Source organism: Benincasa hispida, chromosome 3 (genome assembly GCF_027475165.1).
Source record: "Benincasa hispida cultivar pf3 chromosome 3, pf3_genome.v1.1, whole genome shotgun sequence".
Classification (NCBI taxonomy): Eukaryota; Viridiplantae; Streptophyta; class Magnoliopsida; order Cucurbitales; family Cucurbitaceae; genus Benincasa; species Benincasa hispida.
In genome coordinates this window covers 73,375,404-73,447,492 of record NC_143480.1, presented here as the reverse complement: position 1 = coordinate 73,447,492, position 72,089 = coordinate 73,375,404, and the positions used below count along the sequence as shown (strand labels likewise).

General features: G+C 35.8%; 1 protein-coding gene across 2 annotated transcripts; it reads left to right on the top strand.

Moving 5' to 3' along the window:
* Positions 1-21,259: 21,259 nt before the first annotated feature.
* LOC120072689 (RIBOSOMAL RNA PROCESSING 5) lies at positions 21,260-61,278 on the top strand. 2 transcript variants are annotated; one of them, XM_039025139.2, is made up of 40 exons: positions 21,260-21,607; positions 21,966-22,171; positions 25,869-26,009; positions 26,113-26,286; positions 32,431-32,530; positions 33,056-33,174; positions 33,297-33,419; positions 33,990-34,061; positions 35,907-35,999; positions 39,735-39,848; positions 39,930-40,052; positions 41,385-41,570; positions 41,998-42,072; positions 43,426-43,562; positions 45,811-45,945; positions 46,555-46,700; positions 46,802-46,867; positions 47,784-47,890; positions 47,998-48,078; positions 48,151-48,225; positions 48,320-48,421; positions 49,473-49,629; positions 49,712-49,860; positions 50,152-50,235; positions 50,375-50,475; positions 50,876-51,029; positions 51,196-51,270; positions 51,373-51,529; positions 53,007-53,652; positions 54,866-54,923; positions 57,207-57,352; positions 57,430-57,613; positions 57,963-58,061; positions 58,382-58,767; positions 58,846-59,022; positions 59,311-59,407; positions 59,661-59,816; positions 59,983-60,213; positions 60,288-60,371; positions 60,729-61,278. In XM_039025139.2, the coding sequence occupies exons 1-40, from the start codon at positions 21,457-21,459 to the stop codon at positions 60,834-60,836; spliced, it is 5,775 nt and encodes a 1,924-aa protein (XP_038881067.2). In that variant the 5' UTR covers positions 21,260-21,456; the 3' UTR covers positions 60,837-61,278. The 2 variants fall into 2 exon arrangements, with proteins under 2 accessions (XP_038881067.2, XP_038881066.2); XM_039025138.2 differs by having other exon boundaries at positions 51,361-51,529.
* Positions 61,279-72,089: the final 10,811 nt, after the last annotated feature.

Below are 72,089 nucleotides of genomic sequence, written 5' to 3'. Positions count from 1 at the left end.
TAAACTCCCGCTCTCTCCCACTTTCTTGCTCACAATCTCGCTCTCTCCACTCTCGCTTTCTCTAACTTTCTTGTTCGTCTCGCTCTCTCCACTCTCGCTCAAACTCTCGCTCTCCCCCACTTTCTCGCTCAAACTCTTGCATAAACTGCTCTCTCCAATCTCATTCTTTCCAATCTCGCTCTCTTCTATTTCCTCTCCCATTTTCTCTCCAATCTCGTTAGCTACTGTGAATATGGTTTATCTCCGTGCAACTTCCACACGAATTTTCCCAAATAATTTTCTATATTTTCCTCAGTTCTTCAATCCCTTATTCACTATTCAGGATTTAAGTCTTCAAGGTTTTCTCTTCTTTTTATCCTTTTAGGGTTCTCTCTACTCGTACTCCAGGATCAAATATGGTTATCATAACTATAATACCTAACCATTATAGTTTACATTCACTCTTATTAATTGTTGATCCACAAAAGGTGACAATTATTACAGTTATTATGACAATTGTAAAATTATTAGATTATTTACATAACATAGGATTTAACTTTCTCCTAATTAACTCCTTAATCACTTACTTAAGTAGGAAAATGGAGATTAAGGTTTCACATTATGCCATGAAATGAATAGTCTCTCTATATAACATTGTTGTTAGAAGAGACTTATATTTCACCAGGATGACCATAGGTGAATTGACATGAATCCTGAGTGAGTTGTGAACTCCTTCCTATGAAGGCAGGTCTTTGATCTACATGGGTGAGAGTGGTCAGTTTCGCCGACTCATATGCCTACCATTTCAGGGATTCGTCTGATTAGGGAGCTGGGAACACAACTGCACAAGAAGGAATTCACTCCTTCCCTAGTGTTAGGGTAAGTGTAAAAATTGTTCTCTTAAGGGTCGATTCTAGGGCTTGAACAATGTGGCACCATACCCTCTCCCGGCCCAAGAGAGATTTGGTTATAGTTGGACTATAACTAATTGTTCATTAAAGGGATCGGTGGTATTTAAGAAGTTAGATGTAACTACAGAGGCAAAACGATAATTTTGGCCCAGCTTGTGAATGGCCAATGCATTGTTGATTATTTATATCTAATGGATACATAAATATATCTATAGTGTGAAGAGTGCAGCTATCAGTTTTTAGTGGAGTGACCGATAGTTAATAGAAGTTGATAAATTTAATTAAAGAGTTTAATTAATTTATCAAGTACCATTGAAGTTTCAATCTATAGGTCCATAAGATCCCCTTGTTAACTCAATTGGGAATGAGAATCAAATTAATTTTGGATTAATTTAAATTGCTCAAATTAGTTGAAGGGAATTAATTATATAAGATATAATTAATATAATTTATGTGATACATTACAATATAAAGTTTTATTTGAAAGAAAATAAATATTTGAATATGATTTAAATATTAATTATATGAATGATATTCATATAAATACTACATGTTAAAATTAATATGAATATGATTCATATTAAATACTATAGGTTAAATGAGATAATAATAAACATAGGTTATATTATATGTGATAATATGTATATATATGTGTTAAATTAGTTATTATATATATAATTAAAAATTGATTTTAATTTAAAACTAATTATTGGATAACCACCTCTCCCTCTCTCTCATTCTAACGTGGGTGTGTGAAAGTGGTAGATATGATTCTGTTCATATTCTTGCTCTCACTCACAGAGAAAATTCACTAAGAAAAACTCTTGCTCTTAGAAGGAATCTTCCCTTCCAAAATTAATTACTGAAGCCCACACAATTATCAATCGATCTCAACCTTGAGAATATCAAGGACTCATCGTGATAGTGTCCATAATTTGTGATTTATGATGCTGTGTTCGTCAGTCCGAAGGGAAATTCGATTTGTTCGTGACTTGGAAGGAAAACATGAAGAACTTGGTCTTCAAGGGTAAATGAATCCTCTAATCCCTTATTCCTCTCTAAGTTGTTAGGAAAGCATGCTTAACTAGGACTGTTTGATCCTAGTTTTCATCATCTGTATGTTTATTGTTCTATAAAATTTAAAATTGAGACACAATCTTTCCTATGCAGGTAGTCACCTACTCTTTCAATTTGGTATCAGAGCGTCTATTGAGTCCCAATTTTATATTTTCAAACTTTAATTCACATTTTTGGTGGGTGAAAATTTGCATTTTGGATGTATGTTTTATGGTTTTGCACTAGATGTTTTCGAGACTGGCATTTAGATTTCTGCTACTTTAAATTTGATTCAATTTTTAAGGGCTCGTTGTTTTTGGGCATATTTTTTTTAATTTCAATCGAGTATGTATTGATGTTCGGGTCGTTTGTGATCAAGTTTTAGTTTTATTTTGATGAAAAACGGAGCAAGAACGAAGATTTTTGGCTAATCGGGCGAAGCATAACACCTTTTAGCCTTAGAGCGTAAGGTTGAAGTGTAATTAAGCTCATGTTACACTACAAGGCAGAGGGCATAGTGTCGCTATGCTCAAGCCGCAGTGTTGTTACGCTATACAGAGCGTCGTGACGCTTCAAGGCAGCGTAGCATTATGCTACGACGAGCAAAAGCCAGCGTATTGACACTACTATTGAGCATCATTACCCTCTAGAGGTGAGGCACAAGCGTGAGGACCGATCCAAATTGGGGGTTCAAGCCTTCCAAGCAGTTTAGCAGCAATTTTCTTTGGTTTTTTAATTACTATTTGTAATAATTAAGTTATTTATTGTATTATTCATTAATTATATTAATACAAAGTGCTATATTAATTTAATTAATGTTTTAGGATGCTAATCTCGGTCCAAATGTTGCTTTTAATTATACATGTGATGTACAGTTTTTATTTATTATATGTCATATTGTCCGTCATATAGAAAAAAATTTCACCATAAGATATACATTTATTCATGCATCATCTTAATATAATTTTTATATTATAAAATTGTATGATTCTTTAAGGATGCTCATGCATCATATTGTATAAGTGTTATAAAATATGAATGCATGTATTAATAACATGTTCATGCATCATTTTATATTATAATTGTTATAATATATGGTTTGGATGAATGAAAGCATGTTATTTTATTTTCATTACTTTATTATATAAATGTTATGTATGTAGTAATGGAAATAGAAATGCATGATGCATGACACTACTTTAGTAAAATATAAATGTTATAATTTTAAAGTATGTCGTTAGATGCATGTATAGGTTTTACTTATTTCATTAAATTTTATAATTTTTATGAGCTAAATGAAATTAGAATTAAAATCTATAATATAGAGTTGCATGCAAACATAGGTTAAAATCTTTTTTAAATAGTTTAAAATTGTTTTCACTATTAGACCTATATTGATAAATTTCTAATATGATTAGAAATAGATTTAATCTTTTAATTCTGTTTAATAGGACTAAATTGGTTTTAATTAAAATATTAAATTTATAACAATTTTATATATAAAGGACCTTTATATTAGAACAGTTCTGTCTAGGCTAGGGTATTTAAGCTGACGGATACGGGAGACTTGGGAACTGACCTAGAAAGTAAATTAGATAAATTTTTTATAAGCATGCAATGAGTGATTAATGTTTATTAAAGTCTTTAATGAACATAAATCAATGTTGTTGAACTATCCAACGTAAATGTTACATTGGACGCTGAACACGAGCATTCCAAGAAGGATTAGAATCACCGCATATATCACGAGTATAAAAGTTAACAAACACTTAGTAAAAATTATTAGTCGAATTTTTCTAAGTTAATCAAGCCTAGGTAGAACACACAGTGGGAGGAAAATATTGTATATGATACTTCAATTTTCTTTCATGTTTCTCCTATATAGTTCACACCCTGAGATTTATGCTCGGTCTTGAGGCACCTTCGTTTGTGTCCCCCTACGGATAGTGTTTGCATAAATCAATAACAAAGTGAATGGAGAGAGTATTTATAGTAAGTGGGAGAGGGGCATGTGTCAGCACTAGGAGAGGGACATGTGTCAACACATCCCACGGTCTCCTTCATTTATTTGCTGTAAACTTTCATGCTCAACCTCAAGACACCTTTGCTTGTGTCCCCCTATGATGATGTTTGCATGAATTTTTATTCAAGCTCCAGAAATAGATAGAATTGTTTAGTTTTTGCTCCAAAAAGTTTTTCCTTACGGTTGGCCCATTGGGGCACAACTCTTGAATCTAAAATGAGGGAATACACTTAAAAGAAAATTTTAAGTTAACAATTTATGGACCAAACAATGGTGACTAATAATTATAGAAATAAGATTTATTCTGGCGTAATTATTAGTTGAGTTTGTCTCAATTCAGTGAAAGGGTAACTGGTCAACCTAAGGTGTTTTTGTCATGACTCACTGAAGCATCATTGTAAAATAGATGTCAAATAGGGTGCATTATTTTTTTGCTAAATTGATTGGTTGCTAAATTAGGCAATGCATTTATAATTTATATAAATAAATTGTATGGTTTCAACAATTTCATTATGACGAGTGCTACTTTTAACCTGTTGTCCACCGATAAACTTAACGACAATAACTACACAAGTTGAAAAAATACTATTAATATTATGCTAATAATTAATGACTTGCGATTCGTCCTAATTGAGAAGTGTCCTCAAGTCCTAGCTGACAGTGCAACCCGAAATGTTCTAGAGGCATATGAGAGATGGGTCAAGGCAAATGAAAATGCCTGAGTGTACATCTTGGCCAACTTATCTAAAGTTTTGGCCAAAAAGCATGAGCCTATGCTTGTAGCTCGTGAGATCATGGAGTCCCTGGGGGAAGTTTAGACAACCGTCCACACAGATCCCATGACGCTTTAAAATACATCTTCAATGCTTGGATGAAAGAAGAGGCCTCTATTAGTGGACATGTTTTGAACATAATAGTCCACTTTAATGTGGCGGAGATGAAGAGGTCTGTCATTGATGAAGCCAGTCAGGTTAGTTTCATTTTAGAAACTCTACCTGAGAGTTTCCTTCAGTTTCGTAGCAACACTGTTATGAATAAGCTTGACTACAACCTGAATACCCTACCTAATGAGCTGCAAACATACCAGCTGTGATTGTCATCGCACATGCATTAAACAACAGAAGAAATACCTTTAGAAATAAAGATAGAATTTTCTTCATGAAATACTCATCACTTGCATCCTACAAATAGTGTATTGTGGCTTAACGCACTGAGAGGTATAGTTCATCATTATGAGTAAATTGCATGAACGTGTGGTTTATGCATTGCTTAGGAAACGTTAGTGAATACTTTTCTCAACCCTACTTTGTTTATTGAAATTTCATACTTTTCTCACCGCAAGCTGCTTCATTCCAAGTTGTGATTTTCATCATAGATTCATCAACATCCATCACATCATCACTCACACCCACCACCTAAACGTTAGTGTAGGTAGTAAAATAGATTAAACAACCAAATTCATCACATATTTTAGAACAATTCGTGTTAAGATCAAAGTAATCATTCCATCGCATCATTAGGCGTGATCTCCGTGTTTGACCTTGGACTCCCCAGGACTCTAATTGAACTTGCACTTGAATTCAATTAGATAAAACCATGGGTTTATAAGTTTAAATGCACTGTTCAGTTTTCTATCCTATCCCATCAATAATGCATCAAGTTTTTGGCGTTCTTGTCGGGGATTGCGATAGATAAGTTGCACTAAAATTTTTTGCTTGTGATTTTTGCTTATCTCGATTTGTGGAAGTATAGTGCAATTTTATGGTCTCAAAAGGATTTGTGCTTGGGCACAAGGTGTCCAAACTTGGTCTAGAAGTTGACAGAGAAAAAATAAAAGTCGTGGAAAAGCTACCGCCCCCGACAAATATGAAGACACTAAGAAGTTTTCTTGGACATGTTGGGTTCTATCGTCGATTTGTCAAGGACTTCACAAAAATTGTGTGTCCCTTAAACATGTTGTTATAAATCAAAGACCTTTTGAATTTGATCATGACTGCTTAAGAGATTTTGAGACATTAAATCAAACACTAGTCACCGTGCCCATTCTCATCGCACCTGACTAATCAATCCCTTTTGAATTAATTTGCGACGTAAGCGACTATGTGATAAGAGCTGCATTAGCACAACGCAAGGATAAAATCCTTCACCCTATCACATATGCAAGCAAGACTCTTAATAGTGCACAAGAGAATTGTATAACAAATAAAAAAGAGCAACTTGCGATTGTGTTTGTTGTGGAAAAGTTTAGAGCATATCTGTTGGGATCAAAGGTCATCATTCTTACAGATCATTCGGCATTCAAATATTTGATGACCAAAAAGGATGCAAAGTCTCGCCTAATTAGATGGTTTCTATTGCTTCAAGAATTGGATACTGAAATTGTGGACCGAAAAGGGTATGATGCTCGTATTTATGAAGTGGAAATATGGATGATATGCGTTGATGGATTTGTATTATGCACTCAAGTTTCCCCAGCGGAATTCAAGTGTAAATTTCTCTGAGTTTCTTAGTAAGTCTAGGGTCGAACATAGGGACTTGTGAAAATAGATTGTGTTGGTGATTTTTATGAAGACTTTGCGGTAACCAGTTAAATAAATAAAGTGTTTGGTTTGTTGATTGTGTTGATGAAAAATAAATAATAAATTCGGAAGAGTTTGAAAAGAGTTGGTAAATGGGAGATGTGATGAATAGGCGGTGAACGGGTTGAGAAGGGTTTCGGCGAACACTCCCTAGAATGCGTTCATGCTTGCGATCATGCAACATGCATACAACAGTAAACTACTTCTCGATGCAAATACCATGGCTTCTAAGGCTAGAACGCATGCGATATATGCGATAAGTCTATAGGGTTTACACATAAACCTCTATTTCTATTTATGCGATGACAACATGACAACCACACAAATATGCGATCACATAATATCATTCCCATCTCTAGGATGCATTCGATGCAGGTTGACAAATAGAGCTTATCTCTAAGTCCTTAACTCTTGTTTATGCAGTTCTAATCTTGCTCTCTCGAGTCCAGATTCTAACCTAGCTCTCTCAAGACATTAGGTTATTTCTTTAGACTCTCTCTCGAGTAACTCTAAAGGGTATTTTGCACAACATAAAATAAGACAATCGCAAGCAAAGAACTTCCTAGGTCATGTTAACTTAGTTCTTCTCAACCCATTCGACTAGTTTAGCTACTCATTCGTATTAAGAGAGTGAGCAGATGTATAAATAGAACTTCCATTGAATAGATATGAAGATGAAGTACAAAATAACAATGCAAGTATAATAAATAGCGTGGTAGCAATTTCTTGCTGCCAGGCGTTTACACTGTTTTTACTCGTGCTCTAAAGATAATCTCGCTCTCGCGAGAGTCGACCCGCTCTCTACTCTTACGCCCCAAGGTTCTCTCTTGAGTTACCCTGAGTGATCTTCGGTGCCACCACTCTTCTCTTGCTCCACCTTAAAATGGAAAGGAAATTATGAACAGAAGTAACTGGTTAACTCGTCAACCCCTTCTCTAAAGAATGCCCTTGGTATTTATAGAGCATCCATGGTGAAAGGTGGCTTCTCTCTCCTGGTTGTACAGATGGGACAGCTTTAATTCCTGATTGATGCGCCGGATAATTGTTACCGATAAAGCTGAATGTACTTTGTGACCGTTATTGGCTATCAACTTAATTTGGATTCGACTGTCATCAGCTTTTTGTCCCATCGCTCTTAATTATCCTTTCACCCGGATGCGCCCACCATGTTGCGCTGACCAAGTTGCGGCTATTCTTCTCGGGCGAATGTTTGTGAGCACGATCAACGTAAAGCCTTGCAGTGAAGTTACGCTCGACCAATGAATTCCTATGATCGCAATCTTTGCATTGTGTTAATGCATATTCTGCACAAAAATACAAAAATCAATTGTTCTAATGCGTTAAACGCATGCGACTGCAATATTACGAAATTGATGCTTAATGGACGCAAAGTAATATATTTCATCAACGCAATCCAACATTATTTAAGAACTTAGCACTAGATAACGTGCACTGCCCGTTATCAGAAAACAAGGTAATAGATCACTCGTCCTGCCTTGAAAACATCGAAGTTGATCGCCTACACTCGGATGTTAACGCATGTTTCCCTGACGAGACGGTATTAAAAGTTGACGAATTTTTGCCTTGGTTTTTAGATATTGTTAACTACCTGGTATGCAAGCAATGTCTAGATGAATATACTACACAATAAAAAAGAAGCTCATGCATGAATGCAAATTTTGCTATTGGGATGAGCCTTACCTCTATAAGAAAAGCCTCGATCACATCTTTCGCCAATGTGTGCCTAAGACTGTATACAAGCACATCCTATTTCAATGCCATGAATCCCCCTTTGGTGGATATTTTGGAGGGCAACGAACAACAGCAAAAGTGCTTCAGAATGGTTACTATTGGCCCACGTCTTTCAAAGATGCTAGAGAGTATGTGATGAAGTGTGATAGTTGCCAACACCCTAGAAACATCTCGACTAGGAATGAAATGCCAATGACTACCATATTATAGGTTGAACTATTTTATGTCTGGGGTATCGGCTTCATGGGCCCATTTCCACCATCCAACGGCCACAATTACAGTGTAGTAGTTGTCAATTATGTTTCGAAATAAGTAAAGGTAGTCTCTTGTGCTTCCAATGATGTGATGACTATTTCCAAATTCCTCCAAAAGAATATATTCACTCCTTTTGGCACACCACGAGACATCATAAGCAATGAAGGCATTCACTTCATAAATCGCATTGTCAATAAGCGTTTGATCAAATACAACGTCCATCACAAGATTGTGATAGCTTACATCCCTAAACGAATGGACAAGCTGAAGTATCCAATCGAGAAATCAAGTCAATTCTTAAAAAACTTGTCAACACGACGCATAAAGATTGGGCACAAAAACTAGCCGAGGCATTGTGGGCGTATCACACAGAATATAAAACACCTTATGCGTTGGTATTTGGCAATGCTTGTCACCTACCATTGAAACTCGAACACGGGGCATATTGGACCACTAAAAAGCTAAATTTCAATCTCAACACAACAAAAGAGGCAAGAAACTTCAGCTGAACGAACTTGACGAGTGGCGAATGCAAACCTATGAGAACGCCAAGATGTATAAGGACCGAATGAAGCATTTGGCATGACCAACGCCTGAGTAAGAAAACTTCTATGATTCGGCAAAATGTTTTGTTGTTTAACTCTCATCTTCATTTGTTTCTAAAGAAGTTAAAATCGCATTGGTCTGAACCTTTTCTAAAAGAAAAAAAACCACAACATACTAAAATAGAATAAAAGAGAATAAACATCATAATAAGCATGCATTATGAAGGAGAAACAAAAGGGATGAATAATTCTTACCTTCGTAGATTCCCAAACTTCTTGAAATTCTTCTTATTCTTCACATGAACGTCTTCTCAACGATCATCGACACTACCACAAGAATAATCTTGTTATTCTCTAGGATTCTAAGAGTTGGATGAGTGGTTTCCAACACTTGAAAAGGAAGAGATAGAGAGATTGAAGAGAGAGTGTAGAGAGGAATTACCTTGAAGGCTAGGGTATTTTTGCACTAATGAATGCTTGCCCAAAATGGGCTAATAGAATGAATTTATATGGAGAAGGATTTACCCCTTCTTCAAGTATTTCCTTTTTCACCCTTGATGCCAATTAATTAAATAACCACATATTAAATCTAGTTTAATATATAGTAAATTAATTTAGTAATATATAAACATCATATGTTTATATGCTTCCACCTCTTTGACATTATAATTAATTAATTCTTCATGAATCTAATTCACATGAATTAAATATTTGAATCTCATTCAAATATTTCTCCATAACATAATTTGAATTATTCACATTAATAGGTCTTGTAAAGAGCTATCTTATTAATACTAATTTCTTCCATTTTTCTTCAATTATTTGCTTAAAATGTCTATTTTGATAAGTAAATTCCAATCTTGACTCAAATGGAGTTATTTCAAATGATTTGGAGCTAATTCGAGCTAAAAAACACCAAAGAATCACTTAAGAAAAAGATCCAAGATAAATTACCACTTTGCCCCTCAAGAACAATTCAACACACTTCAGCAATGCTTGCAGCATCGCAACGCTCCTCACAACATTAAGCATGATGCTAGCTCAACGTTTGATGATAGAATGCACCAATTTGCTGCAAAACAGGGCAGTGTTGCAACGCTTCACCCACAGTCGCAACGCTCCGGAGAGTGACCGAATCGTCCGCACGCGCATACGTGCCTTGCGCAACCGAGCTTCAGCGCGGTGTCAAGATGCTAACCCAATGCTTCTTGGCTTTTTTTTACGATTTAGCATTGCAACGGTAGCCTTAACATGCGACATTAAACCTAAAAATATAAATACTGTTGTTCAGCAGAGAAAGGGAAAGGAGAGAAAAATCATTTCTTTTAAAGAGAGGTTAGATCGAAACTAGAGAGAAAATTACTCAATTTTGTGCTTGTATTCAGAGATTTCTTGTAAAATTGACAATTTCCTAATGAATTGCTTCATAGATTTCATAATATCTTCAAGGATTTCTTTCAAGACTTCTCATCTCTATGGCTAGGTAATTCTTTTTCTTGGAAATTCTTAATTCTAGGTTTAATTCTTGAGTTCTTTTTGTATACTTTCTTGAATTTTTTTCATTCTTGAATGTTTTTGGGCTGAATTTGAATAGAAATTAATGGAGGATAATTGACACTTTGATTCTATTGAATTCTTTTGTATGTAATTCTTGCTTGGCACTATTGCATAATGGTGAGATAGGTTACAAAATTAAGTTTTCTTGTATTAATTAGGACTTTTTCCCAATCTAACTCTTGAAATTCTTAATTAGAACATTCATTCAATCATTCTTGAAACTTAGTCTAATTTGTTTCTTGAATATCATAATCATGATAATCCATGTCTTTAAAGCAATCTAAGAAAAGAACATGATAAATGCAATATGGAAGTGTTTTTTTACTTAGATTAGGGCTAATTGATGTGATTCATGTTAATAGCTATATGGGTCTTTAAAGGTTTTTCTTTATTGGATTGTGGGATGTTGAGTTTTCAAGTAATTGTTCAAGAACAATGATAGGATTAAACCTAATACAAGAATTCCCAATAATCTTTTTCTATTAACTATCTTTGGCCAATTAATAAAGGTTCCTTTGGGATCGACATCCTACTTCCACTTTAATTAGTAGTTGTTAGAGCATTATAAATTTTATTTGCTTGGGTAAGATAGAATAACGACACCTGTTTGGCACCGATTACACATCTATAAGTAATTATATATTAATCATATTATTATACAATTTCCTCAATTGATTTGAAAAATTCAAATCATTCCTCATTAATATCCTTTAGTGAGCTAACAAGGGGACCTAGTGGACATATGAATCAGAAGCTCCAATGAAATGAGATTAATTAGCTAAACTCATTAACCAAATTAATTAATATTCGTTAACTATGAGTACACATCACTAACGATCCACAATTGCACTATCTTCACTGTAGATATATTTCTATGTCCACAGATATAGACCAATAACAGCAGTTAGTCCTTCACGAGTGTTCGTAACACCAGTTGGGCCAAATTACTGTTTTACCCCTAAGTTACCTCTACATCCTTAAGTACCAGTGCTCCTCTAATGACAACCTGTTTATGGTCTAGTGAGAGGGTAGAACCCTTTGTTCAAGTCTCGGAGATACACTTAAGGGAACACTCATCTACTTACCATAAATTCGAGAAGAAGTGACTTTCATCTTGTATTAATATGTTCCCAACTCCCCACTTGATCTTGTCCCCAAAATGGTAGGCTTATTGAGTCGGCAAACTGGCCACTCTCACCCATACAAATTAAAGGACAATCCCTCATAAACAAAAGTTCATAATACACTCGGGATTAAGACTAAGTTGCCTAGGTCATCCTATTGAAATAGAAACCCAACTAGTCAACGGTGCTACATCTAATGGTTACTATTCTGCGGTCCGATCTTATGCAAACTCATTACATATGATACCTCTACTCGCATGTCACCTACATGAATGTGTCAAATCATTGCGTTTGTATTAAATACAAAGTGGGTCGTATCCATAGTGTTACTAGGATAAGGTACCCAACCTTATCCCTATGCTATAGACCCTTGTCCAAGACTCATAAGAGAGCTTAGGATGTTAGTTTATTGGATTTAGGGTTATTAAGACAAAATTGAATATAACACAATCAATAACATTTATTGAAATAACATCGATAACTCTTTATTGATGACGGTCAATTAATTACATTTACTACCTACAAGTTTTAGGGCATAAAAACCCAACACATACTCCCTCCTGAGCCCAACAAAAATAACGATGCGAAAGGAAATTAAATTTGGGGGTGTTTATAAATTTTGTTTCTCATTCAATGTTTTGTATGCCCTGATCGCTTTATAATATTAATCGCATTGAATGACTTAAGTACTCATTTTTCATATGTCATTTCCTTGTGTTTGTCTCTTGCGTATATTTATTGCCTTCTTAACATTCCTCCTTGCTTTGATGCATTTTGCCAATGACCTCAATGATGATACTTGTGCTAACCAATGCTTTTATTTGTTATGATAAGTATTTAGTACTCAACTTTAGGACTTTGCCTTTGGAAACATTTCTCGAAAGTAGTATGCGTACAAGCTTTATCCCAAACCTCGTTTGCAAAAAAAAAAAAAAATTGAAGTCATTGCATAATTCGATTTTCAGCAATGAGGACCTTGTTGCCTTCCAAATTTGGTGGTAAGAGAGGTTTGAGCTAAATGCGTTCAAAAATCCTTTTGAAAACCTCCTTGTCTAATTTTATTATTATAAATATAAGAAAATAATAATAAATAAATAAAATTTTGGCGTTGAAGTTGGAACCTACATGTAGTTAAATGTTTGCATGACATCCGCGGAGGCAAGCCAGATTGAATGTGAAGATCATGATCAACATAGAAAATATTCGATCATAACTCCATTGCTTGTATAAAAGAAAATTTGCTAAAGCATGAGTTGAGTCTAAGAAGGGTGCCTTGCTCGTAGTTGGATGTCCGTATGACACCCGTGGGGGTAAGCCAAAACAAAGATGTGATGCTTGGATCAGCGTATAACTAAATTGGAATAAACATATCGAGGAGAAACTTTTTGTTAACTTTGAACCATAAGGCCCACTTTTGAAAAAGAAATATAAGATAGCCTTGGAAATAAGAAAGAGATTTTTTAAGAATAAGCTTGCCACACCTAAGGGTTGGAAATATTTCCATAGGAAGGAAAATAAAGCTAAGGAAAAATGCTAGTCTGATAAATAAAAAATTAGGAGACACTTTGAGAGGTCTAGCTAACGTGTTGGAGTGATTTGAGATATATATTAGGACTTTAAATATATGCTTGAGGATAAGCATTAGCTTAATTTTGGAGGTGTGATAACTTGTAGAAATACAAATTATTTTACCTTTTTTTTTTTTTAAATCTAAAACATTAGAAAAAGTCATAGGAAAATGTGTTGGCTTGATGAGAAAATCATGAAATTAATCATATCCTACGATCGCAAGCATACAAAACTAATAATCCCTGAAAATTATAATAGTGTGCTTTTGAAAGTAGGATCCTGTCAAAAAATGAGGAAAATCGACAAAAGAAGCAAACTGCAATTGCATGAACGCATAGAGAAAAGTCCTGATGGCCAACTTGGGATCTCATAAGCTCCACGCGATAAGAGGAAACATGATTTTAAATGCAACCAACACATGGGCGGTGGAAGTCAAATAAAAAAAAGATCAAGTTAGTAGCTGATGTGAAAGGTTCGTGACAAAGCCAATGAACTTCTGACACGAGACAGACGGTGCGACAGGGTATGGAAATTAATACATGATGTGAATGTAATCATTAGAAAAAGACAAACCCTTCTTCTCGACACCTACAAATAGCCCATAAGATCGAAGATAAAGATATATGAGACATAACCAAAAAATTGGCCAGGCTTTGCTAAATTTTCCATTTCTCATCCACCATAACCACCCTCTCCAAAGCTTTTCCTTGAGGAATTTTGAATTAAAGCTCAAGATTTCTCTCTAAATAGGAGGAAGAAGAACATCATCACCATCACAACCGCTATGAAGCAACCTCCAAAGGAGTTAAAGGACGCAAGAAATTGTAACCCACAACTTGACTTTATATCCTAGTCTTTTCATTTCACTTTTTTATAGTGTTTGTATTATTGTGTAAGATTGAAAAACCTTCATTATCAATATGAATGCCTTTACATTTTCTCACCTATCCATATTTTTACCATCAAGCATGAGCAACTAAATTCATAATAGATTGGGAAAGATAAAACTAACATGTACTAAGTAATGCATAAGTAAGCATTCATCTTATTTAATGCATGCTTCATGAACTATTTGGACCAAATCAAGAGATTGCTCTAAATAGAACTAATCACTGCTTGAAAAAGTAAAGGATTTTAGATGTCATTAAAAGAATAGAAGAAATGCCTTTAGAAATAAAGATAGAATTTTTTGCATGAAATACTCATCGCATGCATCCTAGAAATAGGGTTTTATGGCTCAATGCACTAAGAGTGTATTTGATCATTATGAGTAAATTTCATGAACACGTGGCTTACGCATTGCTTAGGAAACTTTAGTGGATATTTTTTCTCAACCCTACTTTGTTTATCAAAATTTCATATTTTTTTCACTGCAAGTTGTTTCATTCCAAGTTGTGATTGTCATTGCACATTCATCAACATCCATCACATCACCACTCACACCCACCACTTAAACATTAGTGTAGGTAATAAGATAGATTTAACAACCAAATCGATCATATATTTTAGAACAATTTGCGTTAAGATCAAAGCAATCATTTCATTGCATCATTAGTGATCCCTGTTTTCGACCCTGGACTTCTCAGGATTTTGATTGAACTTGCACTTGGGTTCAATTAGATAAAACCATGCATTTATAAATTTAAATGCACCATTCAGTTTTTTATTCTATCGCATTAATAGAAATGCATTGTCTGCTTCTGCTTTTTTTGGCACCAAAAAGTGGAAGAAGAAGAAGAAGAAGAAGGGAAGTCAGGGGAAAGCTAATCCTACTGCTACCCAAAGGGGCAAGAAAGCCAATGTTGCAAAGGGAATCTATTTCCATAACAACCAGGAGGGACACTAGAAGAGGAATTGTCCTAAGTATTTGGTAGAAAAGAAGAAGGCCAAACAAGGTAAATGTGATTCACTTGTGTTGAAAACTCGTTTAGTGGAGAATGATGATTTAACCTATAAATGATTCAAACGCCACTAATCATGTTTGTTCTATATGGCAGCCGGAGACTGGTGAAATGACGATGCGGGTTGGCAGTGGAAAGGCTCTGGTTAATTTCACAGAAATCATATATATTTTTGGACAATGTATTTATAATTCCTGATTTGAAAAGGAACTTAATTTCTGTAAAATATTTGTTAAACAAGATTGTACTCTAAATTTTGTTGTAAATAAAATGTTTATTTACAAACGTGGTATTCAAATTTGTTCTGCATATCTCAAAGATAACCTTTATGTGCTAAGGTCTTTAGCATCTAAGACCCTCCTTAATACTGAATTGTTCAAGACTATTGTAACTCAAAATAAAAGACAAAAAGTTTCTCTTGAAAAAAATGTCTATCTTTGGCACCTAAGATTGTGTCACATTAATCTCAATAAGATTGAGAGATTGGTTAAGAACGGACTTCTAAGTGAGTTAGAAGAAAATTATTTACCAGTATGTGAGTCATGCCTTGAAGGCAAAATGACTAAGAGACATTTAGAGCCAAAGAACCCTTAGAACTTGTACATTCAAGTCTCTATGCTCCTATAAATATTAAGATAAGATGAGGGTTTAAATATTTCATCATCTTCATAGATGATTATTCAAGGTACGAGTATGTTTACCTCAACATGACTTTGAAGCCATTGAAAAGTTCAAAGAGTACAAGGCTGAAGTTGAGAATTCATTAGGTAAAACAATAAAGACACTTTGATCTGATCGAGGTGGAGAATATATAGATTTGAAATTCTAGGACTATTTAATAGAATATGGAATTTTATCCCAACTCTCAGCACCTGATACACCTCAGCAGAATAGTGTATCAGAAAGGAGAAATTGAACCTTGCTGGACATGGTTCGGTTTATGATGAGTTACGTTCATTTGCCTAATTCGTTCTGGGGTTATGCAGTACAAACGAAAATCTATATTTTGAACTGTGTTCATTCCAGAAATGTTTCTGAAACATCTTTAGAATTATGGAATGGTCGTAAAGGTAGTTTATGACATTTCAAAATTTAGGGTTGCCCAGCACACGTGCTTAAGACTAATCTTATGAAATTGGAACCTCATTCAAAACTGTGTCTATTTGTAAGCTACCCCAATGAACGAGAGGTGGTTACTTCTACGATCTTAAAGATATAAAATATTTGTGTTGACAAACGCTACATTTTTAGAAGAAGACCATATCGTGGAGCATAAACCGCGCAGTAAGATAGTATTAAATGAGCTTTCCAACAAAACTATTAAACCTTCAATGAGTTGTTGAATAGCTAAGTACATCAACAAGAATTGTTGTTGTCGAGTCATCTGGTAAGTCACATCCACCTTAACCGTTGAGGGAACCTCGACGTAGTGCGAGGGTTGTGAACCTGCCTATTCGTTATATGGGTTTCACATAAATCTTGACCGTTATATTTGATGGCGACGTTGAGGATCCATTGTCCTATAAACAGACAATGGAGGATGTGGATAGAGATGAATGGATCAAAGCTATGGGTCTGAAAATGTAGTTTATGTACTTCAATTCAGTTTGAGATCTTGTAGATTAACTTGATGGGGTAAAACCTATAGGTTGCAAATGGATCTACAAGAGAAAAAAGGGTGTAGATGGTAAGGTGCAAACCTTTAAGACTAGACTAGTGGATAAAGTTTATATCCAAGTTGAGGGGAGTTGACTATGAGGAGACTTTATTACCTGTTGCCATGTTAAAGTCTATCCGAATACTCGTGTCCATTGTCGCATATTATGACTATGAGATTTGGTAAATGGACATCAAGACTACCTTTCTGAATGTCGATCTTGAGAAGACCATCTATATGCAACAGCCAGAGAGACTTATAACCCAAGGCCAAGAGCAAAATTTTTGCAAGCTTAATCGGTCCATTTATAGACTAAAGCAAGCTTCTCGGTCTTGGAATGTAAGGTTTGATACTATGATCAAATATTATAGTTTTGATTAGAATGTTGATGAGCCTTGTGTCTACAAGAAAATCATCAACAGTTCAATAGTTTTCTTAGTGTTATACGTAGATGATATTCTACTCATTGGGAATGATGCAGGTCTACTAATTGATATAAAATAGTGGTTGGCAGCCTAATTCCAAATGAAAGATCTGGGAGAGGCGTAGTTTGTTTTGGACCTTTAAATCTTTAGGGATCGTGAAAATAAAACGATGGTCTCATCTCAGGCATCATACATTGACAAGATGCTTGTCAAGTATTTGATGCAAAACTCCAAGAAAGGCTTGCTTTCAGGCATGAAATAATCTTGTCTAAGGAACAATGTCCTAAGACATCTCAAGAAGTTGAGGAGATGAGAAGAGTCCCCTGTGCATTGTTGTTGGCAGCCTGATGTATGCAATGTTATGTAATGGACCTAACATTTACTATGCAGTAGGGATAGTTAGTAGATATCAGTCTAATCCAGGATTAGATTACTGGATAGCCTTAAAACTATCATCAAGTATCTTAGGAGAATAAGAGACTACATACTAGTATGGGTCTAAGGATTTGATCCTCATAGGATACACTGACTCTAACTTTTAAATTGATGGGGATTCTAGGAAATCCACTTCAGAATCAATGTTCACTCCTAATGGAGGAGATATAGTCTGGAGGAGCACAAAGCAAGAGTGTATCGATAACTCCACCATGGAGGCAGAATATGTAGCGGCTTGTGAAGCTGCCAATGAGGCTGTATGGCTCAGGAAATTTATCTAATGTGGAATCGAAAGTGAAAAAAATAACTAAAAATAAATTAATATAAGAGGAAAATGTGGCATTTAAAGAAGCATACACCAAAATTGGCTAGCCAACGTGTGTCTATATATGTATATATTTAAAGAAATGCTCAAGTAGAAATATGAGGAAAGGGACCAACATTGAGAAGAAAGAAAAATAAATAAATATTAAGGTTTGTAACCATTTGGCTTTTTGTTTTTGTTTTTTTTAAATTAAGTTTATTTCATCCACATTTCTTACAATGATTTGCATCTTTCTTAAGCACAATGATTGAATTCTTAGCCAAATTCCAAAAACAAAAATAACTTTTTTAAAAGCTTCTCAAATTTTGGCTTGATTTTTTAAACCATTGATGAAAAGTAGATAATAAAGGAAGATATTTTGAGGTAAAAATATTGTCCATATGCTTAATTTTTAAAACAAAAACAAAAAATAAAATGGTTACCAAACAGGGCATAAAACAGATCGGAAAGATTATCAGAGAGAGTTTCCTCGCTGAAAAAAAAAAATACAAAAAAATAGTGAAGATAGCCGGAGAAGGTGTTGAAAGGTGGAAAGTGTGGTGGTATTTGTTTTAAAAAAAGATCAAATCAATTTAGTTGTTTCTTTTCTAAGATCATTATTTTGTAGATTAACTCATGAGAAAATTTAGGAAATTTAAAGATGGAAGAAAAGTTAATGAGACAAAAAGTGGAAGTTTGGAAAGAAGGTTGGAGTAAAAAGAAATGAGTTAACTAGAGGAAAGAGAAGTAGATGAGAACAAAATGCTAGTCGAGGGAGATTGGGTATTATTTATTTATTTTTTAAATAATAATGACGATATATGGTTAAAGGTCGGGAGTTTGACCAATATATGGTATATAAGGATGAATTGTTAGATTAAATAGTTGAGCAAGTTTAGGATCATTTTCCTTTTTTTCGAATAAACCATAAGTTAGGTTTTGATTATTGGAGGATGGATGAAGTTGGAGTTTTTGAATCATCCGAACCATGGCCGACAATGGTTCTATGAATGATTTATTTTACGTCATATTTTATTATTATATTATTAGTTAAATATTAGGAAATTTCATGAAATTTATGATTATAAATAATTTTAAAAAAATTAAAGCATTTTTAGAAAAAGGTTTACGAATTTAAGATTTTCAAGTAAAATCACGTTTTACCAAAATTTTATGTTTTTTAGTATTTTAGAGAAAATGCGTTTCATGTTAATTTATAGATTTATGAAATGTTCGTTGAGAAAGATCACGGTTTTAAAATGATTTACAAGCTATTTGAAAATGCAAGATTTTCAAAGGTAACAAGTGGTTTTTAAACCACTAGATCGAGGTATCCATTGTGATTTCCACTACATGACGTGAATATATTTCCATAATGTATTCATGATATACATGAGATCTTTGGGACCCACTTCGGTACACAAAAAGGCTTAAACAGTGGTCGGGGTGTTTTGTTTGGGGGCTACTCTACGTGCACTGTGACCACGTTTCTTTGCTATTTACCTTAAGCTTGCTCGGTGAGTAGTATGACCATGTTTGCTCTGCTGTGCATTTGGGGTTGCTCGATGTATAGTATGACCATGTTTCTCTGTTATATACGTTGAATTCCTCCGTATGTAGTATGCCCATGTTTGGATACAAGTTTGGTGATGGTTTATACAAGTTCATGTTCATGATTGCAAGAGAATGTTCATGATTTTATTTGTGTGATATTTCTCAAGTTGTTAATTGGTCATGTTCTACATTGATTTATTGTTTTGCTTATGATTGCAAGAATATTTTTACGATACTCTATATGTATGATATGTCTCTCAAACTTTCATGCTCATGTTTTACATCAATTTATAGAACCTGTATTTCTATTTAACATAAGATTTCTTCAAATTATTTTCCTATGAACTCTCACCCTTCATTATGCTTTTTTAGCTAAACCTTTTCAAAATCTTTCCCCCACTAAGTTGTTCTTGAGTTTCAACAAGAATTAGTTGATAAGAAGTTGCCACCTAACTCATCAATTTGTTGCTACGTGTAGCTGAGCGTGGAGTTTTAATAAGATTGTGGTTGTGTAAGCGTGTAAGTAATGTATTTCTTTCAAGTTAAGTTTTGAGTTCGCAAAAGAGTTTGACGATAGACTCCAATGCTCATTTGGGGTCTGTTGTCGTCACAACCTATTCTAAGTTCGAGTAGGGTGATCTGAGACGAGATGTGATAGGGTGATTTTTGAACAAACATATGCAAGGCCAAGACAGTGAAAATGAAAAATGTATCAAGGTTAGAAAATGAATGAGAGAAAGAACAAAAACAACAAGAAATAAAAAAGTCGAAGATAAATGACAACGACAAATCGCGATAAATGAAGAGGTAGTATATAAAATGAGAATGAAGTTAAAAATTGATATATATATATATATGTATATAGGTTGATAATACAACATAATAGAAAATTATCATTTTTTGTTGGAACTACTTTCTTAATTCCAACGCATAGTTTTTTTTTTCTTTCATTTAAAAAGTTGTATTTTAGAATGTTTGTATGAAATATTATTAATTAATAATATTTCAATAAAGCTTTTTAAATGAAAAAAAAAACTATGCGTTGGAATCGAGGTTGATAATATAAGCACGGTGTCAATTAAGCTACACTCATGTTGGCAAGCTCTATCTACTTATAGAGTTTTCTTATTTTTATTTTCTATTATATTGTATTATGTTTAATGCTATGCTATATGTATCTTTTTTATTTTGAATGTTATGATTTTTATATCCTTATTATATTATCTCATGCAAGTTTAATGCTATGATTTTTCATGTTTGTATCGGCTTCATTTTATACTAAACAATTTACAATTATTTTATATGCAAATATTTCACATCCTTTAGTTTTGTAACTAATTACTAATATTTGATATTATTTTTCAATTTATTTTATAAATTTATGCTCTAACATTAATAATTACGTATACATTTTACAATATACATCTAAATGTTGTATTTTTCATAGATGGTTAAAAATGACCATTTAACCTTAGACTACGAGGTTGATAGTATGGACACTATGCCAAAGCTACACTCTTGCAAAATTTATTAAAATTTAAGTTTTAATTTGGCAAGCATTTATTTATTTATTATTATTTTTAATTAAAAACTCAGCAACCCTTTGTAAAGTAAAATTTAAAAAAGAAAGAAAGAAAGAAAGAAAGAAAAGGAAACCCTCCCCTAAACCCTTTCAGCCTCCGCTTACTCTCTCACTTCCTCGCCTCCACCTTCTCTTCTTCTTCACGCCCTCTCCTCCTCCTTTTCGGCAGCTCAGTGTCGTCGGCCCCGGAGTCGCTTCTCTCTGGTTGATTGCGGCCGTCGCGCCTTTCTTCTTGTGTTGTTGTGCAGATGGCACCGCCTTCAAGAAAATCACAGGATGGCTCAAAGTTCAATAAGCATTCCAAGAAGCCATTTAAGTCGAAGAAGAAAACAAGTGAAATAGCTCAAGCCGAAACCATATCGCTGCAGATTGAAGATGATGTTCCTGACTTTCCTAGAGGTCGGCTCTGACTCCGACCTTTTGTTTTATCTTTTAGAAGTCGCCTTGTGTGAATATGAACTGTCCATTGTTATGCGTTTGGGTTTCTATTGAAAGCACGATCAGTTTGGGAGTTAATTTTAGTTAATGCTTCGATATTCTCTCCCGATGAAATGGATTTTATGTTCTAGATAGTAATAGCTTGGAAGACTTTGTTCGGACCGTTTGGTCGTGTTCAACAATGATTCTAATTTGAAGGAAACCCAGTGAATATAAAATATATGACTTGTTCATAATAATATTTAGGCCATTAAATCTTAACAGTTTTCATGTTTAGGCACTTTTCTAATGTCTCTCTCTGAGTTACGTCAATTTACAGGTGGAGGAGGTTATTTAAGCCAAAAAAAGGGGGATAAAGTACGTGCCCAAGGAGATAAGGAGTTTCAGAATGATAATCTGAAGACGACAACAAAAAGAGGAAAGATGAGAAGAAAACATCCGTCAAATGGGGATGATTTGGAATCCTTGTTGAACAATGGTGTGGTGGGAAACCTTCCTAAATATGCAAATAAGATAACTTTGAAGGTATGGCCTATAACAGTTCAGTTAGCTATATATATCAAAGAGGAGGGGGGTAAAGTCTTATCACACATTATAATATGTGAGCTGAGTACTTTTGTTCTTTTATTGCCGTTATTCTTATTTTCTTTTCCTTTTCTGGATAAAGAACCACTAACTGATTATTTTTAATAACTCTTGCCTACTTGCATTTTGTCGTCACTACTATCTCCTTATGTTCGAAGAGGAGAATGTTTTATTAACCTCAATAGTATTTTGAAAATCTTTCAATCTATTGCCAGTCTTAGAACGAATGAGTTAGAGCAAAGCATTAATTTTGATCTCGATCAGCTTCATAGGTGGTTCATTTGGTGGTGTAGAGGTGTCCTTATGACTTAAGAAATTTTATGGGATATATTTCTAAATGAAAAATTCTTTTAGGAACTTGTGTCAGAAAAACTTTCAGAGTGCCTTTCATCATGGAATGGAAGTATATGTTCTTTTTTAAGGGGGAGATGTTGAAAAGTATAGAGAGGCTCAATGAAAGCAATGGAAGATTTTTTGTAATTGGAAATGGGTTTCGGTTTCGAAGACTTTTTATAATTTTTCCTAGGCAATATCTTACTTAATTGGAAACCTTTTTTGTAGTGGGTTTTTGTTGGCTTAATTTTTTGTTCGCCCTTGTATTCTTTCATTTTTTTCTCAATGAAAGCAATTGTTTCTAAAAAAAATGAAATCTCACTAAGCACTAAACGTCACTAGGGTCCCTATCTATACCTCTGAACACTTTATTGTTCCCCTCCCCCAGATATCCCACAACACGTCACCCACCCTAGCAGACTACAAAAAACAATATTTCTCTCTGAAAGGAAGATTAAGGAGAAACTCCCCATCATCACACGAATATCCCAAGAAACAACTCCACACAGACCTCGATATTAGCAACCCCAAAGGAGGTGATCCATGTCTCCCTTTGCCTTCTGACAAAGAATACAGCAGAAAGAACCCTTTAACGAGGATATCTTCCCAGCAAACCTATCCAAAGTGTTCACCCAACCTAGCAAAACTTGCCAGGTAAAAACTTGATTTTCTTTGTAATCTTAACCCTCCAAACCACATCAAAGACTGACTCACTAACAGAGGAGGGATCCAACAACAACCTAAAGAAGGACTTACAAGAAAAATCTTCAATAGGGTTAGGGCTCTAGACACAAATATCTCTTCTCCCAGCCCTAAAATTGCACTCATCCAACATAGAAAGAAAGAGACAACCTATGTCGTTTCCTTATTTGATAAATGACAATAGAAGCCGCAAGGAAAGGACATAGAGCTTCCTAACCAAACCAAGTAATCAGAGACCAGAAGATAAATATGAGGAGATGCTGAGTAGAGGGGACTATCGCCCACCCATTGATCTTCCCAAAGATACATATCCTTACAATCCCCCACAATGCAACAAACCAAATGGGAAAAAGTGGGAAGCTCAAGCGAAATAACTTTCCACGTATTTCGGTGTGCCTTTAACCCTATTAGTCACCCAATCAAAGGGGTGAGTGCCATGCTTATTCACAATGATTTATGCCACAAGGATTCATGCTCAAGGGCAAATGTCATGCTTACTCTTTTGTTCCCAATAACCTTCCAGCTAACCAGATAAGAACCCTTCCCTTCATTCACCCCTTCCGAAGAAAGTCTCTCACGTACTTCTTAAGGCTCTTGCAAACTAAACTGGGAGCCTGGAACAGGGAGAAGTAATAAATGAGCATGTCGCTCAACATCGATTTGATCAGACTCATCAGAGTAAGTCTACCTCATTAGAACTAACCCTAAAAGGCTCAATAATATTTCCCTCCACCCCCTAAAATGAGCCTACTTAAGACATACACGACGATTAAAAACAAGAACGGAGACACAAGGACCCCTTGTCTTAAACCTCTACAAATCTTAATCGAGGCTCCATTGATGAGGATAGAGTAATTCACATCTCTAACACTACACCACATCCAAATCCTCCACTTATACCCATAGCCTTTCTTTTGTATCACCTTATCCAGAAAGTCTCAATTGTCATGATCATAAGCATTTTCAAAGTCAAGGAGACTTGGTGGCACCTTTCCTCTTTGATCTTAGTGGTGTATGTTCTTAGTAGGCATGTCTTGGTAAGACTGGAGAAAGGTGTGATTGAGGGGCTTAAGTTGGACGAGGAGCTAGTTTGCTTAACCCACATTTAGTTTGTAGATGACACTATTTTCTTCTATTTAACATTCGTGGCCAACTTCTAATTGGACTTTTGTGGAACAATTTTCTATTCAACTGAATTTGATTCCACCAAGTTGATGCGCCTCCCTTTTAACTTCAAAGATATGAGCTTAACTTTCTTTCCTTCAGTAGTGTTCATGTAATCAAAGAAGCTTTCAACGTTCTTGATCCAATCAAGGAAGGCTTCCACATCCAATTTGCTGCTGAATGTAGGTAAGTCAATCTTCTTCCTATAATTTTCCTGCCACTCTTCTCTTTCGTATTCATAAAATCTTGGAAAATGATGTCTTCTTGCTGGTGTTTGCTTCTGTTCTTCACTTTCAAATGAAGAAGATTCATATTCTTGAAGTTCTTGAATGGGTTCTTGGAATCTTGGAGCTTGAAAGAGTATGCGATCTCGCCTTGGTAAATTCGAATTGCCCATGTTGTCTTCTCCAGAACTTCTTCCTGCAGTTACTAGTGTAGGTCTTCTTCTCTGTTCACCCCCTCTGTTTTCCTCTGCTCGTTGAGGAATGTTAGCCAAGACTAAATCCATCTATCTTGACATTCTGGCCATTATTACATTCATTGCATCGATAATTTATTTCATTTCTCCCATTGACTCTTCTACAACCAACAATCGGGCAGTAGTTGATCTTGGAGAAAGGATTTCGATATGCTCGGAGAGGGTTTCTGCGTCCTTCCCTTTTTCTGGTGTTGGTAGTGTTCTTACCAGCAATGGAGTCCTCAAAAGTGTGGAGCTCTGATGCCAATTTGATGTACCACCAAATAGGAATTTTATTCAAATGATCGAAGTTGTGAAAATTCAAGAGAAGGGTTCCTATATATAGGTAAGATAGGATAACTAAAAGGGAATTAAAATGTAACTAATCTAGGACTAACCAAGATTAATTTTGATTTTACTATTTTATCCAAATCCTATTACATCATCCTCTCTTTGGTAGGTTAAAATTCCAAATAAGGTTAAGGTTTTTGCTTAACAGATTTTACATAGGAAAGTGAATACCTTGGAACACGTTCAACTTCCTTCATCTTGTTTCCGCAAGGGTGCATTCCTTGTAAGAGGTAGGAGGAGGACCTTAAAGCTTTGAGTCCTAGACCTTTTTGTATTGGGATTTGAACCTTTGACCTCAAAGGAAGAAGTACATACCAATTACCATGGAGCTATGTCCATCTTAGTAGTACTAGGTCTTTTTTGTCCTTGTTGACCTTCGTCTTGTTTTCTATTGGATTTGAGTCTTTTTTCGCATTTTGCTTTGGGCTCATTTACGTTTCCATTGAAAAAAGAAGTTAAGAAGTTAATCAAACTTACTTCCTATGATATTCTTCTGTTGTTATTGTGAAAAATTTTATTAACTAATTTACATATGTTAAATTTCATTTGAACATGGCGTCTCCTACCTTTTCCCTTTTCCCTTCTCTATTGGTGCATGGTAAATGCTCATTCTCGATTATTTATTTTCAGAATATAAATCCAAGAATGAAATTTTGGGGAGTTGTTGCCGAAGTTAATAAGAAGGATCTTGTTATTAGTCTACCGGGGGGCTTACGTGGATTAGTGTCTGCTGCTGATGCCTTTGATCCAATTTTGGAAAAAGAAATCGAGGTAGGATTTACACATTTCTTGAGAAGTCATATTGCATCGAAACTGTTACTGCATGTTATGGTGTTGAACAAAATACTCAACCATTCAATTTTTTTCTTACTAGGATCCAGAGCATAATTTACTTCCTGTCATGTTCCATGTTGGGCAACTGGTTCCATGTGTTGTGCTGCAAGTGGATGATGACAAGAAAGAATCAGGGAAGAGAAAGATCTGGCTTTCATTACGTTTATCTATATTGTACAAAGACTTCACATTGGACCTTCTTCAAGAAGGAATGGTATATAAATTTAATTTCATTAATTTTGACCCTTTTTCTTGCTTTGTCTCTTTCGGAGTTTTCATACTCTGTTTTTTTAATCTAAAAAATATAAAAATATTTTTAGCAGTATAATATTAGTTACACGCAATATGTTCTGTTTTTTTAACTCCCTTAGAAAACTTAGTTACGTTAGATCTTCACAAATCAATTATTGTCTAGACCTTATCATATTCATTTTTTTTTGGTATAATAAACAATTCATTGATATGTATAAGGGGGAAACCCCAAGCAAATTATAATAGAGATCGCCAATTACTAACTAAAAAGGATACACTGAAATGAGTGAAAGAGTGCTTTAGTTTACACCAAGAAAAAGCAGTGGACAAAACAAGCTCCAAGAACCGAGCACTAGAAGAAAAAGTATCATTTAATAATCTTCTGTTTCGTTCACCCCATAAGCACCAAAAGAACGCATGAAGAAAGGCCAACCAAATCGTCTTCTTAGTACCACCAAAAGGATGACTCACGAAAAATGAAGCCAAAACATAATAAATGTTATTAGGACAAGTAAAAAACCAGCCAAATGCAGGCAAAATAAGATCCCAAAAGCTGATAGCAAAAGAATAGTGGAAAAATAGATGGGCCGACGATTCATCATGCTTGTGACACATGACGCCAAGAGGGAGAAAGAGACATATAAGGCATACGATACTGCAGATGGTCAGCAATATTAATGGCACCTCAGCTGAGCTCCCAAAGAAAGATTTTATTTTTTTGGGATATCTATCTTTCCAAATCACTGAATAAAGATCAGCAAGACAGAGTTCAAGTTACCCACCAAATCTGCCATAAGAGATTTAATAGTAAAATCCATTGAAGGATCAAGCTGCTCCAACCAAGTATCAGGAGAGGAATGCAAATGGACAAAGGCCAGATAAAGGGATAATGAAGCCCATTCAACAATCTCCAACTCAGTAAGATTACGACGTAAGTTCAAATTCCATGCAAACGTAGAAGGGATCCAAGCATTAGCAACAGTTAGGCTCTTGAACAAGACGTTAAAGCCTCGGATAAGCATTGGCAAAAACACCACAACTAAGCCAAGAGTCATGCCAAAAAGACGTAGAAGCACCATCACCAATACGATGACTAATCCGATTGGCAATTAGTCAATAAAATGACAAATGTACCTCCATGGAGCTTTGGAAGAACTACCAGAGATAGGAGTGGGCCACACACAATCATAAGAATAATACTTAGCAACGATGAGATTCTTCCATAAGGCATCATGCTCAGATAAGAATCGCCAAATCTATTTTGCAAGAAGAGTAGAATTTCGATGTTCAAAATTTCCAATGTCATTGAGGTCACTGATAAATCACCCAATTCACATTATGCAAGCTTCTATCACCATGAGAACCTTCTCAAAAGAAGTCACAAATCAATTTATCAAGGCAATTAATAATAGAGGAAGGAGTTTGAAACCAAGACAAATAATAAAGTAGGGAGGCTAGAAAGAGTGGCTTGAATATGCGTGTGTCATCAGTAAACTGTAAATGGTTTATGTTGTTGAACACCAATGCCCTTTTGAAATATATGCATACTTCCAATTATGAAGTTTATGCTGAAATCTTTCCACCACAGGCTGCCAAAATAAAACAAACTTAGAATTGCCACCCAAAGGAAGCCCTGAATAAGATGCAGACCAGAAACCTCTTTTACACCCAAAAGAACGCGATAACCATTCAAAATCAGAGTTTGGAACATGAATTGCAAGAAGCTTACTCTTAGCAAGATTGATTTTAAGCCCTGAAGCACATTAAAAAATGTGGACAATGTCAAACAAGCTCTGTATGGTAGATCTCTTAGTAGTAGAGAACAACAAAGTGTCATCAGTAAACTGTAAATGGTTCAAAGAAAAAGCCGATTGATTGAAAGGATGAGCAACAGTAAGACCCAAAGCGAAGCTATGATCAAGAAGACAACTCATACAATCAACAACTAAAATAAATAAGAAGGGAGAGAGAGGGTCCCTCTATCTTATGCCGTGTGAGGGAATAATCTTGCCACAAGGGCGACCATTAATAATGATGTAGTAATTTGCACTATTGATGCAACCTCTAATCCAAGTGCGCCAGTGACAACCAAAACCTTTAATCTGGAGAATGAGGTCGAGAAAGTCTCAATTAGTCGTATCAAAGGCCTTTTCAAGGTCAAGTTTTAAGACAACCCCTGGTTTTTTCCTAAAAGTCCAATCATCAATGAGTTCATTAGCCATCAAGGAAGCATCAAGAGAATCTGTTTATTAGCCACAAAAGCAAGTTGATTGGCAGCAATGGTGAAAGGAAGAACCTTCTTTAAACGATTCGATAAAACACAAGCAATAATCTTGTAAGCACATGGAATGAGGCTAATCGGACGATAATCAGAAACAGATTTAGAGTCAACTTTCCTAGGAATTAGGCAGATACAAGTCTTATTTAGCTTAACATTAATAACCCCAGATGTGTAAAGGTCATTAATAAGTAACATCATATCAGATTTAAGAGTAGTCTAGAAAAACTTGAAAAACTCGGTTGTAAAACCATCAGGGCCAGGGGATTTACTAGTGCCAAGGGAGGAGACAACTGAAAAAATCTCATCTTCAGTAAAGGGGCGCTCTAGATCCATGGCTTGAGAGGAAGAAATAGGATTCCAATCAAAGATTAGTTGGAAGAAAGCGCAAGAATTTAGTCTCAATAGCATGAGAAGTCAAAAGACTAGTGCTATCCCTGGATAGAATTTCAATAATGGAGGATTTACGACGGCGGGCAGCAACAATTTTGTGGAAAAATCGATTGTTTTAATCACCTTCAAGAAGCCATTTAAGCTTACAACGCTGCTGCTAATGGGATCTTGAACAGTCAGATTTTCAATTTGTTCCTGGAGTAAGCAATGCCTATTAAGCTGTTCCTCATTATGGGTGTTTATCTTCCAGATCATCTAATGCTTTTAACTATGACACAAGTGAAGGAAGCTTTGTAATCACGTTGAGTGTTATTCCATTCACGAATAATTGTTTTCAAACCTTATAGCTTCAAGTTCAACATAAAACCATGGCCAGGCCAATAAGTAATAGAGTGGTGATTCCACCAATCCTCGATATAGGGATGGAAAGAAGGAACCTGAAGCCATGAATTCTCAAATCTAAAGGAGCAAAGACCCCAATCAATATTTCTCGAAGATAAGACCAATGGGAAGTGGTCGGATGTGATTCGATCCAAGCGAGTAATTGATCCAAATTTATGAAGACAATTCTCTGTAAGTAAAAATCGATCAAGAAGAGACAAATATTATATAGGGCTAGAGTTAGACCAAGTAAAGCAATCATTCGTCAACGGAATATCCCATAATTGATAGTCAGATATCCATTGATTGAAAGCACGCATACTAGAGGATATTGTTCTGTTATGTGATTCCTCCCAGGACCATCTAGTGATGTTGAAGTCGCCACCAATAACCTAGTTTTCACCTCCCAATCCTGCTAAATCCTCTAGCTCTTGCCAAAAATCAGCTTTAAAAGCATTACCTGATGGGCCATAAACGGCCAAAAAGAGAAGCCATCTGCCAATGATACATGAATTGAAACAGAAAAGTGACCCTGGATAAACTCGAGAATAGAGAAATCAGAGGCACTCTAAAGAATAAGAATACCCTATGATGTATCAATGGCATCTAAGCAGTCCAACCAATGTAGAAGAGTTCCAAATAGATTTAATAAAAAAGGAATCAATTGATGATACCTTTGTTTCTTGTAGGAGAAAAATACCAGGGTTATGTTGTTGAACTTGCTTCTTAACCAAAGTACGCTTCTTCCAAGAATCAAGACCTCGGGCATTCCAAGTGATGAATTTCATTGGTTTTCGGATGTGCCCTCCCTAATAACCAAGGTTGTAGATTTATCATAGTGGATCAAGGAGAAAAGGCCTTGTAATTTTCGTTGAAGCTTGGGTTTTTTGCTAGTAGTATTTGTGATTTTTTTGGTTTTGGAAGTAGGAGGAGGAATAGATTATGGAAGGACTCTAGAGATGCTAGTTCATGGAGACTAAATGGGTGAAGATGATGGCTGCTGTTGGTTAATTGGGTGAAGGGCATTAATTGGGGAGTTGGTGTCTTGGTCAATGGGAAAGTCGGATGGGGGGTCCGGATTAGGGCTTTAAGTCTGGTGGGAGGGGGGAAGAGTATGTATTGGCAAATGGTGAGTTTCATTTGGCTGGTCGTCAAAGATGGTCATATCAAGGGTGAATCCTGTTTCTTTGGTGGGGCTAGAAAGATATCCTTCTGTATCAGAACCGACAAAGGGAAGATTTGATTTGTTGGCTGAGGTGAAATGCATAGTGCCAGCTTGTAAGGTGGTAAGCCGTGCTCGAAAGGTAACTGCAAAGAGAGAAGGTTGTGAAAAAGAGGGTGAGGCCAAATTTGTGGGACTATTATTCTGGTTTTGGAAACTAAAGGATGGGGTTAACTCGAGTGGTTTAATATGGCTAGGGTTTTCGGTCGGATTGGGGAGAGATATTGGGTTGAGATGTGGGCCCATTGTTTGGTCAATCAAGGAGAGGGAAGGGGGAAGATTTATCTGCTCCTTAATTGTAGGAGATTCGCGCAATGGCTCAAGATATTGGGAGAGGGTGGGAGAGTTCGATTGATTTGTTTTAGCAGCAATGAACTTACCTTTTTCATTCATTCGAGAGTCAATGAGATCTACGATTTCAACATCTACGTTAATGTTATTTCCTTGTGAAGAGATAGGGTTCTGCCGCTGCCCCTGTACTCTGGCGTCGACAACTTGGATTTTCACAGTTGTTTGATCGTCGACCAGCTCCCTTGGTAGTTGGATTTCATATGGAATGAAGCCTCTCTTATTTTCATGGATCTTCAAGTGTGCAAAATAGAGAATTGGGCCTCTTTCAGTTTGATTTGAGGGATGAAGATATCCACCACACATGTCATCAATGTACTTGAAGGTGGCTTCGGTCCAATATGTAATTGGGAGATGAAACACGTCGATCCATCCTCCATTAGATGCTAAGATGTTGGTTGAATGATGAGGGTATGGATGGTGAAAGAAACTTGAGTTTCAGATGACCATGGTTAACCAATCCGAATTAGCACATAATTTTTAAGCAATTTCTGAGCTATAAACATGCAATAGGGCTTTGTTGTCAGAGAGAGGGTTAATAGTGCTGCGAGATGATAGATATGTTTTGAGACATTCTCGGATAACTGGCTATGAATCAGTGTGCAAATCGTTGGACAGTCACCATAGCTTTCCAATCTAACCTGTGGATGCAGGGGGGCTAGAGAAGAACTTGAACTGCCCTGATTGGGTGGGAGAGTATCATTATGATGTTGAAGGGTGGGTGCTTCTTGTTTGAACGACTGCTTTATTTGATCGAGTAGTAGTGTTGATTGTTGCATTTTTCAGTGAACTAGGTTTCCTGGTATAATCAGATATCAATGAAAAGAAAGAAAACCAGCTGTCTTTTGTCTAACATGGCAGGGATGAGGATATTGGTGTGGTGGCCAGATTATTCTAGTAAGGTAAGCTTGCCAAAATAGCCATATTTGTTATCGTGCTTTTCAAGTCAGAGTATCACCATTGTCATTCAACATTCTGAAAAATATGTGGTTGCAGGGGTCCTTGAAAAGAGAGTTGAAAGAGGTGGCTAGCCATTCAAGAGATTTCCATGAGACAAAAATTGAGTGAACGTTGGAATGGCTTTGTTCAGATAGCTTGAAGTGTTTTCCTTTGATCAGTGCAATCAGTGATAGAGAGAATTTTCCGGTCAATATGGATTGACCGGATAATAGTGGAAGTATTGGTCGGAGGTGGCTGTGGCATGGTGGTCGGAGCTAGATATGGTAATTACTATGGTGGGGAGGATGATAGGAGAGGGGAGAGGAGAGAGGAGAGAGCATTTTGGTAGCGTCCATTTGCCAGACCTTATCATTGATATGGGATAGATCTCATCCTTCTCGTTTTTCTTTCTAATATTGTTTTCTGTTCTATGATATCCATTAATGATATTGAATCATGCAATTGCTAAGTTTTTTTTTTTTGCGTTTTAACCATTTAGTGAATATGGTTTTGTTGTTGGTACATATAAATGAATACTCTTTCAGGTTCTAACATCATATGTGAAAAGCATTGAAGATCATGGCTACATTCTTCATTTTGGTTTGACTTCTTTCACTGGGTTTTTGCCAAAGACCAAACAATCTGGTAAGAAGTCCTTGTGTTGTTGTTGGTTTTTTTTTTTTTTTGAAGAAAAAGAAGTCCCGACCAACTATTTTAGAAATAAGTTTGAGATTAAAATTGTATCACTTTGTATTAGATGGACCCTCGGTGTTTGGGCTTGTTTTGTTTCCCAATAGTATTTTTGCTTATATTGTTCTCCTGGGAAGTGATGAGGGTGCTACGGGGGTGGTAACCTAGTTGAGATGATTGGGTGCACTTCCTGATCCTAAAGTTTTGCTCTGCTAGTATCTTGTTGTATTTTGAGCATTAGACTCATTTCATTATTTTAAAGAAGAGGCTTGTTTCTTGTTTCAAAAAAAAAAAAAAAATTGTAAGTCTAAAAACTCAAAGAGAGAAAGATGGAAGTTCAATTAGGTATATTTATCATGTTTTATATTTTAATTTTCAATATTGCATTTTTCATATGTATTTGTAATTGTAATCAGCACAATACTTTTTACAAATTGTGATTGTGTTTTGCTTCTTGTCCTTTGTTTTTGGTTTTTGCAGATCAACCTGGGAATGAAGTGCAAGTTGGGCAACTTCTTCAATGTGTTGTTAGAAGCATTGACAAAACTCGTAAAGTGGTTTATTTTAGCTCTGATCAAGATATTGTGTCCAGCAGTGTGGTAATATCCATGTGTCCTTCATTTTCTATGCTACTTTTTTTTGGTTCTCTCAGTGAGTTCCCCTTCCATCAGTTGTTATCATGGCTCATCATTGTTATGATTTTAATTCATAAATGTTACAGGCGAAGGATCTAAAAGGTATTTCAATCGACCTTCTCATCCCTGGCATGATGGTTAGTGCACGAGTACAATCAACCCTTGAAAATGGGATCTTGCTGTCCTTTCTCACTTATTTTAATGGAACTGTGAGTTATTATCCATCTACCTTTTAATTTGTTTAAACATATCAATACATTTAGGATCATGTTGTGGGAGGTGCTTTTGAATCCAACTTAAGGGAGGAGGTAAAATTTTGTGGGAGATGACAGTTTTTAGAGGGATCGAGAGATTGGGTTATGAAGTTTGGGGTGGCTAGGTTCAATGACTCGTTGTGGGCGTTGGCTACTAGACCTTTTTTCTAATCATGATTTTGACTTGTTCTCTGGGATTGGAGTAGTTTTCGGTAGATAGGATCATACTCCTTTTGGTTGGGGCTTATTTTTTGTATGCCTTTTTGTATTCTTTCATTTCTCTTTATGGAATCCTGGTATCTTACACAAGAAAAAGAAATAAAATACATTTAGGATCCTAACTCAACCGTTATTCATCTAGTGGTTTAGTGGTAAAGGCATCTATGTCTTCCCGAAGTTTGAATGTTAAATCCCTGCTCCATAATTGTTGAACTTAAAAAAGATGATTATTCTTCTTATTTCTTTAAAATGTACCCATTTATTGCTTTGTTTGACATGCTTTTGTCGTCAATTGCTTTTTTTCAGGTTGATATGTTTCACTTGCAAAATAGTTTTCATTCTTCAAATTGGAAAGATTATTACAACCAAAACATGAAGGTATCATGTGAAATTATTCGCTAGTTACATTCTATTACACTAATCTTTACCATGATGCCAAACTCATGTCATATCTTGGATTTTCTCCAATTTGTTGCTATAGGTTCAGTAAATCAATAAGAAGGTACCACAGGTATCTATTTTCTTTAGAAACCAATTTTGAAAGCACGCTAGTCATGAGTCATCCATGTTTTGACTGGTTCAAACTCCTTAATAAAAATTATAAAATCTGATTTGGATGTAAAATATTGCACGGGGTTTCCAACCAAACATTCATCTGTCAAGTGCCAGCCCAGTTTTTAAGCAAGAGGAGAGAACTAGGTCTTCTGTGCTTTATAGGTGATTTGTGAATGGTTTTGCATAGTATTACTTTCCTGGATTGTTTCTTACCGAACATTGAATTAAGGACTGTGCAGTTTGGTCTTTTACTTGGCAATAGCTTACTATTGGTTAGGTGGTTAAAACAGTTAGGCTTAGTATGAGATTGCTGTAGCTTTTAAAATAATTGTTGTTAGGTTTGCTTTATGAAATATCAGTTGTGAAAGGAAGTAAAATAGTGTTTAGTAAATTTTAATTTTTTAAATTAGAAAAATTAGATATGGTGTTTGACAAATTAATACTAAATTGATGTAATTTAATTTCAACTAATTTTATTTAATATAAAATTATTTGATAAACGTTTAAGAAAAATAATTGTCCTGCACGTAAACTGACCCAGACACTCACAATATCTAAAAAAAGAAAAATAATTATTGTAAGACACTTGAATTATTTAAAATTTGAAAATATATGTGCAAAATATATCAATATGGAAGAATATTGTTAGAATATATTTATCTAAATGGTTAAAAAAGTAGCAAATTTTTAGAAAAGCTAAATCTAAAAGCTATTGCTATCAACTTTTACCTGTTAGAATTTAAAAAGTGATTCTCATAGATTAATTAATAATTTAATTTACCCATTGTTTTGTTTTCTCATTTTGGTTGGTGAATTGTATTTTGTAATGGGTATGATGTAGGTGCTAAGGATGTGTCAATCTAGTTGAGATATCCAGGTGCACCTGACCCTTTGTTCGTGTTCAGTGGCTGGATTATTCCTTTCATCTTTTGTATCTTGAACATTAGCCTCTTTTCATTACATTAATGAAAAGTCCTGGTTCCGTTTTAACAAAATCTATAATTTTATTTACCAAACAATGAGTGCGGTTAAGATTTTTCCAAAATCACTTTCTACGATTGCAAACACAATCCCAAACGAAGCTTTAGTATATTGATTGAAGCTAATGGTCAGGATGGCAGTCAAGTTAATATGAGTCAGCTTTCTAAAATATAATTCGGTCAATACAATAATACAAAGGTCTGTTGCAGTGTCTATCAGGTTGATTGGCCTGGTGTTAACTTTGAGCATTAGTCTCGATGTTTTATATTGTCATTATAATTGGTAATCAGGGGGATTTTGGATGAAAAGAGATGTTAAAAATCTCTCCATGAACGACCATTCCTCTCCTAACACGTTACAAGCTTCATGAATATCTTTGTAGGATTTTTTTCCTTATGGTTCAATATGTTTTCCCCATTTTTCAATGTATACTTTCTTTGATGATTATGTTTTTGCCTCTGCCACTTAATTAATGGTTTTTTCTTATGTGCTGCTATTCGAAGCACATTTCTAATTGATGGTAAATGGCCAATTATTTTTGTATCCTGAATCCAATCAAATTAGTTCTTACTCCATTACATTAATGAAATTGTGTTTCCGTTTTTTTTAAAATGGGTTCTTCCTTCGAGTTCTATTTCTTGGACCTTGTCGTATATTAATGTTAATTTTATATTTTTTCTTATAAAGGTGAATGCTCGGATATTATTTATTGATCCTTCAACTAGAGCTGTGGGGTTGACATTGATTCCACATCTCATTCATAACAAGGCTGCATCTCCAGTAAGTTATTATAAAAATGTCTGAAAAATCATTAAGTGAATTATTTAGAGCTGGAAATTGACTGATATTAAAATTTTGGTTATGTTTAATACCTTCTCTCATTGGGTGTTTATTGCCAAGGGTCCATTCATTTAATGGGTTTTGCCATGGGCAAAACAAACATTTAATATATTTATTTGTTTCACAGGTTTTCATTTTAAACAAATCTAGGATATTATTATTTAGGGAATGTAAAGACCCAACAAACATGAGGTTTTCAATAACCTGTGTTACATAGGTGGGATTTTTGTGTCTTTTTTTTTTTTTTTTTTTAAAGAATTTTCTTATGATTCAGTTTCTTTGTATTTTGGAGCATTTTTTTTTTCAAAAAGGGGATACTTTTATACCTAGGAAAAATATGACCTGATGAATGAATGAAACACCTCAATTACACCTTTCATGATTCACATCCATGTATGAGGTCCTATTTTCTATTACCACATGCGTGAACATCTTAATGACATTGAACAAACATTGTCAATCAACACACGTTATCAATCATCACACTTTCCAGTCATCATACTTTATGGCCAATACGTAGATATGTATCCAATTGGCCTTAAGGCCGTCCATCAGAAAGATCCACTTACCTTAAAATAAAGTTCCAACACAAGTCACCACAAAGGTTCTTGCCTGGCCTAAACGATTCTTGCCAAGTGTTATTAAATTTCAAAGATTAGGAAAAAAGATTAAACCCCTAATTGGCTCTATAAAAATACCCAAACAAAAAGGCCGTTAGGATTACCTAAGCAATTGTTAATGAATTGTCACTCTTGAAACCAAATGTTTCCAACTTTGACAATTACTCTTAAACTAGACACAAATTCAATGATTATTGCTGTTTTAGAATCACTTAGAACAACCTTAAAGAGATGGATGGTTTGTTGCCAAAGATTCCAAGAATCCAAAAGGGTTTTTTTCCATTTTGTAAAAGAAACCCTTATTGATATGAATAAGGGGAAGACTCCGAAGAACTACAATAGAGATTACCAATTACTGACTAAGAAAAGATAAACTGAAATGAGTAAAAGGGTCCTTTAATTTACACCAAGAAAAAACAGTAGACAAAACTAACTCAAAAAGTCGAGCAGAAGAAAAACATGTATCATGAAAAAGTCGTCTGTTCTTTTTACCCCATAAGCACCAAAGGAAAGCACGGATAAAAGCCAACCAAATGACCTTCTTAGTTCCACCAAAAGGATGTCCCACTAACATCGAGGCCAAAGCATTAGAAATATCATGAGGACAAGTGAAATACCAACCAGAAAGAGGCAAGAGAAGGTTCCAAATGTCAGTAGCAAAAGAACAGTGAAAAAATAGATGAACTGACGATTTAGCATGTTGTGACACATATGACACCAAGATAGAGAAAGAGACATTTAAGGCATATGACGCTGCAAACGATTAGCAGTATTAATGGTAGCGGTGGTTGTATGAGGAGAGCCAACGACAAAGGGTGCTAGGAGAGAGAGAGGTGTCGCAAGTGAGGGAGAAAGAGAGGGAGATAACCCACACAACTGATTTGGGAGATAACCCATTAACTGGCGACAATTAACATGAGGAGCAACCGAGCAAAGATCGATGGTGGTGTCTTGATTGATCGGTAGCAGTGGCGATTTGTAGAGAGAGAAAATCAAAAGATAGGGAGACGGAGGAGAGTAAATCAAGAGAGGGAAAAACACACTTGTGTGAGAAAGAGGGTGCTTCGCGTGGCAGCATGCAACGATGGAGACGGAGGATGATCGTGCAGGCGAACAACAATTGGCAAAAGATTGGGAGAGAGATAGAGAGGCACTCGAGCGAGAGGGTGATGGGAATGTAGGTTTTCTTTGTGACCGTGGATGGTGAGTTGGGAGAGAAAAAGATGAGATTGATGAGGGAGGTGGTTGAATGGGTATTTAAAAAACAAAATTTCTCATTTTCTTTTCTTTTTCTTTTTCCCCCAAACCCTAGATGACCTTGTCATCAGCTAATGAACCAGCCATTTTATGCCCAAATCCTAGTCAAAAACTGACAAATCAGCCACTTTAAGCCCAAATCTTCCCCAACTTTAATTCAATAATCCCCACGAGCCCAATGAAATTATATTGACCTTAACTTAATCCAAATGGGGATTTTAGAATCCAAGATGAAAAGGTACATAAACCAAATCAATTGAGAAAAAATAAATTAACCTCACCTAGGGCTCACGGCATTACAAGATTCAAAGACATTCTTCCTTTGTGCTGCTCCTTCCATGGTGCATTCAGACATTAGTTAGAGGACTTCACTTGGTGAGGGGCTGTCCGTTTCTTCAGACTCTCTGGTTTCTGTGGTTGAACTCGTTCGGTTTATGTTTTGTGTGAAACTGGGACAGTAATGGTATGATTGAGGAGGTGCTTCTGTGTATTTTGGCAGAAGGGCAACGTTTGGTGGCATTCTAGTAACTCCTTTGGCTCGAGCTTTGCCCCTTTTTGTAAATTTCATACATAAATGAAATTTGTTTCTTATCCAAAAAAAAAAAAAATCATTTTATGATATTCCAAGACACATCTTCTTCCATTTTATAAATTTTGTGTTGTATCTTTCTGGACCAGGTGATTTATCATTTTTGATTCCCTCGATGCTGGAAAAGTGCTAAAATCTTCTCCTCAATGAGAAGCTCCACTAGATTCCTTAGTATTAGACTTGGGCGGGCTGATCCCAATCTAAAGCCTTCAAAGATTTTCTTCATTTGATTCCACTTTACATTCATAATACTTTTGCCTTTATATGGTAATACTAGTTTTTTACAATTTTTCTTGTTTCCCTCTGGCAGACATCCTCGTCTCTTGAAGAGACTTTCCATCATATATTCTTGTAAAGAATTTCATATTCAAAGTATTCTCTGTCAAATTCCCCTCATTCTTGATGTTATACTCTCTTGGAACTTTTGTAATTATTGTTCTTTTGATATTCCAGTTAAGTGGAAAGTTGGTTGTAACTTCTCCTTTGTATCCCTCTTTTCATTCACTTCACAAAAGAAAAAAGGGATCTTCTTGTTTTATAGAATAAAAATGGTACATTTTTGACAGACTAGTGTCTAAGCATTCTAATAAATTTCAATATTATGTACATAAATGTGTCTATGGTACTAAAGAATTTTCTGTTGTATATATTTCGTTGATCAACTTAGATCAGAGGCCTTCCGTTTACATTCTTTTGTTTGTATATTTATTCCTTTATTTCTCACGAAAAAAGAAAGAAGAAATCCTATTATATATCAGAAACTATATAACTAGTATCTTTCACTTAGTTTTCACTGAGTGGTGCAAATTGTAGAAACTTGCAGTTAGACACTATGTAGATTAATTTATTTAACAAGTTATTGGTGTTACTTTTGGTAGTTGCCGGGGTTCCCAGAGTTACATTATAATTTTGTTCCTACACTGATGATCACTTTGTAAATAAGTTTAACTGTAGTATTGTTAAAAATGACTAACATGATTCAAACATATAGCATCAATCTGTCTCGAAAATTTCTTTACTCTCCTTGTGTACTTTGCCATGCATGTATAATGTTGGGTGGTCAATAACTTCAACCTTGCAAAATGTCTCCATAATTCTCTATATGTGTCCTTATACTTCTAGATGCATTGTCTATTTGACCATGTACATTTACTGTTTGTTACTTACTCCTGAAATTTTTGAATTTATTTTCTCTCATTTTCAATGTAGCATGTGAGAATTGGTGATATATATGATTCTGCAAAAGTTGTTAGGGTTGATAGAGGTTCCGGCCTGCTTCTTGAAGTAACATCTTCTCCGGAATCAACTCCAACATTCGTTAGTGTGAGTTTCTTTAGTTGCTTTTGTTGTTTATAACTATTAGTGCCTTCTTGTTAACCAGTTTATAATTTATATTGACTGCAGGTATCTGATATGGCTGAAGAGGTCGTGAAAAAGATTGGAAAGAAGTTTAAAGAGGGGAGTCATGTTCGTGTTCGTATTCTTGGCTTTAGACATTTGGAGGGACTTGCAATTGGGACTTTGAAGGTTGTGTTCCTTGATTAACTTTACGAAAAATGAAGCAACACTAATATGATATCCATCAATCACTAGGTTGTCAGCTTTAATTGTTTGGTAAGATGCAACTTTATATTGGAAAAACGTGTAAAAGAATGAGAAGAAGATGAAACATGGTCAAGAGAATAAAATCAGTTAACCTGTAGTTGGAGGGAGGGAGGGAGGGAGGGGGGGTGGGTGGGGACAATTTACACCATGTGAAGTGTTTAAAAGGCAGTGTGTTAAAACTATCAAAACTCTGTTCTTGAAGATCTGAGCATTTCTTTCAAAACCACGTTAGCCGGAGGAAAGTCCTAGAGAAGTTGAGCCAAAGAGGCCTTTTTCTCATTCTTGGAGGGGTGTCCACTATCCTGTGAGCCGAAGAGAGAAAATGTCCACAAGGAACCAACCTGAAAATGAAAGAGAGAAACAAAAGCAGCCTCATAAAATAATGGTCAAATGTAGAGTGGTTTAGTGAACTTACAAAAACAAATCTTAGATAAACTTCTTGACCATATTTCAAACTAAGATAACATTTGGCTTGTTTTTTATTATTATTATTATTATTATTTTGTTAGAGCTCTTACTCTGAATGATGATTCTCAAACAAATCTTGGAACACTCCAAGTTTCTTGTTTAGCGATTTTCCTAGATTTCTAAGAGACTTCTGAAGTAAATGTAAAACCATCTAATCCAAGGGCTTATTAGAACCCAAATACACGTGATTGCCTTCCATATTTTATTTTTCTCAGAAAAAAAATTACTGGAATCTTTTATTATAGTCACGAATAGATTTTGTTAAGAATCTGGACACTCCTAATCTGATACTGAAGTTAAGTTGTCTCTTTTTCAGTTTCATCCTCTCTTACAAAACCTCGTCATTATCATTAAGGTTTTCCAATTAAACAATTTTCCACCTTGAAGGATTAACTTGATAGTGGAATGATAATGTGTTTTCATCTTTTTTTTTTCTTTTTTTTTTTGACCACTTTACTTCTCATTTCTTCCTCCAATTTTTCATTTTCTAAGTTAATAACCATGACCTCAAAGTTCAACAAGATATCCTTTGCTACTTCGCTCAAATAATTAGAGTTCTAGCCTCTTCAACAGTATGATCGGAGGATATTATAGTTGATATAGTTTTTGTTTGAGGTGTTGCTTTATACCATTGGATTATGGAAGTAATTAAGGCATTTTATTATTTCATCCTCTTTCATTCCTTCTTTTTTCTTTGCTTAGTTCACAGTTGGTTACATTTACAAATTGATGCACCCATTTGATATGAGCTCATTTGATAATAGAACATGTTCTGATTTTTGACAGGCCAGTGCCTTTGAAGGTCCAGTGTTTTCCTACTCAGATGTGAAGCCTGGGACGTTGATACGTGCTAAAGTCATAGTTGTCGATGATTTTGGTGCTATTGTGCAATTTCCTGGCGGTCTTAAAGCTCTGTGTCCTCTTAGTCACATGTCTGAGTTTGAAATTGCTAAACCTCGGAAAAAATTCAAGGTCATTATTTCGAACTGTTCCATTCCATAAAATCTATTTTTGGTTACATATGGCAAGAGATAGAATAACTTTTAAAGATCAGTATAGGGTACATGGAATCATCTGGGGATCTATTATTCAGTTCATATTTATATAGGGCTAGAAATGGCTCTGGAGATGGTTTGAATTTACAACAAATTGTGAAGTCCCAAGCAAAGGAGATTACAATAAGTCATCCAATTGGCTCAAATAGTCATAATTTATTGTTTTTAAAAAGATGGCCCATGAAAATTTAAAAACTGAGGGTGTTAACGTCTCTTATTTTCTCTGATGGACAACGTGGCGGATTGTTCTGTGTTACATAGGAAGCTATATTGATTGTGCTACGATTACATGAAATGTTTCTTAGTTTTGGAACTTCAAATTCTGTTGCCATGCCAATATGCAGGTTGGGGCTGAATTGATTTTCCGTGTGCTTGGTTGCAAGTCCAAGAGAATAACTGTTACACACAAGAAGACGCTCGTATGTTCCTTTTATTTGATCTGTATTTATATGGGTCCTTGAATCATATAAATATAGTTGCTCTTATTTGTTATTTATTAGTTTGGCAGGAGTTTCAGATACGAAATTTCAGGTTTTTTAAATAATATATTTTTTTTAATTTAAATTTTAAGTTTTTTAAAATGGGAAACAAATCATTTCATTGACATGAATGTAATCACAAAAAAGAGAGAACTTCCTATCCAATGGATGTACATAAAACTATCCCGATGAACTATAGTCTATAAGTGAGGATAGGCAGTGTTTTAAAAAGTCCTCCGGGCGGGGATAGGCTTTTTTTGCGCCTTGCACTTAAGTCCCAGAAGACTATTGTGCTTTATTGTGCCTTGAGCTTTAAAAAAACACTACGGATAGGCTTAATTGCAAAAGTGGGGAGCATAATTTACACCGAGATAGAGATAGAGAAATAGTTGATGAGAGGAGTGCTTATGTACGTACTGCAATCACGTAGTTGGTTGTCTTCTGTATGTTAGACTGAATTATCATCCCTGCTGATCCCAAGTTTCTTTGTTCTTGTATTTATATTCTTTGTCTCACTGTATTTTGAGCATTAAGCTCTCAATGAAAAGTTCAGTTTCTGTTTAAAATTTAAAGAATACGATTAAGTGTGATTTAGGCTATTGTGGTACTTTACATGCTGTTTAGTTAGTTACATTCTTTTTTCATTTAATCAGTAAAAAGTATTTTTTCCTTTTCTGAAAAAAAGTTGCATTGATATTTTTTGTTATTAATCAATTACAGGTTATAGCTTATTAATTAGCTTCTGTTGATTTACTCATATACAGTTTTAGTTAGAAACAACTAGTTACTTCCCAGTCATATACAGTTTTAGTTAGAAACAACAAGGATTCTTTTTACTATACTTAGGGGGCTCCAATGTTGTAGGCTTCATTATTTTACATGTTTAAATGGACTTCTATCTTCCCACACTTTTTTCCACGTTTCTGGTCATCATGCATTGTAAACCATACTGTCTATTCTCAGTTTAATTTTCCATCCAATAAAAATGTGAAAACGAACAATATGTAAACTTCTTAAGTTTGACAGTTTTAGTTTTAGCAATTGAAGAGTATCATGAGCTTTGCTTCCGTGCACGTGCATTAAAACCCTGCAATTATACCATTATCATAGTTTTTGATTAAATAATCCTAGACCAAGTATTCTATTTGTTATTGTACTCTGCAGTCTGCACTATCTTATTGACTGTAATTATTACATTCAACTCGTTTTGTTCTAGCTACTTTAAAATTAGGCTCTTGTCATAACTTGGACATCAGTATCTGCTTAGTTATTCTGATACATGCCAATTTACAGGTAAAATCAAAATTGGAGGTTCTTAGTTCATATGCTGATGCTACTGCAGGATTAGTGGCCCATGGCTGGATAACGAAGATTGAAAAACATGGTTGCTTTGTCAGGTTTTACAATGGGGTTCAAGGTTTTGCTCCTAGGCAAGTTGTATACTGCATCCATATAGCTTTTGAACTTATTATCTTTCTGTGGTTGACTAACTATAATTTGCCTATTTTCAAGATTTGCATATTGTAGTAACAAGAACTGTCATTTCATTTTCGCATCTTGTGAGCTGGGATGTGATAGGGAAGCCAGTGAACCTTGTGGGGTTAGAATTCGAGAATTTAAGGACTCGTAACAAAGTCATGTTGGCTAAATGGATTTTTCGTTTCTCCTCGAGCCTTAAACCCTTTGGTATAGGATTATTGCGATCAACTATGAATCTCATCCTTTTGAGTGTTGTCTGGTGGGGTTAAAAAGCAGTCTAAAAATGGGTGGAAAGATATATCCATTGAAGTCCCTTTCTTTCTTACCTGTTTATTATGCGTGAGTGATGGAAAGGAAGCATATTTTTGGGTGGATAAGTGAGTGGGGGATAGATTCCTATGTGCTAAGTCTCCTTCTGTTTATACCATTTTTCCTCTATGAGTAGTCCTATGTTGCTGATAACTCTCTTTTTTATTTGGTTCCTATCGTCTGTTGTTTCATAGGTAAACGTGGATGTCTCAACTCTATTGTCTTTGATGAGAGAGTTTGAGTTTAGACTTGAGAGAAAGGATGTTTGTTTTAAGCTTCCCTTGGGGTTTTTTTTGTAGTTCTTTCACTGGATGTTGGAACTTTTTTTTTTTTTTTTTTTTAAATTTTTTGTTTCTGTAGAAGATAAAAATTCCAAAGAAGGTTAAGTTCTTTGTTTGGTAGGTTATGCGTGAAAGCATTAATACTCTTGATTGGCTGTTAAGAAAGTTGGCTTCATTGGTTGGGCCCTTTTGTTGCATTCTTTGTCAGAATGTGGAGGAAGACATGGAGATATGATTTTGTGCAGTTAGTTTGGAGTTACTTTTTTTAGGCTGTTAGCATTCAATTAGCTCGTCACAAAGATTTAAGAGAGATGATCAGTGAGTTTCTTCTCCATCTATCGTTTAGGGAGAAGAGGAGGTTCTTTTGGCAAATTGGGGTGTGTGCTTTGTAGTGAGGTCTTTAAGGGAGAGGAATAATACAGTTGTTAGGGGGATGAAGAGGGATTTGAGTGATATTTGATCCTTGCTATGGTGCTATGTTCCTCTCTAGGCTTTCATGATGTAGTCTTGGAGCTTCCAACTTTAGTGATGTTCCCTTTGTGGGCTTGGATTTTTTGATGCCTTTGTATTTTTTTCATTGTTTTTCATTAAAAGGTTAGTTTTCATTAAACAAAAACCTTTTTTTTGGGCTATGTATAAGTAAATAAGCAATTAACCTTCTAACAAATATATAATGCAGTTATAATATTTTGATTTTAGACGGAGGTTGTGACCCTCCTTTCTTTATTGGGGGAAGTTGTGGTTAGGCAAGGGAGAAAGGATTTTTATTGTTGGAGTCTTAACCCTTATGATGGATTTATCGTAAATCTTTCTTTCAGTACTTACGAGATCCCTCCTCCTTTATAGAATTGGGTTTTTCTGCTTGTTGGAAGGTGGAAGTCCCAAAGAAGGTAAAGTTCTTTATTTGATAGGTTATTCATGGAATTGCACTTACGGGCGATTTTTTTGAGAGGTGGAGAGGGAACCTTTCACTGTTTGGTCCCTAGCTAATTTTAACGCATCTCTCTAGGGGTCCAAAAATCCAATGAAAGTTGTTCCCTTTTGAGGGGTGAAGATTGGAGATTCTTCTTCCAGGGTGCTCCCTTTTGCAGGCTGAATTTTTTGTATGCCTTTATATTCCTTTATTTTTTTTATTAATGAAAGTTGGTCTTTTATATAAAAAGAAAATAAAAGTACTTTCTATTTATGAATTAATAAAAAGTTTGTTTCCATTTAAAAAAAAAAGAAGAAAATAAATATTTTGATTCCAGATGTGGCTATTGTGAACTTTACTCTGTCCATCTTCTTTGTTCCAAGTTTTCATCTGCCACAAGATAGAAATTACGTTACTACCCTATTCTTTGTCTCAACTGACTCAAAGTCCTAGGTGTGTATAATTATTGTTATTTTCTCTGTTGGTTTCCTGTCTGTTCTTTTGTTTGAAGTAACTTCAATTGAAGTGAAATTGCTTGAATTTATAATGAGGAATGAAAGTTGCTAATGCTATTAGATTTTTGTACATTCTCGTGTAGCAAATTCATGTATACAGTTATTTTTTACTATTCTATTTGCGGAAGCTAATAATTATTCGCTTGTTATCGTAAATCTAATTTTTCCCGTTCTTATTCAGATTTGAGCTTGGAATAGAACCTGGTTCTGATCCAAGTTCAACATATCATATCGGTCAAGTCATCAAATGTAGAATAACAAGTTCTACTCCCTCCTCCAAGCGAATAAGCCTTAGTTTTGTAATGAAGCCTGCGAGGTTTGATTCTGTTTACCTCATATTTAGATAAGTATGGTCATTTCCTTTCTACATATGGAACTATTGGATATAGAACATTATAAATATGCCTCTGAAATTGTAGAAGTAGCCAAGTTGGTACATGAACAAATAATTCGTTTGTTAATTCTTGTGATCATGTACTGTTTATAGTCTCTAATTGGAATGCTGCTTTCTATTAAGTTTCTGGTTTCTTATAAAAAAAATAGAAGTAGGTTACTGAAATATCTGTCCCAGATAGGCGAGGTCTTTACTGGGATTCTTGTTGTCTTTTATACTTGTTCTGAGGATTTTTATTGATTTTGTTTTGTTTGCTTACTATTTTGTATTTAGAGCATTACTCTCTTTCCATTTCCTTAATGAAAAGTTATGTATCCCCTTTTTAGAAAGATGAAAAAACCCTGACTTCTTGTGAATGGGAACTACTAGGAAATAGGAAAGGCAAAATAGAATGGCACTAGTTAGCCATTTTGAGAGAAAAAATTAATTTTTCTTATGATTTTCTTCTATAGAAAAAAAAATGGAGAATTTGTTATTACATGCAACATAAGTTCTGACAGGTGTCATTATCATTGGAGAACTCAATTACAGGGTATCTGAGGACACAAAGGTTGAGTTGGGTCATATTGTAACGGGTGTGGTTGATGAAATAACTGAGACCCATGTAACATTGTATGTTAATAGATCCGGTTACTCAAGGGGAAGAATATCCATGGAACATCTGTCAGATCATCAGGGTATATATTGACCTTTACCTTAACGTGCACATTGTGTATTTTTCCTTTCTTGTGGATGTTATCTTTTGTTTATTTTCCTAATTAGTGATGCTTACTTGCAGCACATGCCTCTTCGATGAAGTCCGTGTTGAAGCCTGGATATCAATTTGATCAACTCCTTGTACTGGGTAGTTTTATTATTTCACATTCTTTTGCAAATTCAAGTTTAAAAGTTCTTATTTTGAAAAAATCAATATCTTCTTTTAAGAACATCGCTAGGGAAATATTGAAAGATATCGTTAGGATATTTGTAATTTGTTAGTAGTTGGTTATAAATTGACCTATGGTCACTTATTTGTAATTGGGTAGTTACATACAAGCAAGGTTTCAAATATTGATATCGGCATAGTATATAAATTATAAATTAAAAAAATCTAGAATCAAGAGGTTAAAGGTTCGTGTTCATGTTTGTGCTTGTTAGCATATTATTGTCTGGGTTAAATTGCAAATTTAGTTCCTATAGTTTGGATAAAGTTAGAATTCCTATAGTCTATAATTAGAATCTAGTCCCTATGGTTTGATAAAGCTTTCATAAATAGTTCCTACGGTGTAGGGATTATCCAGAGGATTTTATCAAACCATATGAACTATTTATGAGATTTTATTAAACCATAAGGACTAAGTTCTAACTTTTAAAACTATAGATACTAAATTCTTTCTCCAAACTATAAGGACCAAATTTGTAATTTACCCTTATTTTCACTATGTGTATAAATGCATGCATTGCAACTATCAATAATATATGTTCTTAAACACTTCCTGTAGTGTTCTCTCAGTAAAGTGATTGGAGAATTTGAAATGCTGCATTAAGTTGGTTCTGTTTTGCTTCATTTTATGAAAAGGTGGATTGTACTTGCTGCTTTATGTGATTTTAAGAGTATTTGGAACTTTTTGAAAATATTGTTTGGACCCATTTTCTTTTGTTTTCTTTCTGCTTTCCCCACAAGTACACCTAACTTTTCTTTTAATGGTAGCCTTTTCATCTGTAAATTCATTCATGATTTGGATGTTATGGTTTGATAATTCTTCTCCCACTATTTTCAGATATTGAAGGCCAAAATTTAATCCTCTCTGCAAAACAATCTCTAATCAATTTGGCTCATGTGCTTCCATCTGACCTGAGTCAAGTAAAGCAATATTCTGTTATCCATGTAAGTGGCTGATATATGCAAGCATTGGTCAAACATCAGTGTTGTGTCAATTTGATTTCTCTTGCTCTGAACTTCAACTCATTCTATCAATCTGTTCTCTCTTCTAGGGATTCATTTCTAACATAATAGAAAGAGGTTGTTTTGTTCGCTTTCTAGGACGTTTAACTGGCTTTTCTCCACGAAATAAGGTAACGAATTTTGTGACAAGATTTTTTCCAGTATTAATTCCAAATTTTAATCTCTGCATTCTTATGCTTCAGGCTATGGAAGACCGGAAATTGGATTTACAGGAAGCTTTTTACATTGGGCAATCTGTTCGGAGTAGTGTAGTTGATGTCAGTGACCTATTTTAAGGAAGAATATGCACAGTTGTAAAGTAGAAATATATTTGGTTGTAAACTAATATGTAATTGTATTTTGATATTTCAGGTTAGTGGTGAAACGGGTAGAATCACACTTTCTTTGAAGCAGTCAACTTGCTTTTCAACCGACGCCTCTTTTATACAGGAATTCTTTTTGACGGAAGAGAAGGTACATATTTGGTGTGGGGGGTGGGGGGCATATGTTGACAAATTACTATCATCGACAGTGAGAGGAGTAAAATGTTAATGATGATAGAAAAGTTGAACAGTCAAACTTGTGGCAATGTCAATATAAATATCTGTGAAATGTTGATGCTTGAAATATTCCGAGAAAAGCGAAAAAAGTTAAAACTGATAAATAATAGGTTAGAAGGGGTGGAGCTTGTTATGCACATATGTTTTGCCAACTTTTCTAGTATTTCTTGATGTTCTTGATGTTCTATCAATATTTCCATGGCTTAAAAATGATATGTTTCTTCATCTTGGTTTTGAAAGATTCAATTTTTACTCTATGGCTATAATATTCTTGTTTTGTTGTTGGTGTAAAGAACTTGTAGATTCTTTTTAAACTTAATATTTAATTGGTTTTTCTTTTGGCTTAGGTATACTTTTAGATGTACATCTGTGCATTCTTTTTTTAGGTTTCTGCTTTCTTTTTTACTTGTCTTACATAGTAAACAAGTTACATGGTTTGGAGTTGTCACTTTGAGGCATGTTTGGTTTCCACCTAGCATGGCCAACGGATTGTTGCTCCATGATTGAGGAGTTCCTTCTTAGTACGAGAAGGGATTTTTTTTTTTTTTTTTTTTTTTTTTTTTTTTGTTGTTGTTGTTGTGGGTGGGATATGTGGTTTTGTAGGCCTTTGAGTGTGAGAATTATTAGAATCTTTCGAGGGTTGAGAGGACTTTGGTTGATGTTTGGGGCCTTGTTCGGTTTCATTTTTTTGGGTGGTTACATCTTTTTGTAATTACTCGGTGGGTCTTTTTTTTTTTTGACTGGATCCCCTTACGGAAGCTTGGCTCCTTTTGTTTTGTCTTCATTCTTGTATGTCCTTGTATTCTTTTGTTCATTCTTGTTGGAAATTGGGTTATCTTTCCCAAATAGTGAACGAGTCACATGAAGTTGATCTTTCAAGGCCTTTCAAACCATGTAATTTTTACTATGTATCAGCTAACTTAGTTATTTTTTTTAATGCTTTAAATTGACATGGTTCTATACAGATTGCAAAGCTCCAATCATTGGATGAATCAAACTGGGCAGAAGAATTTTCAATTGGTAGTGTGGTTGAGGGAGAAGTTCAAGAGGTCAAGGATATTGGAGTTACTATCAGCTTTGAGAAGTACCATGATGTTTTTGGTTTTATTGCACTCCATGGATGTAAGTTCTATGTATTATTTTTTATTACCTGACTGATTTTGATAGAAGACTGCTTGTAACTAGTGTTATATAATCTGTGCAGTGAGTGGGTCCATAGTGGAAACAGGTTCTACTATTCAGGCTGCTGTTCTTGATGTCTCTAAAACTGAACGGCTTGTTGATTTATCCTTAAAACCTGAAATAGTTGATAACTGGATGGCAAACAATTCTAGCCGGCAAACTAGTAGGAAGGTGAAGCCTAATATTCAGTTCTATATAAGTAAAAATATTTTTTTTTCCCCTTTCTATAGTGCTTCTGACAAGAGAGCTAAGCCAGAGATGACTTGTTTTGAACCGTTCAAATTTTAATTTTCTTCCTGTTGTTGATACTATTCTCATCGTCAGAGATGATAATATCTCTCTCAAATTTGACATTATGATTTATATAATACACATTAATTTGCCTTTTGGCTTTTGGGGTTTCCCCGATTTCATTTCTCAATGAAATGTTTCTTATAAGAAAAAAACGTACTTTGGTAACAGAAACGAAAGGCAGAAGCATTGAAGGACTTAGAGATGAATCAGACTGTGCATGCTGTAGTGGAAGCTGTGAAAGAGAACTATCTGGCATGTTTTTGATGTTATTGTTTAATCTTCTTTCCTTGTTTTTCCCTCTTTTTTAAAAAGAAACCTGGAGGAGAATATATTTGTGTGTTGTTTCACATCATTTCACTCCTCTTCTGATTTCCATTTTACTTCATTATAGGTCCTTTCATTGCCAGAGTTTGGTTATGCTATCGGTTATGCATCAACATATGATTACAATACCCAAAGGCTTCATCAGAAGCAATTTACAATCGGACAAAGGTGAAAAACAGCATCTTACCTATCCATCTTCCTACTTCCCCTCCCCCTCACCAAAAAAAGAAAAAAGGGCTCCCCGTTTTCTGCTTTTCACCTTCATCATTCCTTGAAACTGCAGACTTTTTTTTTTGTTATATTTTCTTTGGTGTTTCGGGTGTTGGGAGTCTGGAGGACAATGATTTGTTTTTCCTAGCCCTCAGGTTTTACCATTGTCTAGTTATTGTGGGTGTGTTTTTACTGGGCTAGTTAAAATATTCATTATTTGCACGACAAGTTGTATACTAGGTAACCTGGTGCTTGGCTTCTCTACTTAGTTCTTTCAGATTTATCTTTTTGGCTTTCTTCACCCTTGGACTTGTATCTTTATAATTTTACAAGTGCTTTACGCATGAAATCAATGCAGCGTTGTTGCCTCAGTTGTGGCTCTTCCATGTCCGTCAACATTTGGGAGGCTGCTACTGCTTCTAAAGTCAATAAGTGAGGGCATTGTTACACCTGGTTCAAAACGGTCAAAGAAGAACTCTTCACGTGAAGTGGGATCTCTGGTTCATGCAGAGGTAGGTGTTTTCCCTCCAGTCTTTATGTTTGATTGAACCTTTGGGACCTCATTCTCAGTTCTCTTATTAGGAAAGCTTGCATCGAGATAACATTTTTTTTTGTTTCAGATTTGTTTCTATGTTGGAAATTGTATATAGAATTCTTATTTGATGCAATGCTTTCCAGATCATTGATATTCAGCCCCTTGAAATGAGATTAAAATTTGGAACTGGATTACGTGGAAGAGTTCACGTGACAGAGGTAAATTTACAAATATATGTTTCAACCATATAAAGATAATTCTGATTCTATGCATTATCTCCGATTATCATGTTCAACAAGCTTGACCAGTGTTGTGCACAGGTTAGTAATATGCTTGATGAAACTTCAGAAGCTCCATTTAGTAACTTCAGGGTTGGGCAAACCTTAGTTGCAAGGATTGTTGCAGAGGCAAATCACTCAGCTAACAAAAAGAAGGGCTGCCTATGGGAGTTGTCTGTAAAACCTGACGTTCTTAAAGGTAAAGCAAATAAATTACTAAAATATTTCTTTGATAAACAAATTTTCGAAATGATTTATTTTTTTAAACTCTACTTCAAGGCATGGAGTCAATTTCAACCATAAACTATCGATTTCGTCGAATAGAACCCTAAATCTGAAGAGTTGGTGCATTTCTTGTGGTTAAATGATGTTTTTGTTTATTGGATCTTTTGATTGTGTTTATTTTATTGCTGTGTTCAAGTGCTTTTGTGCAGATTTGTCCCAATTCACTTTTTGCTTATTCCATTCAGGATATTCGTTTAAATTGGAATGCTTTTGTTTCTTCAGTTTAACTTATGTAGCTTTGTATTTTATTCTTTTTTTGGTATCTTGTATTTTTGAGGATTAGACTCTTTTCATCGAGCATAATTTCCTTCCAAAAAACATTTATTTTTAATTGGAAAGAAAGAGATATTTCATATACGAAAAACAGGTGCACTCAAAAACTGGATTACAAAAAGCCCTTCCAGCTTGTCAAGAAGTTGTTTATACTGTAATTGGTGAATGAGGAAGAAAAACATTAACACCACCCAAGATCTATTATAAAAAGGCCTTCCAGATTGTCAACAAATGGTTGTTTAGACTATGAATTTACTGATGGGGAGGGATTTGATTTTGTGGCTAAGCTTGGGTACCCCATGTATGCTTGACCCCACCCAACACTATTCGTCAAAGAATTACTATAAAATCTCCAACCTCACTCAGCTGATAGAGTTTGATTTTCATTTAGATGACCTATACTCAGCCCTCTATTCCATCTAATCCATACCCAGCCTTTGATCCATTTGCTCGGACTGAATTGATCTGTGCATTCAGCTATTTTTCGACTACCAATGGCTACTTTGATATGCAAATAATGTATACGTGTCGACACCTTGGAACCATCATGAACCAATTGACAAGTGTCTTGTGAGCTAAACAATTAGACATGGCCCATGGGCAACCATCTTTATTCTATCTTTGATCATTCTGCTGTGCTCCTTCAATAAAGTAATATTTTTCTTATGAACTTCTTTGCATGTGGAGGCAATTGGGGGTGCTTTTTATATCTTCCCTCATTGTGGGGCCAGTTTCCCCTATATTTCGTAATATTTCAATTTTCATCTTATCAATAAAATGATTGATGTTTCTCATATTAACTAGTGAGTTTGGGATTTTTTTTTTAAAGAAGTTTGCTTAATTTAAGTACAAATACTTTTGAAAAAGTCTTAATTTACTGTCTTTAGTTGAAGTTTTTAAGTACTGTAGAGACATGGACTGTATTATTAAATATGGTATTTTTTTTGGTTCCCTAACAATTTGATTTATCCTTTTGTTGGCTCAGAAATTTATTTCCGGTATTGGTTCTTTTCCTTTTTCTCCAGGTGTTGATTTTTTACGTTAACTGTTACTATCATATAACTGGTATACTTGAGTAAAATTTTCAATGTAGTTTCTAATGTGTGGTATAAAACCAGATTTTAGTGTTGTGGGAGGCGTGATTGCGAATGAAGATTTGGGGTTTTCGATTGGACAACGAATCAATGCTTATGTAAGCAATGTAAATGGTGACTGGGCATGGTTAGCTGTTACTCGGCAAGTTACTGCCCAACTATTTATTCTCGATAGTTCTTCGGAACCTAGTGAGCTTCAAGAATTTTCCAAGCGCTACTATGTTGGAAGGGCTGTTTCTGGATACATATCTAACATTAATGGAGAGAAAAAAATCTTACGGCTGGTTTTGCATCACTTATCTGGTACCTCAACAGGAGAAGGTGACCAAGAAAATTTGAAGATTAGTAATTTGCAGACTGACGTTAGTAAGAAACATACATGTCATTTCAATGAAGGAGAGATTGTTGGGGGAAGAATATCAAAAATTCTTCCAGGTGTTGGTGGACTGCTTGTGCAAATTGGTCCCCAATTGTTTGGCAGGGTTCATTATACAGAACTTACAGACTGTTTAGTGCCTGATCCGTTGTCTGGATATAAAGAAGGACAATTTGTCAAGTGCAAGGTTATAGAAATTACCCATGCAGTCAAAGGTACAATACACATTGATTTGTCACTGCGGTCTTCAGCTGGCATACTCTGTCAGAAAAATGTTGAATGCAGTAACCATGAGTAAGTCCTGGTTTAGTATTCTGGATATCTTCTCTTGTGTTGACTATAGAATTATTTTCGATATCTTCGTTATTAGATTTTCAATAAAGCATCTCTGGTGATTTGTATTTATTTATTTAATTTGATTCAATGCTTACTGAAAACCCTTTCAGTTTTAATGTCAACTTCATTCCTGCATCATTTTTGTTTACTCTTTTTAATCAATTTTAAGGGACAATTGCATAATATATATGAAAGAAAAAGCCTTCATCAATTGTTTTTTTTTGGCGTCCATTCTATTGCATCATGGCAAAATACAGGAAATGGGTGTAATTTGGATGCATATAAATGAGCGCGGCTGAGTACATTCCAAGATGCATCTATCTTTATGCAGTCCAATATCATCACACACACAAAAAATGAATTAAAATATTTTTAAAAAAGAAGAATTTGCTGTGACAAATTATGATTGGACAATTTTGTTGGGTGCACAAATATAGGTGTAGCTCGAGATGCATCTAAGTTTTTTCCTCTATATTTACATAGATATATGCATGTCTATATGTATAAAAGAAAGCTCAATGATTTCTTGAATTAATACCGACCTATGTGTTACTTATTTGGTTGTTTGGTCATCATATTTAGTATCATTCATCACTTAGCACTGATCGTGGGTCATGACATTTATTTATTGTTCTTTGGAGGTTTTATCTTCTGAAATGCTGAGGTCATCACAGAAATCGAGGCATGCAAAATAAGTTGTTGAATTTATTTTGATATACGTGTTATTTCGTCTTGTTTTCCATCTTGTTTATTACATGGATTCGTATTTAATACCATCATTAGAGGGCATTGAACATGATATTCTTTTGGATTTCTTATCCTATCGAGGTAGTTTGATACCCAAAATACCTTGGTGCCATGATTCATTTGTTGATACATGAGCTGTTGGGTTGGAATACCAATTCAAACCAAAGCTTTCCTGTTTATCTAAAGACGTACTTATTCCAAGAATTTTTCCAGAATCTTTTCTTTTTATGGGAACAGTGTATCAGACTCTGATCATTTATATTGATGTATGTGGCAAGCTTATCTTTTTTATACTATTTTTATACATCTTCTTAGTTGCTTTATAACTGTAGTTTGTTTTATGCTGCTTAAACTGTTCTTATTAGTCAGCAATTGACATTCTTTTTCCCTGATTTATTCTCCATATTACTTATTTTTTCCCCAGAAACATTGCTTCTGGACGAGTGAGGATAGAAGATATTCATTCTCACATGGAGGTCCAGGTATAATTTATTATAATTATACTCAACTGTCAGCATGAAGTTGGTTTCTTCTTATATTTTGTACTCCTGTACTTTTCTTGCTCGTTCGTTTTTGTCTTGGGAATATATTTGCTCTATATTTTATTGAAGGTGCGTATAAATATTATTCCCCACATGCTGTAGCTTATCTTTCTTTTTCAGGAGCTGGGTTAGACCCTTTCTTTCGGAATGAGTAAAGTTCTATTATGTTATAGATTTGGGTTTTAGGGTTTAGCACTTAAATCTCCTGTTGGTCTTGAACTTTCAAAATTATTCTATTTAGTATTGAAATTTTAAAATGTAAATTTTAGTCCAAACAGGAGATAAATAACCATGTCATTCGTCATGGTCATTTTATGTTCAATTATTTAATCGATTGAGGATTACTTTGAATATGTGGATTAACATGTTGACATGGTTGTGTATTGGAGTTCCAGAGGTTGGTATCGAGTCAAGGTGATTTTTAGATGAAGTAGATAGGATTTCACTTATGTTCAGGGTTATTGCTAAATCAGGGCTTCAATGATAATAATCAGAGTAGATTTTTTACTAGCCAAAAAGGGAGAAAATGAGGGTGAATGTTTACAACACAATAATAGTAAATGCTAAAATAATTAATTTTTGACCTTTACTGATTAAAGTTTAGAAGCTAGGTTTAGTATTCCTTTCTAATAGTTTCACACAAGCCATATTGCTCAAAATAATGCTATACAGGTTCATGTCCAGAGTGCCCACTTTTCCAAAATAATATAAAGGAGAAGAGTTTTGTTCAAAATATGAGGAGAAGAGTTCATGTTCCTGTGCATAAGGCCAAAATATCATTTAGCAAGTCTTTTGTGTCGTTTTCATTGTTTCTTCTAATGTCATTTACATTACATCCATTTCTTCCAAAAAATATTTCTTACAACCCGACGATTTTTTAATCAGAGTCTCACGAGACTAATTTAGGCCAAATACAGTTTAAGAAAGTTCACGTACTTTGCTAGTGGTTTTAGTTGTATCACTATCCATATCTGGAACATCCATGTAAATTCATTTTTATAGATGACTCTTGAGAAAGATATTTATGTCTAACTGATGAACACAATGTAAAGAGAAGGATGTAGTGTAGATGATATTCAATTTTAACATCAGAGCGAAGGTGTGAATTTTAGGATTGTGATGTGTAATGAGAACTATATTTTCATTTGTATATGAGGATTAGTAGTGTTTGAATTTCTACTGTTTAGTAATATTTATTTGTAAATGGGGATATTAATAGGTAGTAAAGGTATCTTAGTAGTTAGTTAAAGAGTTTGTCATGGAATTTCATTATAAATAGAGGGAAGAGCAGTGAGGGGGATAAGCAATGTTATGGTGAGTGATTTAAGGCTTGTGAGAATTCTCAAGGGAGGGGGAGTCCAAGTACTTCAAATACTTGCTTTATTTTGTAATCCAGTTATAGTTTATCTTTCAAAATATTTTGGATTCTATCATATTATTGTTATTCTCTTTCCTTAATTGTAATAGGTCTCTCTTCTATCTAAGTCCTTAGTTGGATATATTAAAATAGATCAGTAATTTTTTCCTCTCAAATTTAACAATTTCTTACCTCTTTTTTCATTTTTTTTCTTGCGAGTGTTTAGAGTTGTACTAGGGAGCCCTCTTTTGTTTGTGAGTTCTGAGGTGACATTTGATCAAGTTTAGAGTAGGTTCTTTTTTCTAATATCCTTTTTTCCATTTACAAGGTATGGGCTGTAGCCATTCTTAATAATGATAGCAAGAATACTTGTAAAAGAAAAATAATTACAAAATTTGAACGAATCAAGGTAGAGGCTAGCTGCTACATTAGCTGTGATAATCTATTATAAATTATGATTGTCACTCGTTTATATTTTAAACATTACTATTAGTTAGAGTCTTGGGCTGGAAGTTTGGCCATCTTGTCTATGTGCTGTTTTTCCTTTTTTCTTTTTTTTTTTTTTTTTCCCTTCTCACTGTGGCTGTTGTCACTGTAGCATCTGTATTTCCTTCTTCAACTGTGATTATATTAAAAGTAGTTGGCTTACCTGTTTTCTCTGACCTTCTTCACTTATTTTCTTTTTAGGTTTTGGGTGTTTATAAACCATATAAATATTGGAACTTTTTGCATAAAGATGATAATATGATATTGGGAAAATGATTTCTAAATTATATAGTCTCCTGAATAAGTTTTGAGGCACATTGATTTCCTTTATACTTCTGGGATCTTGCCTAAGCTCCCTGCTTTGTGCATGGATTGGATAGGGTTATGTGAAAAATGTATCACCGAAAGGATGCTTCATTTTGCTGTCACGAGGCTTGGAGGCAAAAATTCTCCTATCTAATCTATCTGACGGATATATTGATAATCCTGAAAAAGAGTTCCCCGTCGGGAAACTTGTTCGTGGAAGGTAAAACAAGCTTCCGTTGTTGTTACATGTTCTTATGGTTTTAGTCTTTGAGAGAGAAATAAGAAACCATAATGCAGGATATTATCTGTTGAGCCCTTATCAAAGAGAGTTGAAGTTACCCTGAAGTCTGTGACTGAAAGTGGTGCATTGAGAGAAAGTAATGATGATTTAAGAAGTTTTTCTGCTGGAGATATGATATTTGGAAGGATTAAGCGGGTGGAGTCATTTGGTCTATTCATCAGCATTGATAATACGGATGTGGTGAGGATCTACTAGCTCCTTATTCAAGTTGACTAAGCATTGAATAGATGCTGAGGTGGTTCTTTGTTGTTTAAACTATGTTATTGTCGACATAAAACTATATTCTTTTTTTTTTTTTGGCAATTTGCAAATCATCTTCTATTTGGGTTTCTTTCTTCTATAAGAATGTTTTCATTTACACAAATAGTTGGGTTATTACGTTTCAATTTCGATGCCATCAAAATCTATGTAATGAAAAGTCTGTCTTGGCAGTTATAACATTATTAGTTAGGTATGCACTGATGAATGTTGATTGCAGAATAATGAACTATTATATGGGTATATTATTACCTAATTATTTTTGTTATAGGTTGGGCTGTGTCATGTATCAGAAGTTTCAGACGATCCTATTGAGAACCTAGAATCCAGATACCATGCTGGGGACATGGTGAAAGCAAAAGTATTAAAGGTATGTGTAGAAATTGGACTATAAAGGAACTGCCCCAATCATTTATGAATATGAATATGAATATGGATGTCAAAGTATGTTTCCTATCATAGTGTAATATCACATTTCACAAAACAAGAGTTTGTGTAATAGATTTTTATTCATTATGCCTGCCTTAACGTCATTTATCGTTGGAATGTGGAAGTAACACACTTTGTCTATAATGCTTAACCTATGATCATAATTTGTCTCATTATCTTTAGTTAATGTTTTTCCAGACTTTTAATAACTAAATCTTCCATTCTTTGTTGCTCTTTACATGAATTATTGTGTTGCTCAAGGTTGATGAAAAAAGACATCGGATTGCTCTGGGAATGAAGAGGTCATACATTGGAGAAACAAGTGAAATTCGTACAAATCTGGAAGAAGAGCATGAAGATGCCACTGATGGTGACGATTTCATTGGTGATACTAGGCTGTCAATGGATCTTGATAGCAATTCAACAAAGTTCAAGGATATGGATGATGACTTTGACAATATTGAACCTGAACAGCCACTTAGGCTAGCAGAATCAAGGGCTTTTGTTCCTCCACTTGAGGTCACTCTTGATGATATAGATGAAACTGACATAGTTACTTTACGGTCTGAGAATAAAGAGCTGACGAGTGGTACAGATTCTAGGGAAAAGAATGATAGACGGGAGAAGAAAAAGGCTAAAGAAGAAAGGTAACACACTTTTCATAGTTGAAAAACGTGTTATCATCAGTCAGGTTGGTTTCTTATTTTTCAACTTTTTTTTATTAGGGAAATGGAAGTGAGGGCTGCTGAGGAAAGATTATTGCAGAATAATTTACCAACTACTGTTGATGAATTTGAAAAGTTGGTTCGAAGCTCTCCTAATAGCAGTTTTGTTTGGATTAAGTATATGGCGTTCGTGCTCTCTATGGCTGATATAGAGAAAGCCCGAGCAATAGCTGAGAGGTACTACTGAACTTACTGTAATTTTTGAGTTTAGAGTATGAAACATGAAGCAAGTAGTCTTTCATCTCCGTTGAGTAGTTTCCATCATCTATCTGCATCTCGATTCCTTTTATTTTGCTCACACATTTTATGAATTTGTTTGTAACATTAATATGTACAAATACAAATTCCTTATTAATTGCATTCAAATGTATATTAGTATTTTGTAGTGTTAATGTGTTGAAGTTTATGGTTCTAATGTTTTTTTTTTGGTCTACAAGGAGATTAATGATTTTCTGTTTTTTGAAGGGCTTTGAGGACAATCAATATTCGGGAAGAGAATGAAAAGCTCAACATCTGGTTGGCTTACTTCAATCTTGAAAATGAATATGGGAATCCTAAAGAGGTAAATAGAAACTCCTAATTAAAAATTGTTTTCCACTTGTTGGATCTTCATATTTAAGCCTATGAGTAAGGAGGTGTTAGATGATATGATATTAAATTTATCTTCACTCATCAGCTTAAGCTTTTGGGTCAATCAGTGATTTAAGAAAAACAATAAATAGACATTTGAGTAGACTGATAACTCAAAGTGTTTGATGACCTTGATTTCGCTCCTGGTACTAAAGCTTTAGTATTTTATTTTATCTTTTCTATAGGATGCTGTTACTAAAATCTTTCAACGAGCGTTGCAGTGCAATGATCCCAAGAAGGTTCATTTAGCATTGCTTGGAATGTACGAGAGGACAGAGCAACTTAAGTTGGCTGATGAGCTCCTGGATAAAATGATAAAGAGGTTCAAGCATTCCTGCAAGGTACTTGACCATTGTTTTTTCCATGAATATCTTCATACAGTTAATCAAAGTTTGTATATTACAGGGTTACCCGATATTGTAAACTTTGCTGATAAATATAAAGAGCCTTTGCTGATAAATATATAAAGCGCATTGGGGTCTAAGTGTTGTTTCTATGACTTTTCAGGTTTGGTTAAGGCGGATGCAAAGTTTGTTAAAGAATGGACAAGTTGAAATTCAATCAATTTTGAACCGTGCCCTCCTTTGCCTTCCAAAACGTAAGCACATTAAATTTATCTCACAAACAGCCATCCTTGAATTCAAATGCGGGGTGGCAGATCGAGGTCGGTCAATGTTTGAAGGAATTCTTCGAGAGTATCCAAAGAGAACGGACCTGTGGAGCATCTATCTTGATCAAGTAAGAATACTTTGTTTTTATATTCTCAAAATGAAAGGTCAATTTCTTATATCGTCATCTACCAATTTTCCCAGGAAATTTGTCTTGGAGATGCAGATATGATTCGTGCCCTTTTTGAGAGGGCAACTAGTTTATCTCTTGCTCCCAAGAAGATGAAGGTGCGTATATACCTTCATTTACTATGTATTATACCTATTTTAGTTGGCTACTTTTTGAATTTTTTTTAAATAATCATTTTGGTATGTGAATTTTCAAAAGGTATCTTTTCGCTTCCAATTTTTTAAATATAAGGTAATTGGAATACATGCTGATTTTAGTATGTTCTTATATATATCTATATGTTATACATTTTTTAAAACACATTAAAGATGAGTGGTTAAATTAGTTAATTTTTAGAGTTCAGGATAAAACTGAATATTTTAAAAGCTCTGTATTTTAAATACTTCCAAGAGACTAAAGTTAGATTTAAACCATAGTTCATGTTGTCTGAGCTTTTGAATCTTCTGGGTTTTCAGTTCTTATTTAAAAAATATTTGGAATATGAAAAGTCTGTTGGCGATAAAGAACGAATCGAATCCGTGAAGCAGAAGGCACTGGAGTATGTTGAGAGTACATTAGCCTAATGATGTAAAACTCTCTAGAGTGGATATTGATAGAGTAAATATCACTTCACCAGAAAGCTAGCGTTGGTTAGGTAAGATTTCAGACAACCCCCCACATTTTTGTTAGCTGTGACAGTGGAGGGTTTGTCACTTTGTATGAGTAATTTCCCTTTCAAGTTCTTAGTGAGATAGTAATCTGAGAAAGTTGGATTCCAATTTTGTATTATATCCAGTTTCTTTGACAATTACAGCAAAAACAAGTGGGTTCACTATTTGCTCGTTTCAGTGAAAGAATGGTTCATGTATTTTATTTATTCTTAAGTGGTATGATATAAGCCTGAAACCCCCCATTGCACTTTGTGCTTTGTGGTCACAAAAAATCAACCATCTTACTGGTTTCGATTATTTATTTAACCTTTTTTTCCAGTTTGTCTTAATCGTAAATTTCCATGGATTATTGAAATCAACATAGCTTATCTGAAATATGGCATCCATGTTTGTCCACATGCATTTTTGATGGATCTGTTGATAGGAAAATATATTTGAACTTTTGTAGGTTGAAACATCATTTTAGTCAATCCATTTTGATACTTATTTTTAATTTATTTCATATACTTCAAATAAAATTTAAAACTAGTCTGCTAGGTTATGGTTAAGTTTTCAAAAATATGTGGTGTAATTAGTTTCAAATTTATAAAAACATTAATTTGGTGTCTTGTAGAAGATCAATAAAAATTAACTTCAAACAAACAATAAAAATTAGTTTTAAATTTAGTTGAAATGATAAAGGCTAAATTTGAACCTTTTGAAAGCATATTGATGATAGTTTTTGTAGTTGGGTTTTAATTGATGTCTCAATTTAATTGAAATTTGAACATTTTTGAAGTACATCGATAATGGTTAATATTTCAACAAGTTGGCATATGCTGTGTTAAATCGTAGAACGGTAGGAACATAGTAAGATTGCACGAAGTTGATTCTTTATAATGAATAGAGGGATCTGAGAAGCATGGTCAAGAGACTTGCCATGGGGAGTCGAGCTCTATTCCTTCTCTTAATCAGTTCTCATACGCAACCAAAACAAAGCAATCTATTTCGAATACCTATAAGATATCTTTGGATCCTGTGGCTATCGTGATTCGAGTTGGGAGTGTATTATATAAAATAAATTGGAAAAATAAGTTCTAAGTATAGATGATGTGTTGATGCTTTGATGCGTTTATGTATTTGTAATGCATTGGTGCATTAGAGCTGTGCAATAGAACGCACGGCACTCCTACTGACGTTGTGCCTGTGTTAGAAGATACAAAAGAGTTGAGTAGTGAGTGATGAATCATGCGAAAATGGATTTTTAATGTAAGTGGTATGCGTCAATCTAAGATGAATGTACACGAACTAAAATGTGATGTGGATGAGATGGGTTGCCTATCTTTGCTTAGGCGTTAGACTCTTATTCGACACTTTTCAATGCGAATAACATACAAAACCTATCTCTAGGATGCATGCGTCGAACACAAAATGCAATAAACACCAGTAAGTCTATCTCTAGATGTATTAGGCGTTCTACTTGATGCGGCTCTCGAATAGTCTAAGTTAAAGATACTTTTACCAATTGATCAAGATGGCTTAAGCGTTTGAAATGAAGTTTTTCATAAAGTATAGATGCATTCAACATAAACAAGAAATAAATAATGGAAAAGTGTGATGGATCAAATATATGAATTTATAAAGAAACAGATTGTCTTTACAAAAGCAATATTTAATGAGATAAAATGAAAGCGATAAATGAGATGAAAGGAACTGAGTCAAGCCGCAGAGTACATCTCTTGTATCTCTTTGGCTCAATTCTAGTTGTGTACAATCACTTGTATAGGAATTGGACGAAGTATCTTTCTCAAGCTCGGCTTCCTCCGCTCCTTGACCCGCGGTGATGGTGGTTTTCTTCCCTTCTGATCTTCTTGGCACCACAGCACAGCTTCTAAAGATCTACAACTATGACTATGCTAATATAGAGTGAAAACTTGAAAATTTTCTGAATATGTATATGTATTTGAACTCTGGAGGGATTTCATCTATTTATAGGCGTTGGTCATCTCCAGCTTGGTGATGGGGAGCATTAAAGTCCATGCCTTAATCAGCCGCCTGATACTTAGAAGCTTTTTAGACGCCGCCTGCTGCAGATGCCCATACTTGCAAGTGGTGATTTGACACAAACAACCTGCATCAATGAATCTTCTCTGCGTTGAATTCCCTTCGACGCATGGCCCATGCGTTAGAACTTTTGCCAGCTACACTTCTTATTCATGCGTTAGCTTCTTATTGAAATCCTGCAATATAACGCGTTAGTGCCGCAATATTTAGTAATAAAACTTCTTTATCATGAGTTTGCTAATGTTTGAGTAATTCCATGCGTTTCTTCTAAAAATGAGGAGAATTTATCATTAAAAACCTTAATTGTTCAAACTTAAGAGCAAAAATAACTTGTATTCGTTATCAACACCCCCAAATTTGAACAATGCTTGTCTTCAAGCATTTCAAAATAATTCTTTGTTATCTCCCTTGTCTTAAGTGTGCAGAATTCACCTCTCATCATATTCTGTTATAAGCTTGAGATAAGAGTTTGGAAAATGTAACTTAGATTGACTCTTTTCTAAAAGGAATAATGTTTAGTTTCAGGTACAACAAGCCTTTTTATCAACAACTCCTTTCGTTTCTCAAAACATTCCTGTTTTTTCTAAACTAGCAATGCGTTAGATGCTCTTTTTAAGATAAATACCGGATAAAAAGAAAAAAATTATGAATTCAATTATCCATGCGTTGTTCCAGGTATCTCAATTTTGTTTTGGCTTGCCCCAACGGGTGTCATGCGAGTATCCAACTACGGGTGAGAACCCTTCACAACTAAACTCATATCTAATATTCATGCGTTTCAAGGTACAATTTCTTTAGACTAGATAGAGGAGTTCTATGGGACACATTGGTCTAAGAGACTTAACTTCATTTTGGCTTGCCCCCACGGGTGTCATGCGAGCATCTAACTACAGCTAAGCACCTGTTCCAACTTTTTAACTCATGTCACTTTGAGGTTTTTATTTTGAAGTAATGACAGAGGAATTGCGTTTAACATGTTTCTATTTTGTTCCCTTTCTTTATGCTGTACTCGTTTGATGCGTCTTAACTCGGATTTCGCTCATCCCCAAATTTGGAGATGAGCTAAATCCTCATTGCTAAAAGAGAAACAAAATTTCGAAAAGGCTTTGAGAGTCTGAAAGAAGTTTTGATTTAGAGCTTGCATGCGTTAGAAAGAAAACATGTAGTCTTTTTAGATAAGTTCAGGCTTTGTTGATTTTCCTAACGCCTACTTTATATTTATAGATTTCATATTATTGATATCACTGAGATTAGGCAAAGCACAAGACTAGAAAATAGCTAAGCATAAAAAAAAGTATTCTAAGGTCAAACGCAAGGAAAAAAAAAATGATAGAAATTTCTCATTCATTTTCATAGAATAACATGAAATAAACAAACAAGTCAAACAAATACAAAAGATCATCAACTAAATCAAAATACAAAATAACCAACACCTTAAAACTTTATTGTGCTGGCGCGTCATCCCTGCGTTCTTTTGTAGGGTCTTCATCCATAAAGCGCAAAAGGTTTCTAAGATGAGCAGGTAGTGGAGGTAGGGCAAACATTCCAACCAAGACCTGATTAATGTATTGTATTGTATAAACAAATTGGTCTTGCATCCTTCTTGTTTGCTGCCTTAGGTAATCTCTTAGAACCCTGTCTTGTTGTTGAAGACCTTTGATGGACGTGGCCAATGGTCTGTGTTGATCACTGATGAAAGTTTTCAACTCTTCAAGGTCAGTGCTGTGTTGAGGTGGTGCTGGCTCTTCACTTCTCCCAACTGGGTCTTCAAAATTTACTGCGTTACTTGACCCTAACCCAGTTGATTCAGAGATGGTTGGAGGAGGCACAAAATTGGGAATTGGACTTGGTGAGGGCGAAGGAAGGGAACAAGGGATGTCTTGATCTATGTCAGTAGGTTCTTGGTGCGTTGGATCAAGACTCCCTTCTGGTAGGGCCACTGGTGAGTCATGGAGAGTGAGGTTTAGGGTTGGCTGCGCTTCTTCATCCGTAAGTTCAAGCTCTGCTTCGTAATCCTCATGCTCTGAAGCTTCATCGCTGTGTTCAACTATCTAGACGCGTCTTCTTTTGGGGGCGCCTTTAGATGATCGCGGTCTAGTTGCCACTTCTTTGGGAGGTAAGGCAGGCTGATGCGGCGAACTGCGAAGTAAACGCCTAACTAACTTGATATCTATTAGACCGTCGATCTCTTCATGATCATCCCCCAGAGGGATGCCCCCGCGTTCACACAATACACAGATCAACCATGAAAAATACAGTTGTCCTCTTGGTTTGGTTTTGATGGCCTTGATCTAATCCCTTATTATTCTTCCTACATCTAAAGGGATGCACTGCATGATACAATAGGTAGCCAAGACGCGTTATTTCGACAATGTTTCATCATGCGTTGAAGGCATGATGCTCCTCTTGATCAGATATACCATAGATTCGCGTCTGGGTTTAAGTTCTTGGAAGCTAGCATCTTTGCTCCATTTCTAGATGTTTGCCACTTGCTTCCAGACTTGGCTACCACTCTTAACGCATCTTTAAGTTGGCTCGACGTTGGTTACTCCAAAATGCGGTTACCTTCTATGTCCGGATTACTAGCGATGTTGAACACTTCATTGATCTTATCGGATGAGAAATGCACCAATACCCCATCAACAAACGCTATATTCTTCACCATGTCAAACTCACTGCTATAGAACATGGGGACAAGGTTGGGCCAAATTCTTGTGTGCCCAATGCAGAACTGACCCCAACCCATTGCATTTATTGTTTCTCTTATGTATACTGGCAGTGGGTTGCGCTCGGGAAAGAAGCCTTTCTCTACAAGGATATCATTGAACTGACACTTTCTTCCCATGGTTTTCTTAGGTAACGCGTTAGTTACCTTGCATTTGCCCATCGCATGTTCTTTGACTTCCCGTGCTAGTTCTTTTAATTCGTTCTCCAATTCCCTTTGGAGTGCTGTCTTCCTTCGCCCCTGCCTTGCGGGCTGATAATCTTCCAATTCCTTCTCTAATGAATCGTGTCTTGACAAACTCCCATGCGTTGCATCCTCAGGACCGGATGCTGATTTCTCATCTTCTTCCTTCAAGATTATTTTTCTCTTTCTTATCACTCTTTTTTCTCTTGAGGGCCCTTCATTCGCGTCAGTTTGGCGTGTGATTGAGACGCGTTTGGGCCAAATCTCCTTTCTTCTTCTTCTTCATCTTCTTCTTCTTCTAATTCTTCTTCGAGCATCATAGCATGCCGCTCCGCTTCGTCCTATTCAAGTGATGCGTTAGGTGGGTCGGAACACATCACTTGCTCTTGCTCTTGGCCTTGATTGAGGCTTGCCAAAATGGCTCCAAACACTTCTTGCTCGTCCAGTCGAGCCAATTCCACCAACTCTTCAAGGTTACGCTTTGATGCAGGACTGTCAAAGGTGGGTCTAGGTAGAGTAAATGGTGGGGTGCCTGATGGGGTATGAGGCGACCCAGAGGATGAGATGATGATGGGTGAACGTGGCGATTGGCTGGACCGTTTGATTCAACTGGGTAGATGGTTGCTAAGGGTTGGATTGAAAGTGGAGGAGGTGGACGCACGACTGGTGATGGGGCGTTGTGAAGGTAGGCTAGAATGGGGTCATGTGTTGCACCCACCGGAGTTATGTTAGGAATGAATGGTGGTGGGGCAGGCTTGGTGTATGGCTTATTGGTAGCCATAAATGACGGACGCTGCCTCGACTTTGAAGGGGTTTTGGGCTTTGGCTTAGGGGTAGCTTTGGGTTTTGGTTGAGGAGTTTTAGAAGGAGGTTTTGTGGGTGTTGTGGTAGGCTTCGACCGAGACGACCATTGGGAGGTGGAGGTTGCTCCTCTGTGCATAGGTTTGATTTGGACAAAGGGTTTTGAGGTTTTTCGAGGGCTTGGGGGAGGCGAAGTTGAAACAGATGACGAGGAGAAAGAACTTACCGGCGAGTCGTTTCTGAACCTCATCGTTTGGTTCTTACTAACAGACGCTGATGACATTGTGGCCGGAGAGATGTTTGAGCAGATCGGCAGTGAGGGAAAATGAGAGGACTAGGGTTTTCTTTTTCTTTTTCACGAAGGGCTCGAAGGTAGTGGGGGTAGAAGAAGAAAACCAAGTGGTTTGGTCTTTTTATAGGTAGGGGAGAGAGAGTGGTGTGATGCCAGACGGCGCCTGACGTCCATAATAAATGCAAAGTCGAAGGGACGTTCTTGGGTTTCTAAGCACTCGAGTGCTTTGTATTTTCGAGACGCGCCCCTTCAACTGGGGCCATGCGCTAGACTTAAGTTTGACGCGTCCGTTATTCCCATCCCGATTATACACAACTTTTTTTTTTTAAAAAGTAAAATCTCTAAATTATGAAGGCAATAAAATGAACAATCAATCTTAAAACACAGACAAACAAACAAACAAACAAACTCAAACGCATTGGTAAAATACATAATGCAAAAAGAACAAGGAAAGAGGAAGCGTCCCTGGAATATATGTCGATTCGATCGCAGGGATGCTTCGACGTGGGCCTCAGCTGGCCTCGCGTAGTGCGAGAGAAGACTTTTGACGTTCTTGGCCATCTTCAAAGTATGGCTTTACTCTTTGGCCATTTACTTTGAACGCGTTGGTGCCATCCTCCCGTGTTAATTCCACTGCTCCATATGGAAAGACTATTTTAATGATGAATGGTCCTGACCACCTTGATTTTAACTTCCCTGGGAACAAACGCAATGATGAATTGAATAATAGAACTTTTTGGCCAACAAAAAACTCTTTTTTACTAATTCGTTGGTTGTGCCAACGTTTTTTCTTCTCCTTGTAGAGCTTGTTGTTCTTATATGCGTTCAATCACCACTCTTCAAGCTCATTGAGCTGAAGTTTGCGTTGAGTGCCCGTGGCGTCCAAGTTCAAATTTAGCTTCTTAATTGCCCAAAAAGCCTTGTGCTCCAACTCTAGAGGTAAGTGACAAGTTTTTCCGAGAGTATGAGACATACCTATGGGGGTCTTGTAGGTAGTCCTGTAGGCCCAGAGCGCTTCATCCAGCCTCTGTGCCCAGTCTTTCCGCGATGCGTTGACAACTTTCTCTAGGATAGATTTTATTTCCTTATTGGATACCTCAGCTTGACCATTTGTTTGTGGGTGGTAGGCGGTAGCGATCTTGTGCCTAACATTATATTTAGCAAGTAATTTAGAAATGATGCGATTAATGAAATGCGTACCTTCGTCACTTATCAGGGCTCTTGGTATTCCAAAGCATGTGAAGATGTTCCTGGTAAGAAACTTAGAAACAGTGGACGCATCATTTCTGGCACAAGCTACTGCTTCTACCCACTTTGATACATAGTCTACTACAAGCAGGATATATTGTTGGCCACAGGACAGGGGAAAAGGTCCCATAAAATCAATGCCCTAAGCATCAAATAACTCAACTTCGAGAATATTGTTCAAGGGCATTGCGTCCCTTGAAGAAATATTCCCGGTGCGTTGGCAGGGGTCACATTTATGAACAAACTCCCTCGCGTCTTTGAAGAGGGTGGGCCAGAAGTATCCGCTTTGAAGGATTTTCGCAGTGGTTCTTTGCCCACTGAAATGCCCTCCGTAAGGAGAGTCATGACACTCAGCCAAGATGCATTGTGTCTCCTCCTTCGGAATGCATTGACGCATTATGGAGTCAGGGCCTTGTTTATAGAGAACCGATTCATCCCAAAAATAAAATTTGCTGTCATGTTCTAACCGTTTCTTTTGGTGAGAGTTGAAGTTCCCAGGGAATTGCTTGGTAGTTAAGTAATTAACTATGTCTGCATACCAAGGTTCCTTGCCTTCAACTCTGAACAAGATTTCATCAGGAAATGCGTCCTTGATTTCACTTTCTTGATCTTGCATTTCTTGATTTTCTAACTTGGACAGGTGGTCAGTCACCTAATTCTCGGTTCCCTTTCTGTCCTGAATATCAATATCAAATTCCTGTAACAGCAGCACCCATCTTATTAATCTTGGCTTCGCGCCTTTTTTACTCATCAGGAACTTGGCTGAGTGATCTGTGTAAATGGTGGCTGACGCAACAACTGAATAAGATCTAAACTTCTCTATGCCAAACACTACAACCAACATTTCTTTTTCAGTGGTTATGTAGTGTTCCTGAGAGTCATTCAGTGTTTTGGATGTGTAAGAGATGGGATGTATCAAATTTCCTTTCTTCTGTCCCAACATTGTACCTACTGCAACATCACTCGCGTCGCACATGAGAATAAAACGTTGCGTCCAATTCGGTGCTATTAGTACAGGGGCTGTAACGCATATTTCAATGTTTCAAACGCGTCACAGTAGTCTTCATTGAAATCATGGGCCGATTCGCCTCTAGTAATGCGCTCAAGGTCGCGCAATTTGAGAAAATCCTCTAACGTAGAAGCCAACATGCCCTAGAAACCTTCGTAGAGCTTTAACATTTAATGGTGGTGGAAGTTTAGCTATGACATCTATCTTGGATTCATCTACTTCCAACCTAGCTTTAGATACTTTGTGGCCTAAGATAATTCCTTCAGTCACCATGAAGTGACATTTTTCCCAATTCAGCACAAAGTTTGTTTCCTCGCATCGAGTGAAGACGACCTCCAAATTATCTAAGCATGATTGGAATAAGTCTTTAAAGACTGAGAAATCGTCCATGAAGACTTCAACGGTCTTCTCCAAGAAGTCAGAGAAAATAGCCATCATACACCTTTGGAATGTTCCAGGTGTGTTACACAGCTCAAAGAGCATGCGTCTGAACGTAAACGTTCCAAAGAGACAGGTAAATGTTGTCTTCTCCTGATTTTCTGGGTCAACCAGATTATCCATCAAGAAAGCAATAAAATTCTTTGCCAGCAAGTCTGTCAAGCATTTGGTCAATGAAAGAAAGGGGGAAGTGGTCTTTTCTTGTTGCCGCGTTGAGCTTCTTGTAATCCATACAGATACGCCAGCCCGTGACAGTCCTCGAAGGTATGAGTTCATTATTGCTATTGACTATCACAGTTGTTCCCCCTTTCTTAGGAACGCATTTGACTGGGCTTACCCAACTACTGTCGGATATAGAATAGATCACTCCCGCGTCTAGCCATTTTAAGATTTCTTTCTTGACCACTTCCTTCATTATGGGGTTCAGCCTTCTTTAAGGCTCAATCGATCCCGACTTCTCTTCTTCCAGCCTAATCTTATGCATGTAATAAGAAAGGCTGATGCCACGGATATCTGCTAGCGTCCAACCTATTGCACGCATGTGTTTTTTCAGCATCTGCAAGAGAGAGTGCTCCTTAAGCTCAGTAAGATTCGCGGAAATGATCATAGGTAAAGTTTTGTTTGTTCTAAGGAAGACATATTTCAGGTGACTAGGTAACGTTTTCAACTCGAGTTCTGGTGGTTCCTCTAGTGATGGATGCGTTGGTTTCGTCCGCCGCTCACTCAGACTTGTTAGCTCTGGTTCTTTCAGGTTCTCCTCCAACGCGAAGACTTCGCATACATGGGTCTCCTCTTCAGGCAACTCTAAACTGTTTAGCTGACAATCTTCAATATCTGGGAACTTTAATGCGTTTAACACATTAAACTTCACCTCTTGATTATCTACGCACATAGTTAATTTTCCTTTATGCACGTCAATTAAAACTTTCTCAGTAGCTAAGAAGAGGCATCCAAGGATAATTGGTACCTCCTTATCTGCTTCATAGTCTAAAATGATAAAATCTGTTGGGAATATGAAGTTGTCAACCTTTACCAGAATGTCTTCTATCTTTCTTTCTGGGTACTTGATTGTTTTGTCAGCAAGTTGAAGAGTAACAGAAGTGGGTTGTGCTTCACCAATTCCCAGTTTCTTAAAGATTGAGAGTGGCATGAGATTAATGCTGGCTCCTAAATCACACAATGCATGTCCCACATCCAACCCTTCTATCGAGCATGAAACTATGAAGCTCCCAGGTTCCTTCTGTTTCTTGGGTAGACTGTTGCTTACTAATGCGTTACACTTATGTGTTAGCGCGATTACTTTCGTTTCGCTGACTCTTCTTTTCTTCGTCAAAATGTCCTTAAAATTTTTTTACATATTTTGGCATTTTCTCCAAGGCCTCTATAAGTGGAATATTGATATGCAATTGCCTCAGGAGCTCAAGAAAGCGCTTGAATTGTTGTTCATCATTCTTCTTCATCAGACATCTAGGGAATGGTGCGTTCAGCGGCACTGCAAGTTTTCCCGCGTTAGACGTACTTGGTCCTGAATGGCTTGTGGTCTCAGGCGTTCTTTCTTCTTGATCTTCTACTGTCATTGGACGTGTGTTGCGTTCTTTTGAAGGACTATTGTTTCTTGGATTCATTATTCTTTCTTCAAGAGTTTTTCCACTTTGCAATGTCACCGCGTGACATTGCTCCTTTCCATTGTTGTTCCCAGGTGTTTCACTGTTGCTAGGCAAAACTCCAGGCTGTCTGTTCTTCAACTCGCTCGCTATCTGCCCTACCTGTATTTCCAAGTTTCTGTAGACAACCCCTGGCTATTCAACAATGCGTCATTTTGGGCTATGTACTTCTTTAATAGGTTCTCGAGTGGAGATCCTAAGCTCGACGCCTGTCCTCCTCTATTAAAGGGCTGTTGGTGTGGCTGATGTGTTGGTTGAAATGCAGGCGGCGATCCTTGCCTTTGCTGTTGGTTCACCCTTGAGTGATGCTCCTGATGATTTCCTCCTGTCCAAGAAAAATTTGGATGGTTTCTCCATCTAAGATTATTTGTATTGGAAAATGGGTTGTTTTTAATGAAGCGTACTGACTGTGGGTTTTGTGGGCAATCAACATAAGAATGAGGATCTCCACAGCCCACACAGCTAACAATGGGCTGCTCGAACGCTTCTACCTGATTCACCTTCTGTTGATTTGATGCGTTTCCTAGCGATATGTTCTGCAAAAGGCTGGTCATCGTAGCCACTTGTGCAGAAAGTGTGGCTATTGCGTTGGAATCGATCGAATTAACATTTTGAGATTTCTTCTTTTTGTCAGCTCTTCCATCATATGTATCGTCCACCCATTCTATGTTGTGCTTAGCAATGCGGTCTAATATCTCTTTAGCCTCAATGTAAGATTTATCCATAATTCCACTAGCTGCTGTTGCGTTGGCTGCCATCTGCG

Excerpts from the sequence above, each read along its gene's own strand:
- LOC120072689 (XM_039025138.2), top strand. The coding sequence starts at position 21,457 with ATGGCACCGCCTTCAAGAAAATCACAGGATGGCTCAAAGTTCAATAAG. Across the intron at positions 48,079-48,150 it reads GCTTTTCTCCACGAAATAAG|GCTATGGAAGACCGGAAATT; the intron begins GTAACGAATTTT and ends CTTATGCTTCAG. Across the intron at positions 49,630-49,711 it reads TTTTATTGCACTCCATGGAT|TGAGTGGGTCCATAGTGGAA; the intron begins GTAAGTTCTATG and ends TAATCTGTGCAG.